Source organism: Salmo trutta, chromosome 8 (genome assembly GCF_901001165.1).
Source record: "Salmo trutta chromosome 8, fSalTru1.1, whole genome shotgun sequence".
Taxonomy (NCBI): Eukaryota; Metazoa; Chordata; class Actinopteri; order Salmoniformes; family Salmonidae; genus Salmo; species Salmo trutta.
This window is the reverse complement of record NC_042964.1, coordinates 40,632,885-40,696,428: the sequence shown is the minus strand read 5'-3', so window position 1 is coordinate 40,696,428 and position 63,544 is coordinate 40,632,885. Positions and strand designations below refer to the sequence as shown.

Below are 63,544 nucleotides of genomic sequence, written 5' to 3'. Positions count from 1 at the left end.
AAACTGTTGGATTTAATGTACCTGGTTCCCTGAACATTTGGCGAAGCAAAGTATAGGAACTTGTATTACGGGTGGCTTGCACCTGTCGAGTGCTGGTAGAGTATACCCCAAGCCATCTGGTGGCAGCAACACATCTTGTACCAATCTGCATGGCATTGTCTTTACACGAAGAAGAAAACGGTGGTTTCCGGTTGAGCAAGCAAGTGACGCAACCCTCAGGATCAAAACAGGAAATATGCTACCAATTTCTCTTCAAAAACCAACTGCAGCTTTCTGCAGATTATCTCGACAATGCAAGGAAAGTGTATTACCCAATATAAACATCTTAAAAATGACCACATGGTCCAGCAAAACATCTTCTTTGGATGTACGTCGAGATAATACCAGCTGTTTTTGAAAGATAAAGTGGCTAGCAAGATTTCCAAGTCACTCTTAGCCTCTTGCTAGCACACTCATAACTGAGTTGAAATTAACCAGGCATCATCCAGACGTATGGGCTGAACATTACCATATATAGGCCTGGGGACTGCGGTGCGACTAGAATTGCAGACCACCCCTGCGCCTGAGAAATGTAAACTGTGACAGACCGTCATTAACAGATCGAGGCCGGAAGAAGACAGTCAACAAAACAGATCATTTGACAACATTAGCTAGCTAACCCAACCACTAAACATGTCATCTGAACAAATAATCGTAATTGTCATGGATGACAAAACGTACAACGTCAACAAAGGCAAGTTGATAGAAAAAAGCGACTACTTCCGTGCACTGTACAGCTCTGGGATGCGCGAGTCCAGAGAGGATTCAGTGCAACTGCAGGGGCTGAGTGTGCCAGGGCTCGAGCTGGTCCTGGAGTTTATCAACACCTCCAAAGTGAAAGTAGTCAACGAGACCCTGGAAGACCTGATTGAGACTGCATCTTTTTTGCAAGTCACCTCTATCCTAAAACTCCTTTCGTCTGAAATTCGACAAGAGAATTGTGTGGAACTCTACAGCCTATCTGAGGTATATGGAACTCATGATCTACGCAACGCTTGCCTCAGATATATGAGCTGTCACTACCACCCGATGCTGCGGAGACCAGAGTTCAGCGACTTACCTGCTGCCCTGCGCAACCAGGTTAGAGAGATGCGTATGAAAGGCACAGCCACTCTGGTGGCTATCGGACTTTTCACTTGTCTGGCTCTGGACCTACCAGACCAGGATGAGCCCTGGTCCATGCTGAGGTATGGGGAAGTAGAGCAGCGTTGGAAGCCGCTCGCTAACAACCTGCCCTCTGACATGGTCAATGTGAGAGGCTACGGCTCAGCCGTGTTGGACAACTACCTGTTCATTGTCGGTGGGTACAGAATGACCAGCCAGGAGATCTCAGCGGCACACTGCTACAACCCCTGTAGAAATGAATGGAACCAGGTAGCCCCCCTGAACCAGAAGAGGTCAGTACAGGTCAGCTATATGAATAGATCTCTATGCAGTCTGTCCCAGTCTTGAGTTCCAATATCCAGTCGGTTCCGATGTCTTGATATTCAATCTGTTTTGATGCTGAGCCAGCAAACTACATAGGCTACAGTATGTCTCTGTCCTGTAATGTTGTTGTATATCCGTCTCTCCTCCGGTCAGGTCCAACTTCAAGCTGCTGGCGGTACGAGGGAAGCTGTATGCAGTGGGAGGCCAGTGTCAGGGCACTGTGGAGTGCTACAGCCCTGAGCAGGACTGGTGGACCTGCGTGTCGTCACTACCCGACCCCCTGGCAGAGTTCTCTGCCTGCGAGTGCCAGGGCATGATCTACGTCATGGGAGGATATACTGCCAGAGGTTAGTGGGGGTGATTGTTATTCCCAGCAGAAGTGAGAACATTTTCTAAAATGTCCAATGTATACACACAGTAGACATAAAGAACTGTAGGCTACACAAATAGTGCTTGTCCATTTGACAAAATATCAACAGTTTTTTAAAATTATTTTAACAAATGCTGTTTTTTTTTCTCTCTGTATCTACTAGACAGGAATACCAGCGTACTCCGCTACTGCCCCACCTCTGACAGTTGGACAGTGTACCGCTCCTGCTCGGCCCACGTGCGTAAGCAGCAGATGCTCTCGGTGGAAGATACCATCTACCTGGTGGGGGGGTACACCCACGAGCTGGAGCCGGGTCCGGGGCGGCGGGCCAGCCAGACGGAGGACATGCTGACGGTGCAGTCTTACAACGTGATCACGGGGGAGTGGCTCCACCTGAAGGACAACACCTCCAAGTCGGGCCTGAACCTCACGTGCACGCTGCACAACGACGGCGTCTATATTATGTCGCGCGACGTCAGCCTGCCCACCAGCCTGGAGCACCGCGTCTTCCTCAAGTACAACATCTTCTCAGACGCCTGGGAGGCCTTCAGACGCTTCCCCGCGCTGGGCCAGAATATGCTACTTTGCTCCCTCTATCTGCCCAACGTTCTATGAGCGTTGCGGATAGAATGTAGGATGTTTAGTTGATGCCAGTGGTCGTACAGTCCAGAGACTACATCATATGCCACAAGAGGCTTGTTTGTGCGTGCTGCGGCTACATAGCTCCCATGAAGAGAAGTGGTAACGGTAGAGCTGTAGATGGCTGCAGTAGGACACAGTGTGGCCAAATCCCCGTTGGCGGGGCAAAATCTAGAAAGACACAGCTTGTTACATTATTTAAACCTTAAAGTAGCTACAGGCAAAGCAACAGTCATGCATTGTGGGTCAATGTCTAAGTTAGCATAGCAGCATTGGCCTACTATCGAGATCCATTTTCGGATTCTTTGATTAGAAGTAGACTTGAATCATATAGAACATTCCCTATTGTTTACACTGCAAATTAAAAATGAAAGATTTGCAAAAATCTTCATCTTAGTGTTCACTACAAACCTTAAACGCTAATGCAAATTAGTAATATAGTTAATACGTCATATTGGATATTGAAGAAAGTTTGTAGCCAAGAAGTGGCTTTGGTTTTACAATGCCGGTTTTGCAATGGGCAATTGAAGAACTTAAATAAAATGCTAAGCTGATGCCGGACCACAATTAATAACTAAACAAATGTTTTAACTCTTGCGTGAGAAGATAAATGGTAGAATCATGAACGGATGAAATTGAGAATTTCATTGACTGGATTTAACTTATCAACATTGTTTAGAAAACAAATGCTAACCTCAGCAGCAGTAGAGTTGAATGAAATGGATAAGGAAGTGCCTTCTCCCTCACCTGGGGGGATTTTGTACAGATGAAGAAGAGTTGAATTGTAAGTGACCAACCAAAACTGTGTCTTTTTTCCCTTTTCACTGTTGAATTATCAGGAAAGGGCTTTCGTTAGGGTACGTTAAGGACAAATTGATGAAAGACAATGAGAATGTAGTTTTGGTTTAAAGGTAGACTCAGCGATATTATGCAGAAAAGTAAACAACATAGTGGGTCAATTTCCACAACTAAGAAGCGTAGAAGCGTGAGGCTCGACTTCTCAGCTATTTTGGTGCCCTGGCTACCGTGCTGTGAACAGCGTGACGCGAACCCGTGCACAGATACTGTGTGTGACTGTCGCTCATCTCTATATCTCCGGTGCTGCTTGTGGCAACACAACTTTGCTGAGTCTACCTTTAATAAAAGGGGATTACAAACCTTTTCTGTGGAGATGGCTTGTATGAACGCAGTCTTTCTGCTGATAATATAACTACGCTGTTTGCCTTCTAAAGATGTGTTGGAGTTTGATGAATGTACTGTATATTGTTTTGTCACCACTGGTTATGTTCTGACAGATGCCTTGGGACTTTGACTTAAAAGAATAAAGAAAATATTCAGGGAGTAGGTGTCGTTCTGTTTTATTGTAAAAACTTTGAAACCATGAATTCAGTGATTGTGCCTTTTTTGATGTAGGAGGCTTTGTCTTTTCATCACTGCAAGTGAAGCTACATAAAATACTTTGAATCACATCTAAACTTTCATGGTCTGGCCATATTAAGGCCTTAAGGATCATTTAGTTATCTTTCTTCCCTGTCTTTGGATTGGTCCTCGCTTCTGTACATCCCAGTACTTTGTTCTCTCTCTTCTTTTGTAGGGGGAACTAACAGCCTTTCTCCTGAAATTATTCCCCCCTTCCCCTTTGTAGGTGGAACTAGCGTTCTCTATTCCTAAATTATTTCTCTCTTCACATTTGTAGGCAAAACTAGTGGTATCTATTCCTAAATTATTGCTGTCTTTTCTTTTGTAGGTGGGACTAGCGTCCTCTCTTCCTAAACTATTCTGCTCTTCCCGTTCGTAGGTGGGACTAGTGTCCTCTCTGTCTAAATTATTCATCTCTTCCCATGTGGAGGCGGGACTAGCATTCTCTCTAAACTATTCCCCTTGTCCCATTTGTCGTCAAAACGAGTGACCTCTTTTACAAAACTATTCCCCTCTTCCCTTATGGAGGCAGGACTAGTTTCCTCTGTTCCTGAAGGATCTTTTGCCTTGAGGATGTCCACATCGACAGTGAAGACAAACTGCTCGTAAGCAGTGTAATCGGTGATATTACAACTTCCCAGTATATCAGTTGCATCGTCAGTCTGTCTGATTGGGGAGAAAGACCTTATAAACTCCAGGCCTCTGTAGTTCACAGAGGTCCATTCCTTCCCTGGGAAGTCTCACAGAGGAATCAGTCAGTGATACTGCTGCTCTCGCTATCCCCTTGAGAGCCATGAAACTGGTCCTCAGGAAGAGACACCTTGGTCAGGGGAATAGTGGAATGTTTCAGAGAGACTCTATCTCATGTCTGCTTTCTGGGATCCAGGGTTGGTCTAGCTGGAGAGCTATAGTCCAGGAGGAGAGGGTCTGTCTGGAGGTGGAGGAGACCCGGGGCATAAGGATGGCCTGTGAGATGGTAGTGGAGGTCTGGGATGCTGAGGGCCACATGCTGCAGGTTCTGCTGTGTCAAAGGCTTCTCTGCTGTATTGGTCAGTCGCACAGTCGTGTTTGTTGGGTATGTTTCCTTCATGAAATCTCCTGTTAAAGGAATTGTATATCTTGATGATAATAATCAATAATCAATTCGCCTTGACTAATGGCCAAGGTTTGTAAGACAATGGGTTAAAATAATTAGGCAAGGACTCAGCTTTCTGCAAAAGGTTTCTGTAGCTTTATTCATGAGAACGTTCTGGCGTCAGGATAACAAAACAGTCATTATATAGTTCTTGCTTACTTACGCACATGCCTTTACACACAATCTGTTGGTGACCTGCAACCCCTATTGACTTCTCACGCTGTTTATCACCTTCTGGCTCAGCCTGTTCCTTTCCTTCAAGTTTAGGAACTCTTTGAAGTTTTACTCCCTTGACCATCTGCTTCTGTAGCTCTCTATACTAATTGCATACACACATTTCTTTCCCTCTCCAGTGGTTCCTGGACTTTCCGGAACTAATCAGACCAATCGATCCCTACATTGATTATTACATTGATTATTCATTAACCATGCTGTATGACTAATAATTCATCATGGTTTATTGATTCATTTACCTTTATTAGATAATTATCTTATCAATTCCACCCTTAAATGATTCAATAATTCACCATGATGATCAAATGCTATATGAGAACCCTACTAATCACATGCTTTATGTAAACACAAATAATCACACGCTATATGGGAATACAAATAATCATACGCTATATGGAAATACAAATAATCACACGCTATATGGGAATACAAATAATCACACGCTATATGGAACTTAATTGTGATACAAGGATTAAACAAGACCAATACATGAATATTCCTCCTACTCCTCCATTACTGTCCTAGGCCTATTTCCAATTATGACACTTCGATTTAGGATTTTCATCATAATTTTCATTAAAGGAACAGTGAATCTAAACGTTGAAAATTCAATCTAAACAAAGTTTCATCAAACAATGGCATCTCAAAAATAAAACGGAGCCATCTTCCTGGCCTGGAGGCCCGCATTCGCCATCCCACTGATCGGAGCTCGGAATCGGTCCATATCTCACCAACTGCTGCGTCATCGATCTCTCGAGAGTCCTGGTGATTAAACCTCTCACACATGGGACGAGACAACATCCACACAACACAAACACACTCATACAGGTGAAAGCAGCCCATAATACAGTTCTTACAACACTTTTCCATTTCCCAAACATGGGCTGTGTTATCAGGAATGTACGTGTAGCGCTGAACCTAATCATTCTGCCAATAACATATCGAGAGTCAGTCTATTTTACCAGGTCATGAGGGAGGTGGCGGATAATTGGTCAGAGAACCTCTTTACCGCATCCCCATTTTCATTCATGAATCTCTGTTGATTATAAAATATGTCATTAATATTTATTTATTGTCAACCACCAAAATAATGTAGTGTTAAAGCCTTCACATATTTGATTCATAGCTTTGTATTCATCTGGAACTTCCCTGAGGATGCTGTCGTGTCTTTGGCTATGCCGGATTAAGTGATATGACATGCTAACTTATACAATTATTTCTCTGTAATTGATATTACCTGATTAAGCTAATCATGTAAATGTAATTAACTAGAAAGTCGGGGCACCACAGAAAAACGTTTATAGAGCTGTTATCCTCTGAATAAACTCCTAAAATACTTAGTAATATTTTACATCGATAGCAGTCAATCTTAACCCGTATGTTGTTTCAGTCTCATCATGAAAGTTGTAATTCTTGGTTATCTGCACGAACCCAGTCTTTACTAAAATCATCCATACATCAATTGTCTTAAAATCATTTATTTACTACACTAAGTAATTAACAGAAAACATACAAACAGCAATTATCGTCACCAAGGATTGGCATAGTAATGTGCCCTACTGGCTAACAAGCATGGCTGGTCTGTTAGACAATGGGTCATAAAACGGTAAGCTGAGAAGTTACACAGAGTTCATTAATATTAACAATTGACAATTGAAGGCTCACTCATTCGGGAACATTTGCAATCAATATATATTTACGCTCATGTGTCGTCGGGATTCTTGTTGGAGAGTTTTGTTCTGATGGAGAGTTTGTCCGCGTTCTCTCTCTCTCTCTCTCGGTTAGAATGGATCTGTCAGAGCGACATTCATGAATGTCGTCATAGAATGGATGTGGTTGGTCTTCGCGTTCGATGATATAATTTACTTAGCTGCAGACTAATAATTAATATCAAAGACTTGTTCTTATTCTGTCGATATCGATAGTCTAAAAGTTAACCACGTGGTATGGTTCACTTTCAGTAGAGTACTTGGCTGGTCAAACCTATGAGCCAACTCGCAATGGAGTGTAGGCCTGGTCTCTAGAAATGTAAATCAGGGGGTGTTTTATAGTACCCATAGAAAAGGCTTGTCAAATGACGCCTGGTCCTGTATGTGTCCCTGGGGGCGTGCCTATGACTGAGCTAGACTTGGTTACAGAAATATAATTCTATCACATTAACATCAGTACATAGCATCTCAATGTATTACAAATAGCTTTATCCTTATTAATACATTATACAACCATGTGGATTCAGTCTCATCGCTGAGGCTATCATGTAGACCGTTTTAGGGTAATATGGCTATATTGTCTCTTCTGAGTATCACAAAATTGTACCAAGCGGATCAGTTCATAGCTGGAGTCTTCATCAATCTTCCATATCTTCTCCAGAACACACACGTCTCTTGGTTCTCCAATTCTATGACTTGGAAGAATTTCCTTTGTCTCTCTATGAAACATGTTGTAGTAGATTCTCCTCTTGGAATTTTTACAACCCTGGGTTGGGGGGAAATCAGGTTGGGTGATGGTACAAAGGGGAGGGGGTCAACTGTCCTTCCTGTACCCAAAGAGGCCAACGTCATGACATACCCCCCCTGGTGGTTTGGATCTTGTTTATCCTGCAAGTTACAAATCAACATAAAATCATGACCACGTGATGTCCCATTGGTAGATCATCGTTGCAGTCCTCTCTGGTGGTTGAACTTGGTAGGCTCTCTGAAAGCGGAGCCGTCCACCACAAGGATGGGCAGTTGATGTCCGGTTGGTGGTCGCCGTTGCGGTCTCCTCTAGTGGTGTACCTTGGTAGGTTCCCTGGAAGCTGCAAAGTACCCCAGGGAGGGCCAGGGGATGTCCTGGTTGTTGATCGCCGTTGCGGTCCCCCCCTCTGGTGGTTTACCTTGGTAGTCTCTCTGACAGCGGGCATGCCGCCACAAGGATAGGTTGTGGGTGTCCGGATTTGGGGTCGCCGTTCCGGACCCGTCGTCCAGACTGGAAGATCTGGGCAGTAACTTAGGCAGATGTTAACAACGCACACACACTCATGAAATATATATAATTACATTCATTCCCCAATGAGCGGCGTTGTGGCACTAAGTGATGGTTGTATGGGGACTTTGTTTATGGCTCTATCACTTCCTATGTGTCAAAGGAACTGAACCGAAAAGGAATGAAAGCATAAACAAAACAAAAAATTATACAAAATATAGTTCTCACACAAAAAAAAAATCATCTAATTGGACTGTATTCTATATACGTCCAATGTTCTGGCAAAATGATTATCATGGCATTGTCTCTAATGCCATATCTAGGGTTTTCCTACTTGGTGTGTTGCTTAGGCGCTATCCTAAGTTGATAACTATATGATAAGTCTACAGCTGTAATGCACTAGTTTTGGGCAGTCTACAGGTATGACCTACGGACTTCTGGGAAGAAAACTGGTGAGTGCTGTAGAGTCAAAGGCCTAGAAGTAAATGTTCAACTTTACTAAGGCTGGTATTTTGTTTGGACCCTTAAGTGATCCTAGCATAAATCCTAATTGGATGTTCCGTTGTGCATGTGCGCTTATGCTTACACACGCGCGCATGTCAAGGGAAGGAAACCAAGTATCCGGGCAGATTACAACTTGTTCAGAATGAGTCTGACGTAGTCAGGTAATTTTCAGGTCAATGCCTGGAGGTCAGTCAGAATTGGTGTCAAGGGAGTCTGTAGTAGTTTTTCTACAAGTCACTGTTTCTTCCACTTTTGTAGTGGCGATAGGTATGAAGTCTATTTCATAGCTATGTTATCCACGGAGGAGCTAACCTCACGACGGAAGTACTCTTTAAGTATTGGACCAGTCATACGTGGTGTGATCATGGTTCATGACTTCTAATAATTTCCCTCCTGAATGGAGGGTCCTATTTATTAGTGACATGTGTGTTAACCATTGGAAGAGTGCACTGGAGATTCCCCTCCACGTGTTGCACTGTGAGTGACTCCTATGTCGCTGTTGTCGATGGTAATTTGATTGGTTAAATCTCTAACCTTCTTACTGATTGTAGCTGGACTGACTGTTGCTAGTATTGGTACTGGTACTCAAGGGGACCAGTTATCCTACCGATTTATTCTGAAATGTTATCTACCGGAACACGTGATTGGAGCATTTTACTAGTTGTATTGTAGTTGAACCTACACATGGCAAAGAATGATTATTGATGCCATTTGTTTTGGAGGTGGACAAGTCCACTGGACTTCCTTTACGACCAGTGTGGTACACCTCATTACTATCTTAGATGTGTTCTAAGATAATCCCCGTCTAGGGGCCTGTCTGCTCCTCACTGTTCTCATAGGAGAGTTTACAACTAGATTTGATTTATGCTCTGGCGGCCTCGTACGGTGTTGTCCGTAGTCTTGACCCCCCCACCGGCCTCGATGAGGCTCATCATGGGTCTGGGCTACTATTCCCCCCCTTTGTGCCTCGGGACCCCCCCACCAGCGGGTGGTGTTGGTGTCCGATGCGCAAACAAGAAGATCGGACCCTACGTACGAGTTTTCAGCGGCCGCATTGTTATGAGAATGGCTGTAACCTTTCAACCAAATCTCCTGGTGTTTGTGCTTCAAAACGCTCAGTGGCTGTCGAGGCATGTCAGTCCCCATCGCGTCCGCGTGTGGCAACCTCTTCATTACCTGCGAACTGAGACGAGGATATCGGTCTGTGATATCGCAAAGTGTTTCACCAGTGGGGGTCATCGGGTCAGTTGCTGGACTGACGCCATTAGTGTCATTGTAAGGGGTGACAGTCCCGAACAAAGCGGAAGGTGTATCATCGGAAGCAGAGTATACTCTGTGCATCAATGTTTTACTTGCTGAGATGGCCGCAGTGCTTGCGGAAGTGTCCAAAGGGCAAGAGAAGTTCATATCAACTATCGTATTGCACGACTGCAAGGAGGAGGGAAGTTGCTTATTCACAGAGACAGCTGGCTCGAAATCATGAAAAGAATGGTCAATCAGGTTGGCTGATGGAATGTGTCGAGATATCGTAATATCTCCATGGATCGGATTTTGTACCAAGAGGTTTCTAAATGTCTTTTTCCCAAGGGGTGCTTTCGACAGATACCCCTCGTGAAGGACTGCGTTGCAGCTAGCGTTAGGGGAAGACAGTGTGGTCAGTGGAGAAGGCACTGTGGCCTGTGACCATACCTGGTTGGTTTTCCAATCCATCAATGGGAGTAACCGATCCATCAAGTCTGCTCCAAGTAGGAGGGTTACAGTTTCGAGGCTGGTAACATACACAGGGTGAACGAGCGATACGTCCTGGAAGTGTAGTTTCAGCATGACTCTCAATGTGAGAGGCGAGGTAGTCTGAGTGACCCCTCGAAGTTTAGTGTCGCATCGTTCCACTTTTAACCAACGTTTAGTTGGCTTCAAAGCCCTTTTGAGATCATCAAACAATGTTTGAGAGATGAGTGATATTGTCGCACCCGAATCAATTAGCGCATGACAAGCTAAGCAGTCCTCCAGGACTGTTTCCAGGTATGGCCGTTTAGATTCGTGGTTAGTGGACATATTCCCCACAAAGTGGAGTGGTCGTTCGCAACGACGTGATGTGCCATGTCTGTTCAAGATGGAAGCAGATTGACTTTTCCGATTTTGAGTGGGCTTGGCTTTAACGAAGCGTTTGACCTTTATCTTCGCAACTTTTGTATCAGAGTCTATAGACAAAGCCCGGGGGCTTGTTTCTTGATCAAGCGGGCCCTGGATAGGGTCTTGAATGAGAGCGGGAGAAATTTGAACTTTAACGTCCTTGCTATGGGTGTTAATTCCTGCGGACCTGGTGTCCGGTAATTCCTCGTCTAGTCCTTGTGACTTATCTTTTACCCTTTTCTCAAATTGTTCTCGCTTAAGTTCTTCCCGTAGTGGGACTTCTGGAGAACATTGGTCTACGTTTTGATCGTCCTTCAACCCTTTGTTACCCTTGTGCTCTGACACTTTTTGTGGGTTGGGTGCAGGAACGTAGCGAACGGGTCGATTGTAGCAGTAGTCATGTTGATGGCTACGTACTTTACAGTTATTTCGACCGCGGAGGTTATTGGAATCGTGGTTTCGTGGTAGAAACTGTTGTTGTGCGTCATCTGTCGACGCTCCAATACCTGATAATGCACCCTCTAACTGGAGTGAGTGCTCCTGGTTAAACTTCAAAACTGAGTGGTCAGGGCTCTTAGCGTTGTGAACTTTTGATGCCTCAAAAGCTGTGCTTGCAAGCTCTCTGAGTTGTAAGATAGGCAAGCCAATGTGGGTGGCAGGGCCCAAGTAGGTAATGAAGGTGGGATACATGTTCGACAGAAACATTTGTTTGAATGGTAAAAGCTCTTCCATTCCTGTTTCTGTGAGTAGGCCAAAGTAAGCTGAACGAAGCCTATGATAGTAAGCTTGTGGGTGTTCGTTCCGAGCTTGTTTGACGGTGTTAGCCAGTGAGCTATCGTGTTTGCGAGTCGCAGAACCACTGAATTCTAATTTCAAAGCTGTGGCAAGTTTAGTGTAGTCATTTAGCACGTGTTGCTGTAGTAGACGAATGAACCTTGTCACGTGTCTATTTGACGTTCGCTTCAACAGGTAAACCCTGTCAGAACCCGTAGCGTTCGGGTAGCCATCCAACGCGTCCTCTATGTCAGCTAGGAACGTCTCAGTATCGTTTGGCTGACCTGGAACGGGGTCAAAGGTGGGGAAATTCTTGACGAGTTTGTCAAGGTATTCCGCGCCAAGCGGGCGGAGAGGGTTGGCTTCATCCTGTGGAGAGATTGGGGCCGAAAGGCCAAGAGAGGAAGCCAAGCCTTGTTGTTGTTGGCCAAGAGGCGCCATATTACTCAGTACCGAAGGGCAAAGAGGAGAAGACTGAGGGACACATGAGGGAGGCAAGGTCTGAAACCTATTGTCTTCACTCCTGTGAGTACAGGGCTCCGGTTGCTTGGATGGGAAGTCGCGCTGTAGAGCGTGACCATTCTGGATTTCCTCCAGATGGTACCTAAGGGTGGAATTCTGCTGCATTGCAGAGTCCACTTGAGCGCTTAGAGTACTGATTTTGGACACGTGAGTGTCACACCTGCTCCTTTCGGTCTCAAACTTATCTGTCATGGTTTGCAGATAGAGGTCTTGAGTACGGAGCGAGAGATTCAGTGATGAGATTTCCTCTGCTTGCTTAGAAATCAACATTTCCAACCTCATCACCTGAGTTCTCTCATCATTCATTTGGTCAGCGACTTCATTAAGTTCTGCTGATTTATCATCCAACTTTGTCATTGTGTTCATTAACTGATCGTCTTTGGTCTGCAGCGCTTTGAGGAGCACCGTGTTATTTTGAGTAACATTCAACAAAACAGCATGCATGTTGTCAAGTTGAGCGCTCCTGTTTGTAGATAACTCTTCAGATTTATCTAGTTTGGCGTGGACATCATCGTATTTAGTTTTGGCTAAATCGAGTTGTTCCTGTAGCATATGATTTTGTTCCTGTAGAAAACGATTTTGTTGAAGAGCTTGTGCTTGTTCATCGTCATACGTTTTTGCAATTACATTTAATTGTTCAGTTTTCAAACGCAGTTCCATAGCTAGCAGAATTTTTCCCTTGTCTGCCTTGGTCATTGGTTTCCCGGTTCTCTCCACCTGTCCCTTTATGTCTACCATTACCTGCTCGTGCTTCAGCTGTGCACTGCGGTATTGGACAGATGGCAATCTCGGATGGCAAGACATCAGAGCTAGACTGGAGAGAACCTTTACGAGGCCTGCGCCCGATGGTTGATTTTGGAAAACATTGTTGTCTGCTTTTCCACTAATGGCATAATTAGGGTTGTTATCGCTGCTGAGGTCAGAGATCAATCCATTTACGGGTGGAGGTTCACTAATTAGCGGGCGAGTGGGGACCACCCCCTCTGATAGCCTGCACATTATAAGAACATTTGAAAGGAAAAATGTTTTTCCTAATTTTCCAAAATTTGGTTTTGGAATGTGGGGAGCTGCAAAGACGATTTTAATCTATTTATAGACGTTAATGAACCATCAGTACTGTACAGTACTGTGGAAGTTGGGCGTGAATGAATTTGCAAAAGCAAATTGAATTAATCAAGGCCAATGATTAGTCCTACCTGGGTAGGCTGTCTGGGTATTGAACTTGAATTACCTGAGAGTTTGCTTCATCCAGGTTAATATGCAAAGTTTAAGTTGTCTCATTTAATTGGAAGAACTTAGAAAGGTATGTTCGACGATTTAACTTATTAAATTGAATGAGACGATTGGTTCATACAATCTCCATTGATTGGATATCATAAGTGCAAACCGTAGGTCAAATGTTGGGACCCTTCACCACTAGGGTACGCTCCTACCTGGGCTGAGCGTCAGTAAAGGGGTTTTACTGACTGTGCCTTGCTAAAGCAGATTTTACTGATTAATCTATTTATGATATATCAAACCTGTATAGGCTATCTGGGAATTAACTTTGAATTACCTGAGAGGTTGCTTCATCAAGGTTAATATGCAAAGTTTAAGTTGTCTCATTTAGTTGGAAGAACCTAGAAAGGTATGTTCGACAATTTAACTAAATAAATTGAATGAGGCAATGATACCCAAGCAATTCAGATTGCGGAGTTATCATAACAGTAATGTAGTTTAAATGTTTAGAGTACATTCACCACTATACTTTCCCTTAAGGCCGAAGCCACATGGGATTCACTCCCGTCAGAAAGGGGTTTTACTGAATGTGCCTTGCTAAAGCAGATTTTACTGATTAATCTATTTATGATATATCAAACCTGTATAGGCTATCTGGGAATTAACTTTGAATTACCTGAGAGGTTGCTTCATCAAGGTTAATATGCAAAGTTTAAGTTGTCTCATTTAGTTGGAAGAACCTAGAAAGGTATGTTCGACAATTTAACTAAATAAATTGAATGAGGCAATGATACCCAAGCAATTCAGATTGCGGAGTTATCATAACAGTAATGTGGTTTAAATGTTTAGGGTACATTCGCCACTATACTTTCCCTTAAGGCCGAAGCCACATGGGATTCACTCCCGTCAGTAATGGGTTTTACTGAATGTGCCTTGCTAAAGCAGATTTTACTGATTAATCTATTTATGATATCTCAAACCTGTATAGGCTATCTGGGAATTAACTTTCAATTAACCTGAGAGCCTTGCTTCATCTAAGTTAAGTTTGGAAAAAGTTAATAATGTCTCATTATGGACGCCCAATCAATTTTGGATATTTAAAAAAAAAAAGATCCACTTGAAAAGGTAAATCTGGCAATTTCACTTGTTAGTTAAATTGAATGAGACGTCATATCCCGTGCTCCACGTTTGAATTTCCCCTAGAGATGTACTGGCAATTCTTCACCACCAGGGTGCAGAATGATGAAATTTAAACGGAAGTACAAAGGTCGGACTTCCGTCGCGCTACGGAGGAATTTTAAACGTGGTACGGAGAGAGGAAATGTTCCCTCTCTGTTAGCTTGCCCGTAATGCTAAGCTATTGCTACTTGGTTCAGAAGTATCCTTCCAAGCACCAAAATAGGATCCTTTCACTTATGGAAAGGGTGGGTTTTCTAGTGACGTCTCACCTTAACCCCATTCAGCATATTCTGCTAGCGTTTATGCTGACCGGAGCGACACGGTACTAAAATACAGATACGCATACGGTCTGCCCACACTGTCCTAGTGCGGTAGGCAAATTATTCGGCTCGGTTACCGGACAGTTAACTTCTAAATTCTAACCTTACTCTAGAAGTTAATATTTATCGACAGAAATAGTACCGTTTGGCCTAACGGACTAAAACTGGAATTTATTCCTCACTGCTATCGATATAAGACCGGGGCTATTTTAAATAGCTTCTCTCAATGGAAAATGCACAATCACTTTGTTTAGATAGCAGGCTGTTTGTACAATTCTGTTTGCACAATTGATATATAGAATTTCACAGCAAAGTCCAATTCTATCTTAGATTCCTCGCACGGGGGCTCCATAAATGTATTATCAAAATGAGCCAACGTGCATTTTAGTTTGAGTCCTCACACGGGGGCACCATAGAAGAACGTTTATAGAGCTGTTATCCTCTGAATAAACTCTTAAAATACTTAGTAAAATTTTACATCGATAGCAGTCAATCTTAACCCGTATGTTGTTTCAGTCTCATCATGAAAGTTGTAATTCTTGGTTATCTGCACGAACCCAGTCTTTACTAAAATCATCCATACATCAATTGTCTTAAAATCATTTATTTACTACACTAAGTAATTAACAGAAAACATACAAACAGCAATTATCGTCACCAAGGATTGGCATAGTAATGTGCCCTACTGGCTAACAAGCATGGCTGGTCTGTTAGACAATGGGTCATAAAACGGTAAGCTGAGAAGTTACACAGAGTTCATTAATATTAACAATTGACAATTGAAGGCTCACTCATTCGGGAACATTTGCAATCAATATATATTTACGCTCATGTGTCGTCGGGATTCTTGTTGGAGAGTTTTGTTCTGATGGAGAGTTTGTCAGCGTTCTCTCTCTCTCACTCTCGGTTAGAATGGATCTGTCAGAGCGACATTCATGAATGTCGTCATAGAATGGATGTGGTTGGTCTTCGCGTTCGAGGATATAATTTACTTAGCTGCAGACTAATAATTAATATCAAAGACTTGTTCTTATTCTGTCGATATCGATAGTCTAAAAGTTAACCACGTGGTATGGTTCACTTTCAGTAGAGTACTTGGCTGGTCAAACCTATGAGCCAACTCGCAATAGAGTGTAGGCCTGGTCTCTAGAAATGTAAATCAGGGGGTGTTTTATAGTACCCATAGAAAAGGCTTGTCAAATGACGCCTGGTCCTGTATGTGTCCCTGGGGCGTGCCTATGACTGAGCTAGACTTGGTTACAGAAATATAATTCTATCACATTAACATCAGTACATAGCATCTCAATGTATTACAAATAGCTTTATCCTTATTAATACATTTTATACAACCATGTGGATTCAGTCTCATCGCTGAGGCTATCATGTAGACCGTTTTAGGGTAATATGGCTATATTGTCTCTTCTGAGTATCACAAAATTGTACCAAGCGGATCAGTTCGTAGCTGGAGTCTTCATCAATCTTCCATATCTTCTCCAGAACACACATGTCTCTTGGTTCTCCAATTCTATGACTTGGAAGAATTTCCTTTGTCTCTCTATGAAACATGTTGTAGTAGATTCTCCTCTTGGAATTTTTACAACCCTGGGTTGGGGGGAAATCAGGTTGGGTGATGGTACAAAGGGGAGGGGGTCAACTGTCCTTCCTGTACCCAAAGAGGCCAACGTCATGACAATGCCATAGCATCCATCTAGACAAAGCTACTCCCATCCTGGTCAAAACTCCTCCTGTGCCTACTTTAACCTCCTATAACTGGCCTCAGATGACTAACTCGAACTGGTTGGACCTATAACCCCAGAGCGCAAGTTCCTAACCACCCTTTGTGGTAATTTCTGTCGTATGCGTCGTTTGCTGGTACTAGCCCACCCTTCATCAGTTATAGGTGCTGTGAGGTTAAACATTTTCTATTCATCTTTCAAACCTAAGTCAGTCACATTACCAATTACCTTTCAGTCATTAAAATCATCTAAGTTCTCAGTGCCATTCTTGTATATATAACACTGGTGCTCATCAGGAATTTAAGTGAACCTATGTGTGTAGGCCGAGTACTTCAATCTGACCCACCCAGTCCCTGTACAGTTTTCTGCTTCACCAGGAAGTTGTTTAATGTTTACCTTGAATCCTACATCTTGATCTTCTTTGACTCCTTCTTCTGTAAGTCACTCATCAGTGTATTATATCGTTTATCTTCTACTTCTTCTCAATGACAACGGTATCGTATGATTAGTACCGGAAGGTGGTGGATCTGAATGTATCAGAAAGATTAGACTATGATGCAGCTCAGAGTCTCTACTCTTCCCAAAAACCGCCAACCCTCTCCTGCCCTTAGTCTCTCTGCTAGGTACCACCCCATACTCACACCTCTAGGAGCACACACAGTGATGAGCGGTCGGGATAGGAAATCTTCATTAAGGAGGTAACCCCCGGACCCTGTTGGTACTCGGTTCTTCTCCTAACTCTGTGTGTGATCAGCAGTGCTCATATGTGTACATACCTTCTTGCAGTGGATAACGTGGACCCAAGTGACTCTCTCAGCTTTTCTAATGGCAAAGGCAGTGGTTTAACAGAACCTGGTATGGGCCTTCCCCACGGGGCTGCTTCCAGTCTTTTCTCCTCAGGGACTGGATCCACACCCAGTCTCCTGGTTGTACTGAGTGAATCACCTTCTCCTGTAATTCACCTGTTAGATACAAAATCTTGGACATACGGGTTTGGTTAACAAACAGTCTTCTCATGTGCTCTGCTAGTATTTCTTCAACTTCTATGTCTACCTGTTCTGGTATCTCTAATTCTGGCATTCTATAGGCTCTACCTGATTAGCTAAACTGTCATCCATCATTTAAAGAGATGGCTCCTAGTAAACCAACTCTAGGGATAATATCTTGAATTAATATTTTAGCTACCATAATCATGTCCACCAAGTAAGTTGGGAACGCTTCTACCCATTTGCTATACTTATCTATTCTTGTTAAACACCCCTTCTTCCCCTCATTTCGGAATATCTCAATAAGGTCAATTTCCAACTGTTGGAATGGATATCTTACAAAAAAAATTGTTTAAGTAATTATCCTCTAGGCCATCACTCTTTCCTAACCACTTTACTATACTTCCCTCCCCTTGATACATTGCTTAGCCTATGTATCAATATTGCTGCGTATCCATACAATGTCTTTGGTAGGTTAAGTAAATGATCTTTATGTCAGACCTTCTCTTGTAGGATGCCCCCTTTCATTTTCCACATGTCCAATTCTCCCTGGGGCCTTCATCCTCGGCTATTCTGTAACAATTCTCTGTCAAGTGTTTTATCTTCTTTAAGATGTATCTATGCTGCTTTGTATGGTTTTAAATATCTATGTGCTTGTCTGTGTAAATAGTAACTTTTCGCTCCTTTCTTATTTCACCGGTTCTAGTCAATGCTACTATTTTGGCCTACTGTGCAGAATAGTGTCTGGGCAATGGTTCAGTGTCTAACACCTGAAACCAACTAAGCTTTCATTGTCCTTTTAGTTAGGGTAACAATTACTTTCAACAAAATGATCATATCTCCTCCTAGCAAATTTACCAGACATAAACTTAAAATCAAAACTAAAATACATGCCTATGGAGCCGATAGTCTCTCCATGAATTAATATCCTAAAGCTAAGTGAACCAAATTCTCTTCCTATCTACTCCTGCTGGCCCCCCTCCTTTCTTCCTGCTACTCCCCAACCCTCAAGGTTTCAGCAGTGTAGGGGAGGATTTCTCCGTCTGCCCTTCTGTCTCCAGCTTTTTGTCATAATATGGGTTGTTTCCAAATATTGACTAAATGTCTCATTGTCTCCTTGGTTGCACTCCTGAGTTTTAGAAAAATCAACCTGTCTAGATATTGCATATCTACTTAAATGTATTACAATACCCTCAATGATCCTAGATCACCTACAGATGTCATATATCCCTGTCCTGTTGACCTAAGTCTACCATTATTAAACTTATTCACAACAAAATATAATACTATTATATCAATTCCACAGCCTTGTTGTGTTTAATCTCTTACACTGCTTTCAACAACAGCTGACTTCCTAAGGGAAAATAAACTTATCTAGATCATGTAAAAAATACCCCTGCTACTGGTCAAAATATTTTCAAATCACATAATCAGATCAAAATGACTAATCTGATTTACTCCACCAAGAAAAATTATTTTACCCTTATTGTTCTAGGAAAATAGACTTAAAGAAGCCTACCCTTAGTCTAAGGCTTTGCCCTTTTAGTCTTCTCATTGGTTCAAATTATCAATTGTGTCTAAGAACTTTAACTCCATCATAATTATATGTTCTCCAAATTCCCTTAAAATCAATATCACCAATGACCTTAAATTCACCATCCACATGGCTTTTCAATGTGGCTGATCAGACCACACAGGAAAAGTCACCAGAGGGGTCAAAAGTCATACCACCCTTTCAGAACCGTGTTTCTTACTACATTAAATAAATTAAGGCTAAGAACTTTATCTACATTTTGTATCCCAGGTTCCCAGAACATTCCCTATCAAAAGAATTTCACGTGTTTAATTAAACTAAGAAAACAAAACTTCCAAAATGCCATGTGTGTATACCCCTTTAAGATATCCTGTCCCTAGGATTTTTTTGATTTTTTTTCCCAAAGAGAGCTAAGTGCTCCTTTTCCCATAAAATAACCACTTGGTAAGCGTTTCATCCTATCACACTTATTCAAAAACCCAAAAGTTGACTATAAACAAAACCTAATAATACTTATAATTCCATTGTACTCCCCCCAATCATTAGTTTTAAACTTCCTCAATGTTTTATTCCTCCTCTGAGTCTGGCTGTGGGCGCCTGACCTTCTTCTCTCTGTATTTGTCTCGACCCCCTCTCTGGCCTTTCTTGTCTCTGTTTTTGTTACAATCTTTACGAGAATGGTTTCCCTCCTTGCAGTGGTTACACGGTGCTTTACACTGTCTAGCAAGGTGTCCTAGCTTGTGACAATTGAAACACTTGTATTCCTCTTTCTCTCCTTTCCTGCTATTCTGTTCTCTTTTGTCACCTCTACCATTCCCTTCAATCTCTCCTAGAGTGGCCATCAAATACTCTGCTCCTTTCCTTTCCTTCTTCTCTTTCTCACATTTGCCATGCTGCTCATAGTGTACTGCATATCTCTTTATATTGCAGTTGTAGCACTTTCTGTCCTCGGGTTCTATCCACTTTCTACATAAGTTTGTTAAAACCTGTTCTCCTTTCTGTGTCTCTTCCTCTCTACCTCCCTCGGCTCCCTGAGGACCAGCATATGGGGGAGGGGGTATTGGTACAGGCGGCACTTGATGTGGTTGCCTCCGTCTCACTACCACCACCTCGTTATCTGGGTTCTCCCGCCACCCCTGGTCAGCCAGGGAGGGGTATAATTCGGGTTTAGATGGTGTCTCTGTGGGAGCCGTGGGAGTCCTCTCTGTCTGCTCCTGGCTACCCAAACATTCATTCTTAGTAACTCCCTTACTCTTGGCCCCCTCCACTCTCTTTCTAGCTTCTGCCAGCCAAACCCGAGCGGTGTCAAGGCCTTCTGTGCGCTGCTTTTCTGTCTTATCCCCACAGACCCTATGTATTTGTTTTACCATTAATTCCAATCTTTCAACATTTAAACATCCGTCAAAATCGTATTTCTTCCTCCATTTCGGGCCAAAATAAATGTTCCTCTTATCTTTTCTCAGCATAAACCGTTCATCTCCCGTCAATACCGGGATTTCCTTAGAGGATTTACTACCCATGTCGTTAAAGTACACTCATATTTATTCTGCTTCTTCTCCCAATCTAGAATTTTAGAAGGATTATTCGTAAGAACCTTAAACTCTTTTATTCTATGTGCTTTAATTTATAAAACTCTGATTCAATTACAATCTGTGTGTACTTGCTATTGATCTCTATGTGTGTGCTGTATTTTCCTTTGTCCATGTCCTACTGGTAATTTCCTCTAGGGTCCCAGAATAATTTCTTTCATGACTTTTGATAGATCCATTATCCATCTCACACGAAATTATCCTCTTACCCCTGTGGAAACTTCCCAATGTGTCTATGTGTTGTACAATCTATGTGTATCTCTTTCTTGAAACTTTATCTATAGCGTTGACTTTTGATCGGACATTAGGTCGCATACGTATGCAACTATAAACTATTTTCCAGGGGTCGTAAAGCCCTAGTTAACAGCCTATTTATCTGTTGCTTCATGTAATTGACAATAATATCTGTATCTCACTCCGCCATATTAGGTTTCCCTTCTCCCATGGATAATCAGACCTAGGTTGCGCCTCCGGAAGATCTGACCATCCCCTCCTAGACGTATTTAGACAGGCGACCTATATCAATGTAATCATGTCTCTGACCTCCTCCCTCATAATTATATTACTATATTTCGCCTTCCAATTTACGTTTCCGGCCAATGTCTTTCCACCAATTTTACGTTTTAGGTACTCAACATTTAGCTAGTTTATATTGGTAGTGGCCACAGATACCATGGAGTCATTTCGGACCCCTCCTCCTCCTGTTTGAAATTATACCCGATTCCTATCTTCCATTTGCACAGAATACTTGGTTCCCTTTAAAACATTTTTCTCCACACAAACTTATAAAGACAGGTCACCAGATACAAACTCCCTTCCGGATAGTTCCAGCGTCTAACACCCAGAGTACATTAAAATCCTCTACTTGCTCCCGCCTTTCACTCTCACATCAATCGCTTTTGCCTTTCACTCTCACATCAATCGTTTCCTCATTTAATGCCAACACCCAATTGTGTCCCTTATTCCATCATGCAATGCAGACATACCGGTGTATTCCTCATTTCATCATGTAATGCAGACCTACAGGTGTATCACTCATCATGCAACGCAGACATACCGGTGTATTCCTCATTTCATAATGTAATGCAGACCTACAGGTGTATCATTCATCATGCAACGCAGACACACAGGTGTATTTCTCATTCCTTATTTAATGTAATCATGCAGGTGCTATTCCCCAAAACAATGAATAAAGCTTACTAACCTTGTTATTTGCAGCTGAGTTTTTCAATGTTCGTTGAATCTCGTCACCACCTCTGTCGCGTACCAGTTTCCCACTGGCCTGTAAAGAACCCACAGTAAAGGGCCAGGTCTTTGATTTACGGATTTTTCATCCGCCCGTGCACGGTTTCGGTGTCTCCTTGGAACGACAGCGGCAGTTTTTGAGATCCCGGTCGAAGGACCAATTGTTAAAGGAATTTTATATCTTGATGATAATAATCAATAATCAATTCGCCTTGACTAATGCCCAAGACAATGGGTTAAAATAACTAGGCAAGGACTCAGCTTTCTGCAAAAGGTTTTTGTAGCTTTATTCATGAGAACGTTCTGGCGTCAGGATAACAAAACAGTCATTATATAGTTCTTGCTTACTTACGCACATGCCTTTACACACAATCTGTTGGTGACCTGCAACCCCTATTGACTTCTCACGCTGTTTATCACCTTCTGGCTCAGCCTGTTCCTTTCCTTCAAGGTTAGGAACTCTTTGAAGTTTTACTCCCTTGACCATCTGCTTCTGTAGCTCTCTATACTAATTGCATACACACATTTCTTTCCCTCTCCAGTGGTTCCTGTACTTTCCGGAACTAATCAGACCAATCGATCCCTACATTGATCATTACATTGATTATTCATTAACCATGCTGTATGACTAATAATTCATCATGGTTTATTGATTCATTTACCTTTATTAGATAATTATCTTATCATCTCCCCAATCATGAAACAAAGAATGGAACTACGAAATTGTTTGAAATAACTCTGACAAAAAAATAATAAATTGGTGGCTATTTCACAATTTACATTCCCAAAAAATATGAACCTAAAATTAAAGCAGGATCGTCTTCTGCATAGAATGTCAGCCTCATAATATATTTCTCTGCATAGGGCTGAACCACCTCCATGTCTTGCAGTGAATCAACACTTTGCTTATTTGAATTAAAACAATATTTATCTACACTCTTTGTTTGTAATGTCTCTATGGAAACAGTCATTTGGAAATCATTCTGAATTCTAATGGAATGGCCCTGCACATTAGTAGACTTCTAAAATAGTGGCCATTAAAACATCTGGAATTTGTCTGCTTCCTTTGAGATTTTAATCTACAACATTTGTGCAACTATGTTTACTATTCTACACAGCTGCAAATCAATGCTAAAAGCACTTTGCAACCCCCACCAAACACATCCATTTAGATTACATTTCTCTTAAACTACATAAACAAACTAGCCTGGTCTCAGATTTGCTTGTGCTTTTGGCATTTTAGACAATTCCATAAGGAGATGGCAAGAGAGCAAAACAGACTGGCGCCAAGGCTAAAATAAAACCGCAAATTGCAGTGTGTGAGCGTGCACATCTTCGACAAAAACCCATGTAACAATCCACCAGGGTCAAATAAAAATATCACCAGAAGGTGGCAGTATATCCCTGTCTGACTATTTAGATTTTCAATACAGTCCATTTCCAATCAATCACCTTGGGAAGTCCAACAGTCCCATAAATAAAAACCGGTAAACAGGTTAATTGGATATGTGAAAACAATATTCTGTGCAGGGGGACATTTTAAGGACATTATACTCTGTTTGACATGTAAATGTTGAGTACATTTACATGTATTGAGTAGGCTACATGCATTCTTGCTGAACCAGATAAATGTTGTTTATGACAACCTGCTTAGCCCAAGGTCAAAAGCAATGAGTTGCAAAATATATATTACCATTTTACTGACACATCAAGGTTCTATTACGCCGATGCTCAATGAGGGATTGACTTCTTCCCTTTTGATAATTATATATAGATGAGGTTATATATATATAAATGAGGGGGGTCTGAACTGAAGGGGTTTGTGAATCTCATGCTGGAGCCTGTTCATTTATTCATGGAGCTTGATTGAGTGGAGATCAATGCTGGAGCAACCACACCAATCACACACATCAATCACACACACCAATCACACACACCAATCACACACACCAATCACAGACACCAATCATAGACACAATCGTAGCATAGGTGCCGGAACCACTGAAAACCCAGGGGAACTAAATGACAACTGGTTAGAACTCAGCTAAATACACATATAGCTGACGGAGTGGATCCCTCAATGTGTTATCCATCACATAGAACTACTACTGTACAGGAGTTAGAATCTCTATTGGTCGACTGCATTATGACATGTTACATCTCGGATGTTCTATAGCAGCATGAATCAGCATGTTCAGTATGTCAGCCAGGGCAGAAAGGTATTCCAGCTCTGTGTGTGGAGGGTAGGGAGGTAATAAGCTCTGTGTGTGGAGGGTAGGGAGGTAATAAGCTCTGTGTGTGGAGGGTAGGGAGGTAATAAGCTCTGTGTGTGGAGGGTAGGGAGGTAATAAGCTCTGTGTGTGGAGGGTAGGGAGGTAATAAGCTCTGTGTGTGGAGGGTAGGGAGGTAATAAGCTCTGTGTGTGGAGGGTAGGGAGGTAATAAGCTCTGTGTGTGGAGGGTAGGGAGGTAATAAGCTCTGTGTGTGGAGGGTAGGGAGGTAATAAGCTCTGTGTGTAGAGGGTAGGGAGGTAATAAGAAGGCAGCTGGTTGCTTTTCTACTTCTTTGTGTTCCCCCCCACTACGCGGCATTAACCGAGAACATGTGGGTGTTGTGTTTTGAAACTAGGCGAGATGTGTGTGTGTGTGTGTGTGTGTGTGTGTGTGTGTGTCAGAGTGTGTGATGGAAAGAGGGCTTGAGGGGTGGGTATGTACTCCTCTAGAGAGCAGCAATGAGAGAGGAAGAGACAGTCACAGAGAGAGAGAGAGAGAGAGAGAGAGAGAGAGAGAGAGAGGAGAGAGAGGAGACAGAAAGAGAGGAGAACGAGTGAGCAGAGAGAGAGAGCAGAGAGAGAGGAGAGAGAGAGCACAGAGAAAGCAGAGAGAGAGAGAGAGCAGAGAGAGAGAGCAGAGAGAGCAGAGAGAGAGGAGAAAGAGGAGAGAGAGCAGAGAGAGAGAGTGGGGGAGAGAGCAGAGAGAGATAGAGAGAGAGACAGAGAAAGAGCAGAGAAAGAGAGTGGCACAGTTTGCTCCTGCAGCGCTGCAAGGACAGACTGCACTGACAGAGGAAGGGACACACACACACAGCCCAGCGTGAAGAGAGACATGTCTACGTAACAGGATCATCAGCACACTAATCATTTCTGGACACTGACAGCAACACAGAACACAAATAGATGCCAAGGACTAGCACCTCAAAACAACCTCACCCTCACGGAGAGGGAGGTCACATTTTGAAGGTGGAACAGTTTGAAGACGATCACAGTAAAGGCGAGGGAAGACGTTTGTTCTGGAAGAGACCAACTAAAACAGGAGCAATCAACAGTGTCATCTCCTCTCTGCGATCTAGCTCTTGGAAGTGAAAAGGAGAGACTTTACAGTACAGGGCACTGGGCTGTGCTGCTCTGCCTTAAACACTCAAACCCTTCTGTGCTGCTTCTGCTGCTACTGCTGTTCCAAACCAGGCTACATCAGACAGAGGTACGCTGAACTGAGCAGCTCTGCTCTACACTCTAGCTAGCTGTACTGCACTGACTAGCTGGTTGACTGACTGGTTGACTGACTGACCATGAGTGAGTCGAAGAAGGGCGATCTGGCTATCCGGGATAAAGCCATCCTGGGCCAGCAGAGGCGTCTGAAGCAGGCCACCCAGTTCACACACAAAGACTCAGCCGACCTGCTGCCTCTGGATGGGCTCAAGAGACTGGGCACCTCCAAAGATCTGGTGAGTGGCTGTCAATGTCCCATTGGACTATTCTTATTCTGTTACTGGTGGTACTGTCACTTACATGAGTTGTATCCATTAAGGCACACCGTAGCAAAATGTTTTGCAAGGGAAAATGTCTGTTTTCTGTTGTAGAATATTTTACTACAGTGTGCCCTGCTCTTATTGAACAAATTCAGATAGTCCCTCCCTGTTACAGTCTTTTTTCTTCTGTTTGCTACCTAATGAATACGACACTGGTCAGTGGCTGTCTGAAAGTCAGATCACACTCTATTGCTTTTATTGTGTCACTTTGACTCTTAGTGGTGGTGGCTAATGGTGGCTAAATGGTGGCTAATGGTGGCTAAATGCATTTTGGATGAGACTTGGCACATAGAAGATGTTGAAATTAGCTTATTTGGATAGTTAGTTGAAGAGGCTGTACTCGGTTTGCCACCAGCTGCTTGGCATTGCTGGTGCTTTGGGGACCGTTGGGAGACAAGTTGAAAGATATGAATATTGTCACAGTATTTTTACAACACTGGGGTAAACGGTTGGCTCAATATAACTGAATGATTTACTAGGTTTAAAATGCGGTGTAAAGTAAATGTACTAAGTCTATGACTAATGAGGTGGACCTTTGATTGACTATGGTATTGCTCTGTTCTCTTGATGTTGTCATCAAAAATAGTTGAATATCAACACCATACTGCTTTTCTATCAAACCTGTGGTATCCTTATCATGGATCTACCATTCCCTGTTATCGATGCAACATCAACTGCAATTTCCATTATCTAACGAGATGTCTAGAAAAGATGGTAGGCCATGTAACCGCATAGAAGATGAAAGACTCAGTACAGTAGATGAGAGGACTGCCTGTCAAACCCTGTTAGAGAACATGGAGCCTCAGAGACACAGTGTTGTCCTCACAAGTCTGCTTCCATCAGTACACTAGCTATGAGGCCAGAGGGACAGAACAAACAGAGCTGGGCAAGTTAGATTAAGATGCAGGCGCACACCCACGCAGCTACCCATGCAGCCACCCACGCAGCCACATTCATCTAATCAATGCATGGCACAGTGACAGAACACACTGTAAGACAGAGCGACAGTCCCTGTTATGAAGTGTCTGCCCGTCCCCCAACATCCTCCCACTTCCTGCTCAATCAGTCCTCTCTCTCCCAGTCCTCCTCTATGGACACAAGGGCTTCCTGTGATAATGGCTTCATTGCCCCACTGTCAACTCCTGACACAGTCTTGATTAGATGGCTGCCTCCCAAATTCCCAGAACGCACTACAAGAATCTCCAGAATGACTGGAGCGGAGAGCATCAGAAGTGTGCTGTGTGTGTGTGTGTGTGTTTTTACACTGTCTGTGTGTGTGTGTTTACACTATGTGTGTGTGTGTTTACACTATGTGTGTGTGTTTACACTGTGTGTGTGTCAGTGTGTGTGTGTGTGTGTCTGTGTGTGACTACACTGTGTATTTAAAGCCAGCTTTTGCAGAAGGCAGCGGCATCTCCATGACCAACTTCCATCTCTCTCAACCCTCTCACGTTACATCTAAATCTATTTCCCTTCGCTCTCAGAGTTGAATTCTCTCCACACGAGCATTGTGGGAGGACAACAAGCTGTTATTTAGAGCAAAATTAAATATTAGTTGGAGCCTGTCTGGTGCTGTGGATTCTATTCACACTCTGAGAAAATATGAAATCCCTATGCAGGGAGAGAACCTGGAGGTAACCATCCTCTGTATCCTAAATGGAACCCTATGCCCTATACACATAATGCTCTGGTCAAAAGTAGTGCACTATATACAGTAGGAAATCAGGTGCCATTTGGGATTTACCCATGGTGTCTGACTTGTAAACGAGTGTCTCCGTTATTCTGAATACAAGCAAGCAATACTCAGGGGAGTATTTGATTACAATGGTGACAAGAAGAGAGGATGATGCCACTGACACACTTAGGCTCTTAAGTATATTTCCAGCCACATGTATTACTTTATGCCACTTTGTCACGATATAATGCAGTCAGAGCTGAATCTTTTCTGCATCACCAAAATGCAGACCCCATCTGCTGAACGGCAGCATTTAATTCAACGACCCTACTGGGATAAATCCCTCTTATGCTAATACCAATTATCTGCTCATCGGAAAGAGAAAAGAACTCACTCTGATTCATACCTCATTTGCTAGAAACCCCATTCGATGGAGGAAACAGGCCACAGGGGTTACAGAATGATTTGCATGTCATCTCACAGCCCTGCATCACATTGTAATGGCCTTGGAGCCTGAACGGCAGAACGCCAGAACGCCAGAGAGGCAGCCATTGTTACAGCTCTCCCGCCGTGCCTCGCTCTCCGTACTGACTGTCAAAAGCAATCACGCTCCAAGTGGAGACATGGCTAAAGTGAATTGTAGAAAAGCAGCAGGAGTTTCCCTAAGGTGTGTGGGGATACTCTGAGATAAACCAGAAGCCAGCTGATAGGCACCAACAGAGTAGGGATGTCACCTCACAGCTGAATAGACAGACAGTATGTGTGTATATTTTGTATTTATTTAACCTTTATTTAACTTTGCAAGTCAGTTAAGAACAAATTCTTATTTACAATGACGGTCTAGGAACAGTGGGTTAACTGCCTTGTTCAGGGGCAGAGCGACAGATTTTAACCTTGTCAGCTCGGGGATTCGATCTAGCAACCTTTCGGTTACTGATCCGACGCTCTAACCACTAGGCTACCTGCCGCCCACATATGTGTGTGTCTGTCTGTCATTCTGAAATAGTGTTCATATCTCAAGAATGCTTTATTATCAGTCTCATGGGTTCCTTCCCCTATTAAGGAATGATGAAGCCATTTGTCCTCATTATCATTCTCAAGTCATTAAAATAGAACTATTCCTGGTGTAAAAACACACATTGAACCACGCAGCGCTTCTTTAGATGTAGCCTGGTTTGCTACTCCACTTCAACTGAGCCAGAACATCATTTAACAGTAAAGGGCCAGTTATATAAGAATGAATGTGTTTGGTCTCTCTCTCCCTCCCGCCCTCCCTCCCTCCCTCCCTCCCTCCCTCCCTCCCTCGGTCAGAGCCAGGGAGCAGTGATCATGAAAAGGGCAAAGACAACCCACCATTCAATCGCAAGAGCGAGGGAAAGGAAGAGTGGAGAAGGTTGGGGAAAAGAGGGGACGTGGTAGACTGTGGCCCCTTTTAGCACAAGTGTTATTTATATCAGACAGGGGCGGAAATCCCGGGGGACACGGGGGGGACACGACCCCCCCATCCTGGGAAAAATATGATTTGTCTCCCCCAATATATCACTGAAACATAACTATGTAATTTAAATAATATTAATAATACGCAATGAAAGCAATTGTGCTGATTATAGACACTTAATAGCGCGTTTTTAAGTTTCAAAAGATTGTGACCCCCCACCCTTTGCCTCACAATGGTTTGATCCACTGCCAGTTCCTTAGCTTGCTAGGTAACGTAGAGGTCGTATCTACTGTCTGAAAGGCACTCAATGCACGTAACTGACATGAGGTTAATCCAGTCAATCGCGCACACACACTAGCTGAATATGCAGAGCTAGCGCGCAAATATTAACTATTAAGCTAGCTAGTAGCTATTCCATTTATGTGGCGTCGTCAAAGATGGAATCTTTGCTATCGTCAATTTATTCCAAGATCAGCATGCATGTAAGTTAGTGCTTCAAAGTCCCTGTGATAAGGTTAGCGATAAACTGAACAGAACTACACTCTCTTCTACCATTGTTTTAAATATATTTAATGGTCTCGTTGCAAAAGCTAAATTGTCACAAGGGAACTTTTATGTATATATTTTATTTCACCTTTATTTAACCCGGGTAGCAAAGATTATAGCAAACACCACTGAATTGGTGCTCGCTAGCTTTGCAAATTCAGCTATTGTTAGAAGCCAGCCAATATGAAACAAACGATTAAAATTACAAAAGGTTGCAGCATATGTTGTGTAAATGGTGAACTCATACAGCTGTCAACTCTTGTCACTGCAATCCGTTTCACATTTGCTAGCTACCTTTTAGATCGAAGCCCATATAGAATGATAGAAGATAAGATGATAGAAGCCCATCTCCTACTGTAAATAACCTACATACTGTGTGTGTGTAGCCAGCCAGGTAGAAAAATGGCAGAAAAATGGCAGAAAAAAGACGGACATCAGAGTATTTTTCAGTACACCAAAATGCAAAGTAAGAACCCTAGTAGCCTAATATCTCAAAGACTAGTTGATAAAATGTTCATAAGAAAGAAATGAAATTCTAATGGAAATGTTTCACAATGATGTCATTAGGCAGAGCAGGCAACAGATGGCACACAGACAGCAGAGTTGGGGACAGATATGTAGGGACAGACTGGCAGAGACAAGGAGTCTCAGGTAAGTTTGTTGAGTCTTTGTTTGGCAACATTATGAAAGGTTCTCAATTATTTTTACTTGTAAAATAGGAACATAATTGGAAAATGCCATGGATACCCCCACTCTCAACTTAAACTGGTGACTGAACTAAGATTTGTTAAAGGCAATGGTATTGCTGTTGTGATTAGTTGTGTAGTTTTGGGTACCGGTAGTTAGGAGTACGGCAAACACCTTATTTCTTTGGTTCCTCAATATACATTTACCATATCACAATGTAGGCTATGTGTTACAGCACTACTTTTGGTGTCCCCCTCAGGAATTGCTCTTGAGAAAATGTAATGCAATTGTCCCCTCCAAAGTTGATATCAGATTTTCGCCCCTGATATCAGAAAGCCATGAGTACTAGAAAAACAGTGAGGGTGAGGAAGAGAGGAAGCAGCATCCCTCTCGCCACTTCTCAGTTACATCCCTCCATCTGCTCTGCCTCCCACTCTTTTTAACTTTGTGTGTGTGAAAGAAATGCGTGTGAGTGTATCTGTGTATCCTCTCTCCTGACAGACCCAGTGAGGCTTGTCTAATTGGGAGGCTCCAGGTGTCTCTGTCAGGTCAGAGCCGGGCTGCAGCGTCCGCATGCTCCAGTGTGGAGCAGAATGTAGAGCACCTTCCCTTCTCATCACCTCACTGCAGTATGAAGCTCAGAGGAGTGCATTACACCACCAGGCAAACAAACCCAGCAGGGCATTTCCTTCTCCACATCAAGTGGAAGTGTCTGGGCTTGGTTTTAATTGGTGGTAATTATCTCATTAAATTGTTTATAACATCCAAGGATGACAACATTAGACCGAGTTCTCTCCCAGATGGCGACATGGCACCTTCACTCACACAATGTGATCCCTTGACATTTCACTAAGAAGTTTGAGAAAAGTGCCCTATCTCTGACTGTGGAGGGCCATGGCGAAATTATTCAGGAGACATCTCAGGAAGGTTCTAGTGATTACCATTAGAACCCAACACTGAGCCAATTAGCCTGGCTGACCAGAGCGGAGGTGAGGCCCCTTCTCTCTATCCCTCCACCCTCTCTCCACACTCCATCTGTTTCTCTCCCTCTTCTCTGCACTCTCTCACCCTCCCTGCTCTCTCTCAACCACTCTCTCTCCCAGTTGTCAGAAGCTTTGATGGGCGGCAGCGTTGGTTCACCCAGAGCTGGTCCGCGCTCCGCAGACAGACAGCCGGCTAAAAATACCTGGGTGAAACAGACCGGCGCAGAGACCGAGGGGATGGCAGCGGGAGAGATCGAGAGTAGAAAGAGAGTGAGATGAGAGAGAGAGAGCAGATGTGTCGCTGGCTACACCCTGATGGTTTGTATGACAGGAAGCCAGCGGCTGGACACCTTGATCCGAATGGGAAAGCAGGCATTAGCAGAGTCATGTGACTTCAGCCATGACAGAGAGAGGAGCCTGTTGCAGTCAGATAATTAGCCCACACGGCAATTAGGCTCTAATCTCTCAGAGAGAGTGAGAGAAGACAAGAGGAAAGAGGACATGCCATGACAAAAGGGAGGGAGAGAGAGAGAAAGAGACAGTGAGCATCATACAGAGAGAGTGAGCATCATAGTGACCGGTTTGAACTGGAACACTGTGGACCTATTCTGAGGGAGGTCACTGCAGGACATTCAGCAGCAAATCAGCAGTCTGCAATATGTATTAAGAACACAGAGGAACAGTGTGTGTGTGTGTATGTGTGTGTGTGTGTTTGAGGAGGGCTTGAAAAGATGCTAGATGGAATGCTAGAATATGACAGAGAGGATACAGACAGGAAAGGACAAGGTCATTGATGATTGATATTCTAGAAACATCCCAGTTTGTTTTTCCTCTTAACCTATTGTGCCATGTCTAGTGGTTTGACTGGACTGGTTGTCTAACTGGGTCAGTTTGCTTCTGTATCTAGTAAATTCAAATATTTCAAAAAAACGAAACAATGGCCATCTAGCCTAAAGGGGGACAACAGTTGGCATTCATCAATAGTGTCATACAGTGTTAACAACAGTCATAGAAATATTATATGTCATGCCAATAAAGTTTTAATTTCAATCTCTGCTCCACACTTTCAGTACCAGAAAGGCTATGGGAAGTTATACTCTCTTCAATTACAGCTAATTGAAGAGAGAATTGATTTCTAGAGACCAACTAGGGGAGGGACAGGAAGAGACAGGAACTTTCACATCCTTTGTACACGTTTACCAAACATCACAAATCACTATTTAAGACTCATCCAGTCATCATCTCTGCTGGCTGAAATGAATGATGGCTAACCATGATATCAGCCAATATAATATAATCTGCATGAACACTGATGGATGCAGACAAAGATTAGCCTAATTCATAGCAGGGATGCCAATTCCAAGTTAACCACTTAGCCAAGAAAGCCTACCACCCATCAGCATGCATTTACAACCATAAAGGCATTGTATAGCATAATGTCTGATGTATGACTGCTACCTTCTCCCAAGGGGGATTCAATAGGGATAACTCCATATTTAGTGTGACAAATCAAATAAAAGCCTTGTATGAGCTATTTAGCAAAACGAGACAGTTTGACATGTACTCATGCTTTTGCCATTTGACGGTTGGCACAAAAGTGATGAACGTGTCCACTGTGACAGCTGAAATTGAATAAATAATCAACGTTTATTCGCGGCATTTGGTCAATATATTATTTTGTTGTTGTTGCAAAAGCCCTGAAATCATACTGCTGACTTTAGCACTCCATCTTGTCTCTGAGGATGTCATGGCTAGAAAAGAGGCCAGACAGACGCAACATCAGACATGATTATAATCTTTGTCTCCAAACGGGTTATTTTACAGCCACTTTCATCCCTGTCCCTGAAACCAGACAAAAGACTAAGCACATCCGCCAAAGTGCAGCGCTAGAACAGTGAATTGCATTTGAACTTTATAAAAAAGGCCAGGGCACATACTGTATGGCAGTTCACGACCGCTGCACACAGGCCGCTTGTTGTGGACAGAGGATCTGCATTCAAACAGTCTGACCTCGCTGTAGCTGCAGGGCAATCGGAACCTACGACAGCCAGCTGCCTCCTCACTCACATGGAGCAGGGGGAATTGCATTGGGTACACTGCTGTCAGCTTCAATCTGCTCTGCTCTTTGCCAGTCAGAGAGGAGCACTGAGGAGGGGAAGTATGGGTAATGGAGTTTTTCTTTAACTGATTAATAATAATGGGATTTAAAGGAGGATTTTCTCCTTGGGAGGGGAGGCAGGCAACCAGGCAACTCTTTGCCTCTCCTGTTTCTCTCTCTCTCTCGACTGTGGACTAATTAATGCTTGTCAAAGTGTCAAAGAGAAATGTTTATTTATTCATTTTTTAAATCTCCTCCCAAGGACCAAACAAAAACTCCATAAATGTAAAAAGTAACACACTGGGACGAAGTCAGATAAATCAGCAGTACCACAGACTGTGTCTGCGTCTGGAATGACACCCTATTGGGATACCATGGGGCTCTGGTCAAAATAGGGAACAGGGAGCCATTTGTGGACGCAGCCTGTGACTCCTCCCTCCAGACTGTGACTCCTCCATCCAGATGAACCTTTAGTAGTTCGCCCAGGGAAGCCCTTCCATCAGCCAGCCAGCCAGCCATTTACCTGTGTTCATTATCTATCTCCCTGTGTGTGTTTCCGTACACATGCTGTTCATTACAGCAGGAAGGAGCGGGGGAATACGTGTTGAAGTACCCTTAATCATTGTCGGATTTAGAGAATCAATGATCTGATCCTGCAAGCTTTGAGAAATGTAAATGAGAAAACTTCGCTGATGGAAGATAGAAGGCTGAATGGTGGGGGTCAAACGAGAATGACACACAGTACACTGCTGGTTTTCCAATGACATCTTTGATAAAGGGCTGCAAACTTCGAGATAAACCAGTCTCTGTGGGTGTTGATAGCTGGGAAGGTGAGTGTGAGGTCAAAGGAACCACAGGTGCTTGATTTGAACGGTTGTCAGATATGACGGAATCCCGAAAACACTGTCCACTTTGCTCCAGGACCAGAAGGATGTGACTATGATTCAGGCCCGGTCCAAGTGGCCCTGTTGATTGATGTGGAGTGGTGCGGAGCGGATGTCGAGCTGCTCACTGTGAAAAGCCTATTCTGCGGAGGGCTCCTGTGGAGAGGCCTTCTTCACAGCTTGTGTCAGAGCTGACTAACACAGCTCAGCCTAGCAACTACACGATCAGCTAGAACTGAGGCTGGGTTGGGAGGACAGTGACATACAGACTGGTAGCTTCTAAAGTACCCAGATGAATTGTGTAATGCCCAAACTAGTAGCTTTGGAACAATACAGAATCATTTGTATAAGTTCCATGTCCTCTGAGAGTGATTGAATACCTCTCACATCACACTCTGTCAGTTCCCGTATCCACAAACCTTGGTTGGACTATGAGGTAGCAACAGCAACACTATACTTTTGCCTTCGCACTGGCAGACAACAGTGAAGGAGGGGAGAGATGGAGGCAAAATGGTAGGAGATGTGGGGGGGAATAAAGGGATGACAGGACTGGGAGAGGAATACAGTGTGACCACTAGGTAACCTCTAGGATGACAGGGTGTGTTACTGAGAGACAGATGTCAATCAGTGTTGTGGAGCAGGGGGAAAGCCATTATAAACACAGTGTATACATTGTATACACACACATACACACAAACACACGGGAGTGCATGAGAGGACAATATTATAGCCAGGATCTACTGGGATCTCTCTATCCCTCTTATTCTCTCTTTCTCTCTCTCTCTCATTCATTCTCTCCCTCTCTCTACCCTCCAATAATTCTCCCCTCTTATCTTTATTCATATTGTAAACAGGCAGAACAAGCTGCAGCTTCCAGCCCTGTGTAGAGAATGGTAAATTAGCCCTGCACATTTCACAATACGAAACAATGATGAACAATGCAATCAACTGAGAAAAGAACAGGACAAAATACCAGCGTGGCATTTATCCTCCTTCTTCCTCTCCGTCTTGCTCCATCTGTTCCTCAGGCTATTGGGTATGATTGCACAATCGCAGTATTTGGACAGTAAACCCTCTGGGGATTTGTGCTCTTCGTATCTGGGTGCAATACAATACTGTGATTACAGGAGTGGGCCATGTAATACTTCATTTATATGCAGAGATAGGATACAAGGTACCAAGGCTATGAGGTTTTCTATTAACACGAACATACGGAGGAAATGTAAAATAACATGATTTATTATAGAACTATAAAGTAACCCTATTAGAGGTGGCATTGTATCACAACATAGTAATGAGGCTGCTTGTGCTGTGATGTCCGGCAGCTTCTCTCTGTAATAGTATCTTTCAGAGGATGCACTAGACTACAGACTCAAGGCTGTATACACAACGGACACCTGCTCATCTACTGACGGTGTTGAGGAGGTCAAGGGTCATGTCTGTGTAAACCCCCCCCCCCCCCCAAAAAAAAATGCTGTTATTGTAATTGTTAGCATGTCTTAGTGGTATGATATTTGTGAGTCAAACTTTCTCACTCATAATTATTAATGATTCAGTCAGGACTATCTGTAATCATGGTATTATCCACGTTAATGTAGAAAGGTTTTAGAAACATATTCTATTCTTATTTACAATAAAAGTCACTAGAAAATGACACAATAGATTATTTACCATTAATTTCTATTGGGCACAAAATAATCTGAAATGCAACCAAAACAACCAGCAAATGCATCCAACAAGTTTGTAGAGTCACAAGTTTGTAGAGTCACAAGCTTGATGTAATCATTGCGTGCCGGGAATATGGGACAAAATAATAACCTTTTGACTACTTTAATATACATAAGTGAATTTATCCCAATACTTTTGGTCCCCTAAAATGGGGGGACTATGTACAAAAAGGTCTGTCATTTCCAAAACAATTCACCCGATATGGATGAAAATATCCTCAAATTAAAGATGACAGTCTGTATTTTAACCTCATAGTCATTGTTTCATTTCAAATTCAAAGTGCTGGAGTACAGAGTCAAAACAACAACAAAAAAGCCACTATCCCAATACTTTTGGAGTTCACTATATACAGTATACCCACTAAATGTCTTAGAAACGTCAGAGCAAACAAGCTTCTTGTTTTTGTTTACCTGTTCATTTGACCTTGTTCATGTGGTTATCACACATACCAGACTTGCTTCTGTGTGCGTGTGTGTGTGTGTGTGTGTGTGTGTGTGTGTGTGTGTGTGTGTGTGTGTGAGAGCTAAATATGAGAGGGAGAGAGAGAGTGCATATCTGCCTGTTTACAGTGTCAATAAGCCCTATAACAGAGGTCTTAGTAAAACTGGCCTCTCCAGAGAGTACTTCCTCCCTGATCAATAGAACGCCTACCCACAGAGGTATACAGAGGCCTGATACGATCTATTGTGTGAGCCAGTGTGAGAGCACTAACCAGTCATCACTTTGACGGGCTGACAGGGAGAGCTGGAGCACAGGGTGAAATGAGCCCAGGAGGAGACAGACAGCTCGGCTTGGCTCTGATACGCTCTGATGTTGTGGTCATTACCTGAAACCTTCAACACCTCAAATGAACTCACAATGAGGCCCCAAAGGTGAGATTTGAGACCAGCAACTGTGTGATACAAGCAGAACAACTGTTTTGTAGGCTACATACTGTACAGACATGCACAGTGCAGATAAAAACACAAATTGGAGGCGCGCCTACACACACATAAGCGTGCACACACGCTATTTACAGCTAACGATGTGCCTCTGGCATAGAGAGAATGGATGTTTCCATTGATGCTGTTGGTTTTGCTGGTGTTAGCTGACCTTCTGTTCACTTCAAACCACATGGCCTCTTAGAAAAACTATTTCCATCTTTCTCTAGAGTGACTCCCTACTGCAAAACAACTAGATTACCATTAGGCTCAACATTTTATTGTTTTGCCCACCAGTTGTTCTGAAATGGTTTAAAATCGATTTTTTTTTGTTAGTGATCCAGGCAATTATCAAATCATAAAACAACAGTTGCCTTAATGTCTCTATAGAATGGGGTTGGTCTGAGTAAATGGACATGAAAGCTGTACAGAACACTAAGATAGAAATGTATCATATTTACAGAACTCTCTGTCCTGAAGAATATAGAATCATTGTAACATTGTAACATTGAACAGCGACTGCACGAGACTGATTCCCTCTTCTCTTAATTAATTTATTTACCATTTTAGGTCTACTATGCACTACCTATTAAACTAAGGGGCGGGATGTCAGACACAGATTAAGCCTAGTCCAAGACTAAAAAGCACTTTCAATGGAGATTCTCCAGTGACATCATTTTGAGTCACCCTGCCCCCACCCCAACAGACATTTATCATTGCCACAGTTGTAATATGTATATATTATTATTTTATTATCGATTTTTATTACATTTTTTTCACTTTGTCCATCATCGTTGGAGCTCGGAGCGCAATAATTTCACTGTACCCTGCAATTACATCTGCCAGCCTATACATGTGACCTGCTCTGTCTCCTGGTTACAGCAGCCCCACAGTATCGTGCAGCGCCGCCTCATGGCGGGAAACATCACACAGCTGCGTGACGAGGCCCGCGTGGGGAGACCCTCGCCCCTGGTCGACAGCAAGGAGGGGGGCGCCGGCGATGCAGAGGAGAAGAGCGAGAGCACGGCTGACGACTCCACGGAGGAGAGCGAGAGGAGCCTAGAGACGAGGTCGGACGAGGAGGAGGACAGCAGCGAGGCCGGGGGGAAGACAAGCAGCACGGCTGGGAAGGATAAAACAGAGGAGGGGAGGAAGGAGAGGCCTCTCACTACCCTGCTGGTCCAGTGCAAGGTACGCTTCAACATCCATCCTTCATTTCGGCGTCATGGGTTTTTTATTAACCTAAATTAAATCTCAGATACTATTCAGTTCCACTCCATATGAAGATAAAAGAGGAGTGAAAGGGAGAGATAACGGGATAGGAGGAGAGAGAAGCACTCAGAGAGACCACAGTGACTCATCATTTATCCAGATGATTTATTCCCTCATTGTATTCCACTGAGCCCGGTCTCATCAATTCTAAATGGCTTTGATTCTAGGGTTTGTAGAGTCCCCATATCGACCCTCTGCACCCCTCAGACACTCTCGTCACACTGTGTCTGTGGCTAAATGAAGAGCTAATGTAACATACTGCAACAGTGACTCCTCCACATGCAGGATCAACAACAGCCTCATAATGAGTTCAACACACAGCTGAAGACCCCATCATACTAACATCGTAAGATAATCATACGAACAACACTGGTAGAATCAATCTATATGTAAGATGGGAAGACAAACCAGTAATGCAAATGCATTGAGTACACTGGCAACATCATTCATTTCAGTGAACAAATAGCATTCATTAAGATCTTATTAGTGAACATGAGCAAACATACCATCCAAGTAAATTCTGACTCAGTATGTTCAGGCTATATTATTTCTGCACACAACCCACTGACAACCCACATACTGCAACGTAACAATTGGACTAAATTTAAAACACCATACTGCACCCACCCACAAGTATTGATTGTCTGGAATACAGGCTCAGACTGATGAAACAACACCTACATACACGAGACTAACCAGGCATCAACTCCACTGAGAGGTACGGAAATATACCCCCAATTAAAGGAGTTTGACCTTGGGGAGTGGGTGGGCGGGCGGCAGAGACTACTGTGTACTTTCCCTCCTCCAGATCACCTCACCTGAGTCACTCTATAGACCAAGGATGACTGCCACACAAAAAACACCCACTCAGTTGCATCATTTCTGACTGATGTCATCTCAAGGTAGTGTTGTGCGTATTTCCATTGTCCCCGGTGTTACCTGGCAGCATTTAACTGACTGGCTTTCTGAATCATACCTGCCTGAAGGATACCTGTGAGAGCGTTCGAGGTTCCAACAAATCAATGTGGTTTGGGATAAATAGAGCTTTGTTGATGAACTCATACACGTGCAGTGCCTTCAGAAAGTATTCATTCTTGACTTATTCCACATTTTGTTGTTACAGCCTGAATTCAAAATGGATTAACTACAATAAAACATTTAAAAATCACACCCATCTACACACAATACCCCATAATGACCAAGTTACATTTTGGGGGTAAATGTTTGCAAATGTATTTGAAATCAAATACAGAAATATCTCATTTTCATAAGTATTCACACCCGAATTAATACTTTACAAATGCACCTTTGGCGGCAATTACAGCTTTGAGTCGTCTTATGTACAGTTGAAGTCGGAAGTTTACATACACCTTAGCCAAATACATTTAAACTCAGTTTTTCACAATTTCTGACATTTAATCCTAGTAAAAATTCCCTGTCTTAGGTCAGTTAGGTTCACCACTTTATTTTAAGAATGTTAAATGTCAGAATAATAGTAAAGAGAATGATTTACTTTAATTTATTTCATTACATTCCCAGTGGGTCAGAAGTTTACATACAGTCAATTAGTGTTTGGTAGCATTGCCTTTAAATTGTTTAACTTGGGTCAAACATTTCGGGTAGCCTTCCACAAGCTTCCCACAATAAGTTGGGTGAATTTTGGCCCATTCCTCCTGACAGAGCTGGTGTAACTGAGTCAGGTTTGTAGGCCTCCTTGCTCGCACACACTTTTTCAGTTCTGCCCAGAAATGTGCTATAGGATTGAGGTCAGGGCTTTGTGATGGCCACTCAAATACCTTGACGTTGTTGTCCTAAAGCCATTTCGCCACAACTTTGGAAGTATGCTTGGAGTCATTGTCCACTTGGAAGACCCATTTGCGACCAAGCTTTAACTTCCTGACTGATGTCTTGAGATGTTGCTTCAATATATCTACATCATTTTTCTTCCTCATGATGCCATCTATTTTTTGAGGTGCACCAGTCCCTCCTGCAGCAAAGCACCCCCACAACATGATGCTGCCACCCTCGTGCTTCACAGTTAGGGTGGTGTTCTTCGGCTTGCAAGCATCCCCTTTTTTCCTCCAAACATAACGATGGTCATTATGGCCAAAAAGTTCTATTTTTGTTTCATCAGACCAGAGGACATTTCTACAAAAAGTACGATCTTTGTCCCCGTATGCAGTTGCAAACCGTAGTCTGGCTTTTTATGGCGGTTTTGGTGCAGTGGCTTCTTCCTTGCTGAGCAGCTTTTCAGGTTATGTCAACATAGGACTCGTTTTACTGTGGATATAGATACTTTAGTACCTGTTTCCTCCAGCATCTTCACAAGGTCCTTTGCTGTTGTTCTGGGATTGATTTGCACTTTTTGCACCAAAGTACCTTCATCTCTAGGAGACAGAATGCGTCTTCTTCCTGAGCGGTATGACGGCTGCGTGGTCCAATGGTGTTTATACTTGCGTACAATTGCTTGTACAGATGAACGTGGTACCTTCAGGCATTTGGAAATTGCTCCCAAGGATGAACAAGACTTGTGGAGGTCTACAATTCTTTTTCTGAGGTCTTGGCTGATTTCTTTTGATTTTCCCATGATGTCAAGCAAAGAGGCACTGAGTTTGAAGGTAGGCCTTGAAATACATCCACAGATACACCTCCAGTTGACTCAAATGATGTCAATTAGCCTATCAGAAGCTTCTAAAGCAATGACATTATTTTCTGGAATTTTCCAAGCTGTTTAAAGGCACAGTCAACTTAGTGTATGTAAACTTCTGACCCACTGGAATTGTGATACAGTGAAGTATACGTGAAATAATCTGTCTGTAAACAATTGTTGTAAAATTTACTTGTGTCATGCACAAAGTAGATGTCCTAACCGACTTGCCAAAATTATAGTTTGTTAACAAGAAATTTGTGGAGTGGTTGAAAAACGAGTTTTAATGACTCCAACCTAAGTGTATGTAAACTTCCAACTTCAACTGTTTGTCTGTATCAGCTTTGCACATCTGGATTTGGGGATTTTCTCCCATTCTTCCTTGCAGATTCCTGATTGGTAAAGTGCTGTAGAGACTGTTGTCCTTCTGGCAGGTTTTCCCATCTCAGCCAAGGAACTATGTAATTCTGTCAGAGTGGTCATTGGGTTCTTGGCCACCTCCTTCTTGCCCGGTTGCTCAGTTTGGTCGGACAACCAGCTCTAGGGTAGTCTGGGTAGTTCCATATTATTTCAGTTTCCCAATGCTGGAGACCCCTGTGCTCTTGGAAACTTTCAACACTTTATACCTTTCCCCAGATATATGCCTCATCACATTTATATCACAGAGATCTACAGACATTTCCTTGGACTTCATGTTATAGTTTATACTCTAACATGCACTGTCAACTGTGGGACCTTACTGTATATAGACAGGTGTGTTTCTTTCTATATCATGTCCAAACAATTGAATTGGCCACAGGTGGACTCCAATCAAGATGTAGTGACATCTCAAGGATGATATAAGGAAATTGGATGCACCTGAGCTCAATTTGGAGTGTCATAGCAAAGGGGTGTAAATACACTACCAGTCAAATGTTTGGACACACCTACTCATTCAAGGGTTTTTCTGTATTTCTACTATTTTCTACATTGTAGAATAATAGTGAAGACATCAAAACTATGAAATAACACATATGGAATCATGCTGTGAACAAAAAACTATTGAACAATTCAAAATATATTTTGTATTTTAGATTCTTTGCCTGGATGATAGCTTTGCACAGTTGTCTTAATTTGTGCCCTTGAAAACCAAACCCAGAATCAAACTGAAAACACATTTGAAACCTTTAGACATGCCTCCTCGTCTTTCATTTCAAAATGTTAAGTTTAAAAGAAAATGGCAACAAAGTTGAATTTCATAGTGGTTTTATTAACACCATCATTTGCCAAGTGCAAGATGAATTATGGAATGCTGAGATAAATTCATGAAGTGCCATATGAAAAGAGAGTTATACAAGGGACAATAAAAACATTCATAAATCATTATCCGTAGGCATTAGATAAACATGTATGAAGAGAGCTGTACAAGGCAAGATATAAAAAAACAAGAATTATGCAAATATAAATCAGGTAAATGTGCATATGAAGGAAAACTGTGACAGAGAAAAAACACCAATCAAGAGTTATGCTTAGATAAGGTAGAGCTGACAGAGCTTTACAATACACAAAATATATGAACCATTTAAAAACAGAGATGTATAAGGCCCCTAGATACCACATAGATGAACATATTTGGAGCACAGAGTTAGTCTGCCTGACTGGAACTCATCTACTATTCTTGGCAGCATATGTGTGAAATAGAATGTCGTTATTTTTGGGATAAGATCAGCACAGAACTTCACATCAAAAGGCACATCAATAACAACCTGCTCGGATGGAGCCCTGACAAGCAGTTTGCATCTGTACGAATATTCAAAGATAAATACACAACGCAGAGGACTAAAGGTCAAGAGGGAATTCATTATCAATGGAAATAGTTGCTTTTCTGTAATGGGGAACTGAAGATTAATGGGTCAGGGACACGCGAGGAATTTCAGTCTGGGACTCATAGCTACATGTGTCAAGTTCTCATTGGTCCGAATTGTCTATACATTGAGCCTGAAACAGGATATTTGTTATTTGGCCATTGGCCCAGTTTTATTGCAAGACATTCTAATTGGTCAACCACAGGCTAGGGTTGGATTATAAACTACATCATGTCTCTTTGTTCAGAGGAGAAACATTGAGGACAGGGAAGAATAAACATCTACCATCTACTTTCAAGCATAACAACTATGATTTGTTCTCTTTAAATAAATATATTTTTCACCCCGATTTGCTTTGGGGTCTGTGCTATTGAAGAATAACATCGACTGCTAACACATCTCTCCAGTCCTGTGCAGAACATGCCCATTTGCACCTGCATGTAGAACCCACGGGCTCCATTAGGTTGCAGCTGAGGAACCCCATGCATCAGCTTCACATCGGTGAGTTTGCCAGAGAAAATTTCAGTCAGACTCACACTTCTTAATCAGAACAGGACATTTGATTTCTAATAGTTCTTGAGAGTTTAACACTCGATCTGGGCTTGCAGAAAAAAAACATGGCTCCTTGACACTCACTACTGTGCCTCTACTCTCCAGACTAAACCCTCAGCTCTCCATCCATGTGTAGGCCACCTGCTCGTTCTCCTTGCCATATGTGGTTGCGGAACCTGGGGGAAGAGATGCTCCCGCACAAAGAAGTCGGGATTTGTTGAGGTGCGCACAGGAACCTTCTTTGCTGAGCTAGCAGTGATCCGAAGTTTACGCGCGTCATACAATGCATGGGAGGCACTCTGTGCTTTAGTGACCTCCTCCAAGCTGGTACATTTACACTCCTCCAGCTTAACATAAATGTCATAAAATGACAAGCATTTCTGACACTGCATGTTGATGCCATGTTCACCATAAGGCTGCTGTAGCTGTGTGGCTGCTGGTGGAACCTGATGACTGTTTGGTTTAGCTTTGATGCAATTGTGTAGAAAGCTCCCCACTGGAACATTGGCCCCTTTCAAACGTTTAAGTGCGTTGTGGGAGTGGTATGCAGGACTTGGAGGTAGAGATGGAGAAGCGGCTGGGGTGCTGTCAGAGAACCCGTCACTTGGTTTGTGACGTTTGAAACAGATCTCTCTCAACCTTTTTAGAGCTAAATTCCGCTGCGTCCCCGAGTTCCACTGGTATTGCTCATCTGTACAGGACATCCCTGTCAACCTCCATACACAGCATTCTGCACCTTCAACAAAACACTACTGTTAGAATAGTCAATTACAGTACAGAACACTCGTTTACATGGTGTTCACAGCTGACTAGTTTACACAGTCTCCTTTTAACTAGTAGGTTTAGGTTATGCTGGTAATTTCCTATTTGATTGTAAAACTCACCTTGATTCTGTACCTACCTCATTGCCATTCGAGATTAGACTGATATTCTTACACAATGAGCCATTACTGTAATAGTTAACGTTATCAGTTCTGGTCAGTGATATGGTATCATCACAATTAGTTAGCTAACTAAGTAACTAGCTAACGTCAAAAATATAATTCATAGAAAGGGTTATGATAAACAAAAAACCAGCGAGCTAGCTACCTTCCATAGTATTGCAGCTGGATGACTGCAAGACTTTCCCTGCCCTGCAACACAAGAACACCTTGCAGTCTCCAGCTTACCGACAGATGATACAAGAATCCAGGCAGAATGATATGTGTTTTGCTCTGACTGGGCTGGACATCTGCTTTGAGGAACACCAGGTTGTCATCCTGAAGACAGTGAATAAGCACCCGTCCAACTTTGCCGCTGTGGAGGTATTGATATGCCTCTGTGCTTTTGTAGCTCCTCACCTCTGTCTCATCCACACCGAGAGACGAGACAAAATAATTAAAGATGTCTTCGTAGGTGATATGTGGCCATTTTTTCATATCGCCCTCCTACTCTTGAATAATCCGTGGATGTGGCACAGACTTGCCATTCGACTTTGAAAGCTTTTTCTTGGTATGATCCCACAACATTTTGAGCTAGCTAGCTAACGATCGCAAAACGGCAAGAACGCCACAACAAAAGTCCTCCACAAAACAGAACGTTCAGACATTGTTTTGTTTCCGGGTTCTAAAATAAGGTGAATACTTAAGCAATAAGGCCCGAGGGGGTGTGGTATATGGCCAATATAACACGGCTAAGGGCTGTTCTTACGCACGACGCAACGCGGAGTGCCTGGACAAAGCTCTTAGCCGTGGTATATTGGCCATATATCACAAACCCCAGAGGGTTCATTAATTGTTTATGGTTCATTGAACAAGCATGGGAAACAGTGTTTAAACCCTATACAATGAAGATCTGTGAAGTTATTTGGATTTTTACGAATGATCTTTGAAAGACAGGGTCCTGAAAAAGGGACGTTTCTTTTTTTGCTGAGTTTATATACTCAATTTACGTCACAAATAGTACGGTTAGTGCGGTTAGTATGAGTATTCGAACACAGCTACTGTGTATGTGTTTGAAGTAAGTGGTTCGCCAGGGAACATTCCATGGGGCTCAGCTTATCTTTGATCTCGTTTGTTTAATTCTGTTTTTAAAAGCGGCTACATGCTCCATAGTTACCCGTTAATTCCGGAGCCATTTTTAAACTTCACAGAAGGGGAGGAATTTTTCACCACTCAGGCAGAGACAAAAGCACACGTTCGCAGGCCTGCTGAGAAACCTGGCTGCCTGCAGGGATTAAGGGAGGAAACTCAACTATCACCATATTGTGTGTCGGGGACTACATTTTTACACCCAGCCACAGCAATGGGATTTGATGTCCTAGTGGGCTTTAATCTAGGGGGTAAAAAACACCCTAGAGCCAAGTCAATGTATGTACTGTGATACACAGTGATAATATGGCAGGAAAAAGACAAGTGAAAACATGCTTTTCTCAGGATGTATTATCCATCCGTACATCTATGATCCATTTATCCACCCATCCAACCTTTATCCACCCATCCAACCCTTATTCATCCTTCCATCCATCCACCAATCGAACCATTCATTCAAAACATGGTGGATGTTAGAGAAGGCTTGAGATGAGGTACACTGGCTCAGAAACCACAAGGTACAGTGAGGGAAAAAAGTATTCGATCCCCTGCTGATTTTGTACGTTTGCCCACTGACAAAGAAATGATCAGTCTATAATTTTAATGGTAGGTTTATTTGAACAGTGAGAGACAGAATAACAACAACAAAAATCCTGGAAAACGCATGTCAAAAATGTTATAAATTGATTTGCATTTTAATGAGGGAAATAAGTATTTGACCCCCTCTCAATCAGAAAGATTTCTGGCTCCCAGGTGTCTTTTATACAGGTAACGAGCTGAGATTAGGAGCACACTCTTAAAGGGAGTGCTCCTAATCTCAGCTTGTTACCTGTATAAAAGACACCTGTCCACAGAAGCAATCAATCAATCAGATTCCAAACTCTCCACCATGGCCAAGACCAAAGAGCTCTCCAAGGATGTCAGGGACAAGATTGTAGACCTACACAAGGCTGGAATGGGCTACAAGACCATCGCCAAGCAGCTTGGTGAGAAGGTGACAACAGTTGGTGCGATTATTCGCAAATGAAAGAAACACAAAAGAACTGTCAATCTCCCTCGGCCTGAGGCTCCATGCAAGATCTCACCTTGTGGAGTTGCAATGATCATGAGAACGGTGAGGAATCTGCCCAGAACTACACGGGAGGATCTTGTCAATGATCTCAAGGCAGCTGGGACCATAGTCACCAACAAAACAATTGGTAACACACTACGCCGTGAAGGACTGAAATCCTGCAGCGCCCACAAGGTCCCCCTGCTCAAGAAGGCACATATACATGCCCGTCGGAAGTTTGCCAATGAACATCTGAATGATTCAGAGGACAACTGGGTGAAAGTGTTGTGGTCAGATGAGACCAAATTGGAGCTCTTTGGCATCAACTCAACTCGCTGTGTTTGGAGGAGGAGGAATGCTGCCTATGACCCCAAGAACACCATCCCCACCGTCAAACATGGAGATGGAAACATTATGCTTTGGGGGTGTTTTTCTGCTAAGGGGACAGGACAACTTCACCGCATCAAAGGGACGATGGACGGGGCCATGTACCTTCAAATCTTGGGTGAGAACCTCCTTCCCTCAGCCAGGGCATTGAAAATGGGTCGTGGATGGGTATTCCAGCATGACAATGACCCAAAACACACAGACAATGCAACAAAGCAGTGGCTCAAGAAGAAGCACATTAAGGTCCTGGAGTGGCCTAGCCAGTCTCCAGACCTTAATCCCATAGAAAATCTGTGGAGTGAGCTGAAGGTTCGAGTTGCCAAACGTCAGCCTCGAAACCTTAATGACTTGGAGAAGATCTGCAAAGAGGAGTGGGACAAAATCCCTCCTGAGATGTGTGCAAACCTGGTGGCCAACTACAAGAAACGTCTGACCTCTGATTGCCAACAAGGGTTTTGCCACCAAGTACTAAGTCATGTTTTGCAGAGGGGTCAAATACTTATTTCCCTCATTAAAATGCAAATCATTTTATAACATTTTTGACATGCGTTTTTCTGGATTTTTTGTTGTTATTCTGTCTCTCACTTTTCAAATAAACCTACCATTAAAATTATAGACTGATCATTTCTTTGTCAGTGGGCAAACGTACAAAATCAGCAGGGGATCAATTACTTTTTTCCCTCACTGTAGTACTGCTGACCCAGCGAGGACACAGAGGTTATGTCACTGGGTTGTGTTAACTCGTGTTCAGGGAAGCATATCATTATGTGTCCACTCAGTGTCTTTCCCTCTCCATCGAGAGGGGGTGGGTGTGACATCTTGTTCCGTTCTCACTCACGCAGATCCACCATATGCTGTGAAGTGTGAACATGTTTTACATCCTCCCTCCAGAGTTGCGTGTTTTCAGCAACATTGCCTGTTCTGCCTTCCACTCGCAGAAGTGTGATATGCTAACGGACTTGCCTAGTTAAAGGTTAAATTAAAAAAAAAAAAAAAAAAAAGATACAATATTCCAATAAGAGCCTTGAGATTTACAACAGAAACTTCATTATAGAACATTTTACATTTATATGTTTAAGTGCCTTGCTCAAGGACACATCGGCAGATTTGTCACCTAGTTGGCTCGGGGGAATCAAACCAGCGCTCTTTCGGTTACTGGCCCATTGCTCTTACCACTAGGCTACCTGCCGCCAGGCCTCTGCAGTCATTAGAATCTGCCGCAATGTCTGCTTCCCCTTTACCGTGAATCACTGCATTGTGACATGAAGTGCCCTACGACAGAACCACTGGGAGATGTGGAGGAGGATAAAGGACCACCACCCTGGCTGTTAGCAGCTCTGCTGGGTGGGTAAACACACACACACACACACACACACACACACACACACACACACACACACATACACACACACACACGATAACAGGGAGTGAGACAGATAGGATGCTTTAGGCACCCAGGAGAAGACAGTCCTGCTGAAACACAGGATCCTCACTTCAGAAGTATTGTTGCGTTGTTTACTGTTCTATGGTTCTGGCTCAGAAGACAACATCATGTTGCTCTTGTACAGAAGATGTTGCCCTTGAGCATAATGGTTTTGGACGAGCACTATTTTCAAATCAGGAACTGACCGGTTCGCTGATTAGTTAAAGAATATTCCACAGGCTCTGCTGATTGGGCTAATATTTCACTGTCTAGTAATGTATTCAGGATTATAAAAGCATGGAGAGGCCTCAGATAACATGGGATCATCATCTGTTTCAGAAAACAAGCACGGTCACTGGCTCTAATGGTTGAACTAATAGTCAACACATCCACTGGAGTGAGACTGATGATTTCACAGGTGTTTTTTTCTAAAACAGTCATGGTTGGTTTGGTATTATCTCTAACCACGAGGCAGAATAGTCCTGCATCATCAGCACAGGCTTCATGATCTAATAGTCTCTGACTCAGACAGAGGATCAATACAAACGTGACTGCATATAAACAATTACGCCAAACCTCCACAACACCTAGTCTGAAACACAACCTGTAATTGGTTGGGAAATGTGGCTTAATAATGGACTACTAGCACAAATTTGACCAGAACTCTAGAGTCGATAAGCCTTTAATTCAGACTTTATATCGTAGTTTGGCAGTTTTACAGGCAGGCACTTGGCAGGCGTAGCAGAGCTGTTGGGACCCATTTGATGAGAAGCCATTTGTAATCAAACAGATATATTTCCCTATAGCTGCAGGATAAATATAAGTGTTCCTGTCTGCTGTTCTCTCCTTTGTGGGAGTATCAGTGTGTTGACTATACACTTATACTGTCAGTTAACACAGTAGTTGTTCTGTTGTATTTCCACAGTGCTGTGACACTGAGGTGAAGGCTTCCATCAACACCGGGAGTCAACACAACCGCATCTCCAGCTTCTGCTGCAGGAGGCTTGGGTGAGAGGCCTTATTCTCCCTCGCTACCTCTCTTTCTCCGTCGACCTCTACCACACCCACGAATACCCACCCATCACATAACACGCCTGGGTCCAGGTTTGCCAACCAGCACCGAAATACAGAGCGCCAACAAACACATTTGAGTTCCACAGGCACTCACACAACCTCAACCAACATCAGACCGCATCAGCATCAACAAACTGGCCTGTGAGAGACAGAACAAAGTAGCGTCCTAATAACCTCTACCATGGCCGTGTTGTGTGTTGCCAGATTGGTTCCCACCCAGGAAGGTCCACCCTGTGAGCAGACAGAGGGCCAGGGCTCTGTGAGGGGCCTGCAGCTGCAGCTGGGCAGACAGAGTGTCCAGTGCTCTGCCCACGTCACCGGTAAGGAAGGGGAGATCACATATTACGTCACATCAACATTTAAAGCAGCATTGCAGCCAGTTGTAATGACTGTCAATGAAGCAAGAGAGAGTCCACTCATACAGGGTAGGAATACAGGTGTTATGACAGTGTCAATAAAACACTTTAGTTTTTCTTTCTCCGTAAACATACATTCAGTTCAGCATTATCTGGACTGTAGGCGTGACAAACAACATTGAATCGAATAATGCTATGGATTGGATAAGTAAACTTGATTATATAAATCGCTGGGGTTAAACTGTAATGTTCCTGTCAGTGATCAATACAAAACGACTGGGTGCTCTCTCACAATGACCCCAAGCCATTTTCCACACCATCAAGGTTACTTCCCTTTACCAATGTCAATATGAAACCCCTTGGTAAAAAAAAAACAACAAATCAGTGCCTAGATCCAACGCTATGTTTCAGACGGTAACATTAACAGACGGTAATAGATTTGCTTACTGGCTGTGTTATTTCTGAATGCTTGCTCTAAAAAGGCAGCGGTCTTAAAAGGTGTTGGAGATGTGCTTGCCAGCCAATGTGTGTGTGTCAGCGTGTGTGTGATGGTCTTCCCTGTGGCTCAGTTGGTAGAGCATGGTGTTTGCAGCGCCAGGGTTGTGGGTTCGATTCCCACGGGGGGCCAGAACAACAACAAAAAAATGCATGAAATGAAATGTATGTATTCACTACTGTAAGTCGCTCTGGATAAGAGCGTCTGCTAAATGACTAAAATGTAAATGTGTGAGAGAGAGGGTGAGTGTGTACTCAGTATGCAGCATGTGCTCCTGACCTTTCCTATTCAGCAGCCAGGGACAAATCACAAAGACAAATAGCACTGAGCAAGCAGGGAGAGACTAATACCTTAATAGTTGAACACACACACAGAGCGCACACACAGTCTCACACAAACACACAATGCAGATGGGAGAATAGAGATGTGCTGATGATTCCTGTTAGATTTGAGTTCATTTATGCAGTGTTAATTAATCAGTCAGCGAGAGACACGGCAGGTTAGAAATTCACTGTTTCTTATTCTGCTCTCTCTCTCCTCTTTATCTCTCTCTTCGTCTCTCCTTCTCTCTCCTCTCCACAGAGGATGAGGTGTTTGAGCTGTGCCTGGGTCTTCAGACTCTGCAGGAACTCAAAGTAAGTCCTCATTAGTGTCGCAAATATGTAAATGCTGTGTTTGATCTGCCGTCCTACGTCTTATTTACACACTTTATTTGAATATTTATGAAATGCAAATTGTTATATTTGGTAGCACTTATTTGTTTTTCCTTCGCCTCCAACCCCTTTCCATGCGTGGAATCGATGTGGGTGGGGCTAGGTCTACATAAGTGTGCTAATTTAAAATAATTCACAAAAGCTCTGACGAAGGCCGTGAGGCCGATACGTAAGCTTATTTAAGATCAGTGATACTATCAAGAGCAGTGTGCGGTTTCCTTTTTCCTTCATCTTGTTCAACTGTTGCCATGCACCTGCAAAAAGTTTGCTCAGATGTGCAAGTGCCTTCTGTATTTTGAATCTGCCGTCCTCCCCAAATCTCCCCCAACTTGAACTTTACAGCTAATGAAAATTGCTGCTAAAAGGGAAAAAGGAGGCAGACATTGAGCTGTAGCAATTAGATTAAGCAGAGGCCTTAGTAACACATCGAAGATGCCAGTTCCTATCAGAACACATCAAGTAATACCAGATTAAGACGGAGACAGACAGGTTTGTGTTATGTTATCGGAGGGTTACGGCTGTCTGCTGGCGCTTCCTGGTGAGGACAGGGCTGCAGGTGAAAGCAGACAGATAAGACAGAATTCAGATCAGCACATCTCACTGAGGAGGTTTAAAATGCTGCCATTTCCCCAGGATATCCCAGGAAATGGCAACACAATGTGACAGTCAACAAACAGAACAGAAGAGGAAAATGCATGAACAGAATTCTGTCTTAGAGGGTCTGAGAGGGAAAGTAGAATTAGGCACGAGACTAATTGCGACCATTTCTCACAGAGAATCTAATTAAATTAGACTTTTAGGGTACACTGCAAACCAGATCTACAATTACGCAAAAGCACCCCCGGAGGATCCACGATACCGGAGACAATTTTCCTTCCAAGTGCACCCAGTCTCAGTACTCTGCTCCCTCGGCAAAACTCAAGATGGGAACATTAACTCAATTTAATCATAGCTGAAAAGTTTTCAAAATACTCCTTAAATAGACCGGTGGCTTGGAAAAAAGGGTGAATCCTAATTTAATTATCACGTATGCCTGCAAGGAAAGATACCCATATATGGAGATGGAGGAAGCCTGGAGTTACAGTTATAGACAACTGTTTGAACAGAGACAAAATGTTCAGTTTAGTCCCTGGGCCGTTCTGGTGACCTGGAAGTAAAACACAGAGCTCAGTGGAGTCTGTTAGTCCCAATGGAAAGCAGAGAGCTAGACTCAGGTGCATCTCACAGCCATTGTGTGAATTGTGATCACATATGCATGCGTACTGGGGCATACTTAAATGTTGTGCAACATTGCATGGAGCCCCTCAAGAGAACCATTTGGATGGAAAAGTACATAACTGAAAAGAGTACAGTGTCTCCCTTTAATGTCACCATGTGCAGACCAATTGAACTGCTATTTGGAGCAGACACGGCGACCTTTCCGAGGATATTGGTTTACATAACATTCTTAACCTTCTGTTGTCTACAATGGCACTTTGTTGGATGATGGCAGTTCTGCAAACGAATGGAGTTTCCATGGCACGCACTGCATTCTATCTGTGGTAGAGTTGATGTTAAACCATGTTTTGACCCTATAGTCAGTCACAGTCACCCATCTGATGTCTCCCATATCCATCCTTTATCTCCAGTGCTGTGTGGACCTGAGCAGTAGAGTCCTAAAGCTCCAGGGCTCAGGGGAGGAGCTGCCTTTCATGGAGCCGCCATTGGTCAGCCAGTGCCAACACCAAGACAGCAATGAGAACCTGTGACGCTGGCGTGTCACAACCTCCCAGCCATCCCACGCCCTCCTCTGATTGGCTGGCGCTGAAAAAACATGAGGTCGGGGCCGGGACTGTCCAATCAGTGTCTCGCACTGCCAGCAACATGGTTGAGCACCCCAATTCTCTTCAGTTTACACCATTGTGTTTGTTTCTGTGGAATTAAGGCATTACCATGATGTTACTCTTGTATTGAATTAGCCTAGTTTATGGAGCAGATGGAGCTCAAGGATTGGGACAATTCTATGTAACAACCTTCATAATTATGTACTTAATTAAGGTGTTTTTTATCTGCCAGACAGTGCATCATTGTTCAATACACTCTTAGAAAAAAGGAATCCAAAAGGGTTCTTTGGCTGTCCCCATAGGAGAACTCTTTCTGGTTTCAGGTGGAACTATTTTGGGTTCCATGTGGAATCCTTTTTGTAAAGAGTTCTACATTGATCTCAAAAGGGTTCTACCTGGAACCAAAAGGTTTCTACCTGGAACCAAAAAGAGTTCTTCAAAAAGTTATCCTATGGGGACAGCCGAAGAACCCTTTTAGGTTCTAGATAGCACCTTTTTTCTAAGAGTGTACTGAAACATACTGAGGAGTCAGACGATGATTATCATTTGAAATGAACATATTGTGATTTGGAGGTATAAAATAATTTACGTTGATCATCAATTAAATGCCAAAACTGTTTAAAATCAAAATCAGTTCAGCCTTGAGGAAGAAATTGTATCTCCCTCACATCCCTTTACAGAGTGATAGTCTTCTAGATGTCCTCTCACACGTGCTCAAGAGAAACGGTGAAAAAACAGGTCTTGTGAAACCTTTGAATCTTCCTGTTAAAAAATCAAATTGAGAGTCAGGACAGACAGGGAATACTGGAAGAGATGTGAGGAGACTACTATTCCTAAACGAACTGCCTTCAGCCAAGTGAAGACTCTCTCTCTCTCGTCTATTTTCCAAAATGAAGAGTGCTCCTACGAATGTCACGACGACCCACATCAAAACTAGTTCTCAATAATTCCACTTAAATGTTAATAGAGTCCTGGAGCTAGTTGTGTGTGTCCGACGGACAGCACAGCAAAAAGATCCAAACATTCCATAATTCCGCATGATTTTTTGTAGAAGTCTGCTTTTGTATAAATCTGGATGTTAGTGTTCCTGTGAGAGTGTGTCAGTGTGTGTGACTTGGAGATGTGCGAGTGTGTGTACGTACTGGTAGATGTGCACTTTGTGTGTGTGTGTGTGTGTGTGTGTGTGTGTGTGTGTGTGTGTGTGTGTGTGTGTGTGTGTGTGTGTGTGTGTGTGTGTGTGTGTGTGTGTGTGTGTGTGTGTGTGTTGGATGCATGTCAATCGAGGAGGGGCTTTTCTGTTTCGACATGGTTAGTGGATAGTGTTTCACATGGGAAAGAAAAAGGGATGAGTTCTATTTACTTCTCCTCTTCCTACTCCTCCCAGCTCCTCCTACTCCTCCCAGCTCCTACTCCTCCCAGCTCCTCCTACTCCTCCCAGCTCCTCCTACTCCTCCCAGCTCCAGTCAGAGGGAGCTGCCAAAACGGAGCTGACCCCAGCTGCCTTCCTTCCCTCGTCTTTTTCAGGGGACATGAATCACTCTGCTCTGAGGCTGCACTCTGGGCCAAGGCCTTCGTAGATGTATGTTTAAGCATATTATCTCTCTCTCAATTTTTTATGTTCGGGAAAAAAATCTGCTTGGTACATTTTACCTCTTCTCATTCGGTACTTTATTCACTTTGACAAGCCTTGTTTGCTGATTTGGTATTTTACTAGGACCGGCGCAGCGGCACAGAATCATCATCAGGCCCCTGCTTGTTGCCTGACTGACAGTTTAAAATCAAATCAAATTAATCACATGCGCCGAATACAACAAGTGTAGACCTTACAGTGAAATGCTTACTTACGAGCCCCTAACCGACAGTGCAGTTAAAAAAAATACATATACGAATAAGAGATAAAAGTACAAGTAATTAAAGACGAGCAGTAAAAAATAACAATATATACAGGGGGGTGCCGGTACAGAGTCAATGTGCTGGGGTACCGGTTAGTTGAGGTAGTATGTACATGTAGGTAGAGTTAATTAAAGTGACAATGCATAGATGACAACAGAGAGAGGCAGTGGTGTGGAGAGGGGAGGGGGCAATCTGAATAGTCTGGCTAGCCATTTGACTAGATGTTCAGGAGTCTTATGGTTTGGGGGTAGATGCTGTTTAGAAGCCTCTTGGACCTAGACTTGGCGCTACGGTAACGCTTGCCATGTGGTAGCAGAGACAACAGTCTATGACTAGGGTGGTTGGAGTCTTTGACAATTTTCAGGGCCTTCCTCTGACATTGCCTGATATAGAGGTCCTGGATGGCAGGAAACTTGGCCCCAGTGATGTACTGGGCCGTTCGCACTACCCTCTGTAGTGCCTTGCGGCAGGATGCTCTCGATGGTGCAGCTGTAGAACCTTTTGAGGATCCGAGGACCCATGCCAAATCTTTTCAGCATCCTGAGGGGGAATAGGTTTTGTCGTGCCCTCTTCACGACTGTCTTGGTGTGCTTGGACCATGTTAGTATGTTGGTGATGTGGACACCAAGGAACTTGAAGCTCTCAACCTGCTCCATTGCAGCCCCGTCGATGAGAATGAGGGCGTGCTCGGTCCTCATTTTCCTGTAGTCCACAATCATCTCCTTTGTCTTGATCACGTTGAGGGAGAGGTTGTTGTCCTGGCACCACACGGCCAGGTCTCTGACCTCCTCCCTATAGGCTGTCTCGTTGTTGTCGGTGATCAGGCCCACTGTTGTGTCATCGTCAAATTTAATGATGGTGTTGGAGTCGTGCCTGGCCGTGCAGTCATGAGTGAACAGGGACCCCTAATGGGAGGATCAGTGTGGCGGATGTGTTGTTACCTACCCTTACCAACTGGGGGCGGCCCGTCAGAAAGTCCAGGATCCAGTTGCAGAGGGAGGTGTTTAGTCCCAGGGTCCTTAGCTTATTGATGAGCTTTGAGGGCACTATGGTGTTGAACGCTGAGCTGTAGTCAATAAATAGCATTCTCACACAGGTGTTCCTTTTGTCCAGGTGGGAAAGGGCAGTGTGAAGTGCAATAGAGACTGCATCATCTGTGGATCTGTTGGGGCGGTATGCAAATTGGAGTGGGTCTAGGGTTTCTGGGATGATGGTGTTGATGTGAGCCATGACCAGCCTTTCAAAGCACTTCATGGCTACAGACATGAGTGCTACGGGTTGGTAGTTATTTAGGCAGGTTACCTTAGTGTTCTTGGGCACAGGCACTATGGTGGTCTGCTTAAAACATGTTGGTACTACAGACTCGGACAGGGAGGTTGAAAATGTCAGTGAAGACACTTGCTAGTTGGTCAGCACATGCTCGCAGTACACGTCCTGGTAATCCGTCTGGCACCGTTATTTGCCTCGAAGTGAGCATAGAAGTAGTTTAGCTCGTCCGGTAGTCTCGTGTCACTGGGAAGCTCTCGGCTGTGCTTCCCTTTGTAGTCTGTAATGGTTTGCAGGCCCTGCCACATAGAACGAGCGTCAGAGCCGGTGTAGTACGACTCGATCTTAGTCCTGTATTGAAGCTTTGTCTATTTGATGGTTCGTCAGAGAGCATAGCTGGATTTCTTATAAACTTCCGGGTTAGAGTCCCGCTCCTTGAAAGCGGCAGCTCTAGCCTTTAGCTCAGTGCGGATGCTGCCTGTAATCCATTGTTACTGATTGAGGTATGTACGTACGGTCACTGTGGGGACGACGTCATCGATGCACTTATTGATGAAGCCAATGACAGATGTGGTGTACTCCTCAATGCCATTGGAGGAATCCCGGAACATATTCCAGTCTGTGCTAGCAAAACAGTCCTGTAGCTTAGCATCTGCTTCATTTGACCACTTTTTTATCGATCTAGTCACTGGTGCTTCCTGCTTTAATTTTTGCTTGTAAGCAGGAGTCAGGAGTATAGATACATTTTCCTCTTCCCGTTCGTTTCACTTTTGCTGACGTAAGTTATTCACTTTGACAAGCCTTGTTTGCTGATTTGGTATTTTACTAGGACCTGCGCAGCGGCACAGAATCATCATCAGGCCCCTGCTTGTTGCCTGACTGACAGTTTCACACTACAGGGTCGACTACAGGGCCGAAACGTACTGTGCTGGCTTGAATATCGTATTTTCTCATTATCCTTTACAGCACAGTTCCAGCTACTATGGTGGATACGTAACGAGGCCAATCCAGTACTGTACAGCTCGGCTTGGTTCAGTTTGACCCTATGGTGTGAATCAGGCATGTGAGAGAGCCAAAAGGCCACGCTATAATCTTCCCACTAACAAGCATTACACTCTGCCTTGATCCATTCGCATTGTTTGGACAATCGAGAAGCGCTTCAGACGCCCTCAGAAAGGTCTTCATACTCTTCTGTTACCATCTGGACCTGTATTCAAAGAGTCTCTGAGTACGGGTTTCCACTAGATAGCACAGCCACAAAGTCAAAATTGTCTATATCGAAAATAAATACATATAAACAAAAATGAGCTTTTTGGTCTTAATTCAAGGTTAGACATAAGTTTTGCAGTGTGGTTACGGTTAGGTTTAAAATCAGATTTTAGGAAGAGACGTAGAAATAGGCTGGGTTTATGACTTTGTGGCTGTGGAAACTAGTGACTACCCTGAGTAGGTGCTGATATCAGATCAATCATGCCTTTCAGCGCATAATGGATAAGATAACATGGACCTGATCCTAGATCAGCACTCCAACTCAGACTTTTTGTGAAGATGGGTCCTGGACAGTGCCATGCTCTCAACTGTGTAACAACATCCATCTGACCTCTAGCTCTTTCTATGGAGGTCACCCACGAATAATTGCTAATGTTTCGTACTAGTGTACTTCCTAATATGCTGTGCGATGGTAATCAATGTATGAAATACATTTATTTTTTGTGTTTTTTTTCTGAACAGTATTTTCTCTGCCTATTAAAAGATGTATTCTCGCTAGCTATGCTTGCAGTTTTTTATAGGTCTAATTTGCACACATTTACTATGCCAAGACTAAGATGAGCCAGTCACATCTTGATGAATGCCTGTTAAAACACAAAAACAAGACTGAGCTACAGTAACAGTACAACCATTATTCTGCTCAAAACACATCAAACCACAAGCAGCATCACTAATATCCACCACCAGATCAACTGGAGGGAAGAAGGGAGGATATTCAGCGCAAACTAAAACATGAGTCACTGTGCCGCCATTTACTTTTTTCAATAGCTCTGATATTCTCATGGTTGTGTTGCCGTGACGTCGTTATAAAAATACCCTTTTCACGTTGGCGCAGCAGAGAAAGCAGATGTTCCCACAGCGAGGGACTGGGGGGGGCTGGTGACCTGGAGGGATGACTCCTCTGACCAGGGAGCAGGTCCCTGGCTGGCTGCGTCCCTGTGCTAATGCTAACATGTGTAACGGATGTGATCGTATTACGGACCTCTTGTGTTGTGCTTTTAAAGAAAAGACTGTTCAGCCAGAGATCCCCGTTGATTGGTGTTTATTCTGATGATAGACACAAGGAAGCACATTAGATATGACGGACAGTAGGTTGATGGCTGTAGATTCGTTATTAGTCATTTGCATGTCAATATCAGACTGGGTATTTTGTAATCAAACGTCATAATGACAAAATTTGTACAAAATACAATAAATGTAAGTACCTGGCAATAGACGCAAAGAAGCACATTAGAAGTGCAGGACCAACAGTATGTTGATGGCTGTAGATTGGTGATTTGCCTGTTAGCATGAAAATAACTGAATAAGCAGGGAGTTAATGTGTCCACTACAATTAGAGAATGTTAGCTAACTCCCTCTTACAGCGATAACATACAAAAGCAAATCCCAGGAAGTCCGAAATATCTAACAGGTACGCACGCACGTGCGCACGCACGTGCACGCGCACACACACTGAGTGTACAAAACATTAGGAACACCTTCCTGATATTGAATGCACCCCCTTTTGCACTCAGAACACCATCAATTCGTCGGGGCATGGACTCTTCAAGGTGTCAAAAGCGTTCCACAGGGATGCTGACCAATGTTGACTCCAATGCTTCCCACAGTTGTGTCAATTTGGCTTGATGTCCTTTGGGTGGTGGACCATTCTTGATACACAGAGTAAACAGTTGAGCTTGAAAAACCCAGCAGTTGTTGCAGTTCTTGACACACTCAAACCGGTGTGCCTGATACCTACTACCATACCCCGTTCAAAGGTTCTTAAATCTTTTGTCTCGCCCATTCACCCTCAGACTGCGAAGAATTTACATTTCACGATCTCCCCCTATCTGCAAGCATGACCAATAGCATAACACCTTATTGATATGTAAATTCAACCAACCAATAGGAACACATAAACACTGAAAACATATTTCTTCAGTGGCAAGTGGAAACATAACCAACCCTGTTACGCATGCTCCCCCCCCCCCAAATCAGAGAGGAACCAGGGAGGCAGGCTGCCTCTGTTAATCCCCCATACCAGCCCAGCCCCCAGGTGCTCTGCTGAATCACTGCTACCAACAAACAGCCTTAGGACTAGAGCCACACATATTACCCAGATTAACTCTGACTGCAAAGGACTACAAGCTCAAAACAATGCTACTAGCAGAGGTCTCTATGACCAAGTTATTACCTTGGCACCCAGAACCAAATCAGATTCAATGTTAAGGCTGTCACAAGAGACTATTTTCTCACTGTTCTCCATGTCCACAGTGCTGATGGAATAAGAACAGGTACTCCAGCACACAGGATTCAGAATAACATTTCTAATGTCAAATTTGGAAGAGAAATGGACCTCAGCTAAGGAAAAGAGATCAGTGTCCATTTAAAAAGCTATTGTCCTGTGCTGCTGCTGTCTGTTCTACAGATGTATCAGCTGTCATGTCACAAAAACAGCCAAGTCCATTCATCTCATCTGGACTGTCTGTCTCTCAGTAACTGTTTCATCTGAGACATGGGACGTCCCTGGCTTATCCTAGGTTTAAACAACGCGTGGGCTCAAAAGTGTAGGCACACAGAGAGAGAAGGCACTCTGCGGAGCTACATTATAACGAACGCCCCCCCGAGCACCCTACAGATTAGCCAAAGCATAGTCATTTGTGCAAAACCGCAGTTTGCCGTCGCAGCATGCTTTGGGAGGACAGTAACACAGGCCACATCCTGTCACAGCTCTAACTCGCCACATCATTTGTTCCTCTGCAGAGAACAATGGCATAATTCAAAGGTGTAAACGTTGAACACAGGAAACAGTAATGGTAGTCTCCGTTGTTGGTACTTTGGGGCTTTTGACACCTCTGGACCTCCGCCAAGCAATTTTCTTGCTTGATTACTTGAAAACTGCTGTGAATAAAACAGAAAACAGTGTATTATTGCTCACTTGTGATTCTGTTAGTCATATGGTTAAAAATAGATTAAACTAGAGGCATCAGTGAGGCATCAAACCCTCTTTTGCCTCCCACACTAAAGTCTAACCACGTCTGAAGTCTTTCGCCATCGTTGAAAGAGTGTTGCAGGGTAACAGAGCACCTCCCCGCAGACCTTGAGTACGGTGTCCATTTTAGGACACCCTCAACAAATAGACACCGTACCGGAGACCTTTCTCACTTACTGGAAGGAGAGGGGCTCTGCAGAGCCTAGCAGGAGACCTACTCAGACACAGTGGAAGAAAGGCTGATACAACACTCCCACTCACAGAACCATCACACACTGATTCTCCCTCGGAGTCTTCATCACTACACATGGGATCCATCTCATGTTACATAGGCGTTCCACTGATGAAAGATGGCCAATGTGTGACCGTGTCCAACTGGTCACGAATGGAAGAGCCTTCATTGCTTTTAAGCATCGCAGGCTAAATGGTGTAACTATGGCAATTGAAAGAAAAGTGTTGTTTCAAATCATGTACTAGATCATGACATGAAAATAAATATATCGGACAAGAAAGCACAATTGCAGTCAAAATTGCGGGCCAGTGTTGACACACAGTATTATAATTGACATGTTACCTGCTCCTATTGTAATAGACCTGAGAATAAACAGACAGGGTTGGTGGTGTGAGGGAGAAGTCTGTCTGTCTGTCTGTCTATCTGTCTGTCTGTCTGTCTGTCTGTCTGTCTGTCTGTCTGTCTGTCTGTCTGTCTGTCTGTCTGTCTGTCTGTCTGTCTGTCTGTCTGTCTGTCTGTCTGTCTGTCTGTCTGTCTGTCTGTCTGTCTGTCTGTCTGTCTGTATTCTGCACGCTGTCTGTCTGTATTCTGTACGTCAACTCACAATGTGATGATTTGTCTTGCCTGTCAAAGAGAAATTACTCTCTGGGTTTCTATTCCTCCTCTCTCTCTCTCTCTCCCCCCACGTGGCGGGGGCCACAGGGGAAACAGAGACTAGCCCTCACATCAAGGACCCTTGTGAGATAGATAGCGGCCGGTGGGCTGTCAGTCAGGATCAGAACCCGTCACGGTGACACTGGGATCAAGCCTGAGCGAGAGAGCACACACACACACACACACACACACACACACACACACACACACACACACACACACACACACACACTCACACACACACAAACACACGCACACCAGCATCAAGCCTAAGCACGCACAGGGGTACCATGCCAGTTTGGAACAGACTGTAGCCACCACAGAGACTCAGCAAAAGCACAGTACATCTCCATCAAGATGAGTGTTGTCTCATGGGCTAGGGACTTTGTTATGGCTTATCTTTCTAACAGCTCTCATGTACTCACAAGGACCACGACTGATTACATTACACTACCATGTCTATTCAGGTTGAGACAATGCATGAAGCGTATATAAACAACTACCAACACTACTTCAATATTCAGCCTGTATGAATCCTATTCAGCCTGTATGAATCCTATTCAGCCTGTATGAATGCTATTCAGCCTGTATGAATGCAACATTGCAGCGGTATTATGTGAAAATCAATAAGGCTTTATAGTACAACAGACCCAGATTATGCAAGGAGGCTCTCACATAGAGGGGCTACTGAGCATAGATACATGCATACTTTACTGTTCTATTTCATTCTGCGCTACAGAGATCAGGGGAGCATGTGGGCTAGTAACACACAGAATGGCACATAAACACTGTGATATAGAATGGAAATGGGGGAGGTAGGCATATAGAGATATAACATTGAGACTCTGCATGCAGAATTCTGCAAAAATATCCTCAGTGTACAACGTAAAACACCAAATAATGCATGCAGAGAAGAATTAGGATGATACCTACTAATTATCAAAATCCGGAAAAGAACCGCTAAATTATACAACCACCTAAAAGGAAGCGATTCCTAAACCTTCCATAACAAAGCCATCACCTACAGAGACATGAACCTGGAGAAGAGTCCCCTAAGCAAGCTGGTCCTGGGGCTCTGTTCACAAACACAAACAGACCCCAAAGAGCCCCAGGACAGCAACAAAATTAGACCCAACTAAATGAGAATGAGAAAACCAAAAGATAATTACTTGACACATTGGAAAGAATAAACAAAAAAAACAGAGCAGACTAGAACGCTATTTGGCCCTAAACAGAGAGTACACAGTGGCAGAATACCTGACCACTGTGACTGACCCAAACATAAGGAAAGCTTTGACTATGTACAGACTCATTGAGCATAGCCTTGCTATTGAGAAAAGCTGCCGTAGGCAGACCTGGCTCTCAAGAGAAGACAGGCTATGTGCACACTGCCCACACAATGAGGTGGAAACTGAGCTGCACTTCCTAACCACCTACCAAAAGTATGACCATATTAGAGACACATATTTCCCTCAGATTACACAGATCCACAAAGAATTCGAAAACAAACCCGATTTTGATAAACTCCCATATCTACTGGATGAAATACCACAGTGTGCCATCACAGCAGCAAGATTTGTGACCTGTTGCCTCAAGAAAAGGGCAACCAGTGAAGAACACCATTGTAAATACAACCCATATTTATGTTTATTTATTTTCCCTTTTGTGCTTCAACCATTTGCACATCGTTACAACACTGTATAGATACTGTACATAATGACATTTGAAATGTCTTTATTCTTTTGGAACTTCTGTGAGTGTAATGTTTACTGTTCCTTTTTATTGTTCATTTCACTTTTGTATATTATCTACTTCACTTGCTTAGGCAATGTAAACTTAGAGTTGAAGTCAGAGGTTTACATACACTTAGGTTGGAGTCATTAAAACAAATTTTTAAACCACTCCACAAATATCTTGTTAATTAACAAACTATAGTTTTGGCAAGCCGGTTAGGGCATCTACTTTGTGCATGACACAAGTAATATTTCCAACAATTGTTTATGGACATATTATTTCACTTATAATTCACAGTATCCAGTGGGTCAGAAGTTTACATACACTAAGTTGACTGTGCCTTTAATAAACAGCTTGGAAAATTCCAGAAAATGATGTCATGGCTTTAGAAGCTTCTGATAGGCTAATTGACATAATTTGAGTCAATTGGAGGGGTACCTGTGGATGGATTTCAAGGCCTACCTTCAAACTCAGTGCCTCTTTGCTTGACATCATGGGAAAATCAAAAGAAATCAGCCAAGACCTCAGAAAAAAAATTCTGGTTCATCCTTGGGAGGAATTTCCAAATGCCTGAAGTTACCACGTTCATTTGTACAAACAATAGTACGCAAGTAAAAACACCATGGGACCACGCAGCCGTCATACCGCTCAGGAAGGAGACACATTCTGTCTCCTAGAGATGAACGTACTATGGTGCGAAAAGTGCGAAAAGTGCAAATCAATCCCAGAACAACAGCAAAGAACCTTGTGAAGATCGTTATGACCATCGTTATGTTTGTAGGAAAAAGGGGGATGCTTGTAAGCCGAAGAACACCATCCCAAACGTGAAGTACGGGGGTGGCAGCATCATGTTGTGGGGGTGCTTTGCTGAAGGAGGGACTGGTGCACTTCACAAAATAGATGGCATCATAAGGAAGAAAAATTAGGTGGATATATTGAAGCAACATCTCAAGACATCAGTCAGGAAGTTAAAGCTTGGTCGCAAAATGGACAATGACCCCAAGCATACTTCCAACGTTGTGGCAAAATGGCTTAAGGACAACAAAGTCAAGGTATTGGAGTGGCCATCACAAAGCCCTGACCT

General features: G+C 43.3%; 2 protein-coding genes across 2 annotated transcripts; both read left to right on the top strand.

Moving 5' to 3' along the window:
- The first annotated feature begins 177 nt into the window (after positions 1 to 177).
- On the top strand, positions 178 to 3,817 carry LOC115198949 (kelch-like protein 42). The gene is made up of 3 exons (XM_029761387.1): positions 178 to 1,436; positions 1,621 to 1,814; positions 2,001 to 3,817. Exons 1-3 carry the CDS (start codon positions 673 to 675, stop codon positions 2,450 to 2,452), a joined length of 1,410 nt encoding a protein of 469 aa, XP_029617247.1. The 5' UTR covers positions 178 to 672; the 3' UTR covers positions 2,453 to 3,817.
- Positions 3,818 to 24,920: 21,103 nt separating this feature from the next.
- Positions 24,921 to 53,783, top strand: LOC115198947 (nuclear receptor-interacting protein 2). The gene is made up of 6 exons (XM_029761385.1): positions 24,921 to 25,691; positions 37,617 to 37,925; positions 48,905 to 48,987; positions 49,258 to 49,373; positions 50,488 to 50,540; positions 52,247 to 53,783. Exons 1-6 carry the CDS (start codon positions 25,536 to 25,538, stop codon positions 52,364 to 52,366), a joined length of 837 nt encoding a protein of 278 aa, XP_029617245.1. The 5' UTR covers positions 24,921 to 25,535; the 3' UTR covers positions 52,367 to 53,783.
- Positions 53,784 to 63,544: the final 9,761 nt, after the last annotated feature.

Coding starts and splice junctions, on each gene's coding strand:
- LOC115198947 (XM_029761385.1), top strand. CDS start 25,536: ATGAGTGAGTCGAAGAAGGGCGATCTGGCTATCCGGGATAAAGCCATC. Junction 37,926..48,904: donor CCCTGCTGGTCCAGTGCAAG/GTACGCTTCAAC, acceptor GTATTTCCACAG/TGCTGTGACACTGAGGTGAA. Junction 49,374..50,487: donor GTGCTCTGCCCACGTCACCG/GTAAGGAAGGGG, acceptor TCCTCTCCACAG/AGGATGAGGTGTTTGAGCTG.
- LOC115198949 (XM_029761387.1), top strand. CDS start 673: ATGTCATCTGAACAAATAATCGTAATTGTCATGGATGACAAAACGTAC. Junction 1,437..1,620: donor GCCCCCCTGAACCAGAAGAG/GTCAGTACAGGT, acceptor TCCTCCGGTCAG/GTCCAACTTCAAGCTGCTGG. Junction 1,815..2,000: donor GGGAGGATATACTGCCAGAG/GTTAGTGGGGGT, acceptor TGTATCTACTAG/ACAGGAATACCAGCGTACTC.